Source organism: Phaseolus vulgaris, chromosome 7, assembly GCF_051622355.1.
Source record: "Phaseolus vulgaris cultivar YP4 chromosome 7, ASM5162235v1, whole genome shotgun sequence".
Lineage (NCBI taxonomy): Eukaryota > Viridiplantae > Streptophyta > Magnoliopsida > Fabales > Fabaceae > Phaseolus > Phaseolus vulgaris.
Window position 1 is genome coordinate 2,990,038 of NC_143504.1, and position 71,305 is coordinate 3,061,342.

The 71,305-nt window shown below is 31.0% G+C and overlaps 7 protein-coding genes and 1 long non-coding RNA gene across 16 annotated transcripts; 6 read left to right on the forward strand and 2 right to left on the reverse strand.

Annotated features, from left to right (window-relative positions):
- The first annotated feature begins 2,479 nt into the window (after positions 1-2,479).
- LOC137828323 (amino-acid permease BAT1 homolog) lies at positions 2,480-7,508 on the forward strand. Of its 3 annotated transcripts, none has more exons than XM_068634846.2 (8): positions 2,480-2,790; positions 2,878-3,138; positions 5,547-5,565; positions 5,696-5,915; positions 6,011-6,192; positions 6,364-6,653; positions 6,759-6,888; positions 6,983-7,508. In XM_068634846.2, exons 1-8 carry the CDS (start codon positions 2,672-2,674, stop codon positions 7,322-7,324), a joined length of 1,563 nt encoding a protein of 520 aa, XP_068490947.1. In that variant the 5' UTR covers positions 2,480-2,671; the 3' UTR covers positions 7,325-7,508. The 3 variants fall into 3 exon arrangements, with proteins under 3 accessions (XP_068490947.1, XP_090161089.1, XP_090161088.1); XM_090304963.1 differs by having other exon boundaries at positions 2,553-2,790; positions 5,547-5,620; XM_090304962.1 differs by lacking the exon at positions 5,547-5,565 and having other exon boundaries at positions 2,556-2,790.
- Positions 7,509-9,124: 1,616 nt separating this feature from the next.
- On the forward strand, positions 9,125-14,537 carry LOC137828778 (amino-acid permease BAT1 homolog). The gene is made up of 8 exons (XM_068635461.2): positions 9,125-9,327; positions 9,405-9,665; positions 12,333-12,351; positions 12,471-12,690; positions 12,780-12,961; positions 13,466-13,755; positions 13,824-13,953; positions 14,070-14,537. Exons 1-8 carry the CDS (start codon positions 9,200-9,202, stop codon positions 14,409-14,411), a joined length of 1,572 nt encoding a protein of 523 aa, XP_068491562.1. The 5' UTR covers positions 9,125-9,199; the 3' UTR covers positions 14,412-14,537.
- Positions 14,538-16,101: 1,564 nt separating this feature from the next.
- LOC137827963 (putative two-component response regulator-like APRR6) lies at positions 16,102-18,408 on the reverse strand. The gene is made up of 6 exons (XM_090304305.1): positions 18,265-18,408; positions 17,949-18,163; positions 17,429-17,687; positions 17,201-17,283; positions 16,624-16,753; positions 16,102-16,322 (listed from the first exon to the last, which is right to left on the reverse strand). Exons 1-6 carry the CDS (start codon positions 18,377-18,379, stop codon positions 16,102-16,104), a joined length of 1,023 nt encoding a protein of 340 aa, XP_090160431.1. The 5' UTR covers positions 18,380-18,408.
- Positions 18,409-23,773: 5,365 nt separating this feature from the next.
- LOC137828585 (Ubiquitin-like superfamily protein) lies at positions 23,774-26,427 on the forward strand. The gene is made up of 7 exons (XM_068635223.2): positions 23,774-23,897; positions 23,979-24,045; positions 24,171-24,232; positions 24,322-24,467; positions 24,955-25,162; positions 25,660-25,832; positions 26,000-26,427. The coding sequence occupies exons 1-6, from the start codon at positions 23,895-23,897 to the stop codon at positions 25,819-25,821; spliced, it is 648 nt and encodes a 215-aa protein (XP_068491324.1). The 5' UTR covers positions 23,774-23,894; the 3' UTR covers positions 25,822-25,832; positions 26,000-26,427.
- Positions 26,428-33,541: 7,114 nt separating this feature from the next.
- On the forward strand, positions 33,542-39,577 carry BBX27 (B-box zinc finger family protein). 6 transcript variants are annotated; one of them, XR_016523297.1, is made up of 5 exons: positions 33,542-33,787; positions 34,627-35,301; positions 36,086-36,448; positions 37,153-38,113; positions 38,896-39,577. XR_016523297.1 is itself a non-coding variant. In XM_068634275.2 (5 exons), the coding sequence occupies exons 2-5, from the start codon at positions 34,813-34,815 to the stop codon at positions 39,127-39,129; spliced, it is 1,314 nt and encodes a 437-aa protein (XP_068490376.1). In that variant the 5' UTR covers positions 33,542-33,787; positions 34,627-34,812; the 3' UTR covers positions 39,130-39,577. The 6 variants fall into 6 exon arrangements, 5 of the variants coding, with proteins under 5 accessions (XP_068490376.1, XP_090161162.1, XP_090161161.1 ...); XM_068634275.2 differs by having other exon boundaries at positions 37,886-38,113; XM_090305036.1 differs by having other exon boundaries at positions 34,627-35,296; positions 37,886-38,113.
- Positions 39,578-42,088: 2,511 nt separating this feature from the next.
- Positions 42,089-45,212, forward strand: LOC137829525 (Zinc finger C-x8-C-x5-C-x3-H type family protein). 2 transcript variants are annotated; one of them, XM_068636343.2, is made up of 3 exons: positions 42,089-42,182; positions 42,493-43,271; positions 44,501-45,212. In XM_068636343.2, the coding sequence occupies exons 2-3, from the start codon at positions 42,504-42,506 to the stop codon at positions 44,828-44,830; spliced, it is 1,098 nt and encodes a 365-aa protein (XP_068492444.1). In that variant the 5' UTR covers positions 42,089-42,182; positions 42,493-42,503; the 3' UTR covers positions 44,831-45,212. The 2 variants fall into 2 exon arrangements, with proteins under 2 accessions (XP_068492444.1, XP_068492445.1); XM_068636344.2 differs by having other exon boundaries at positions 44,504-44,851.
- A 5,581-nt stretch (positions 45,213-50,793) lies between these two features.
- Positions 50,794-52,812, reverse strand: LOC137828822 (H/ACA ribonucleoprotein complex subunit 3-like protein). Its single transcript, XM_068635544.2, has 4 exons — positions 52,680-52,812; positions 52,507-52,578; positions 52,175-52,217; positions 50,794-51,092 (listed from the first exon to the last, which is right to left on the reverse strand). The coding sequence occupies exons 2-4, from the start codon at positions 52,558-52,560 to the stop codon at positions 50,995-50,997; spliced, it is 195 nt and encodes a 64-aa protein (XP_068491645.1). The 5' UTR covers positions 52,561-52,578; positions 52,680-52,812; the 3' UTR covers positions 50,794-50,994.
- A 4,911-nt stretch (positions 52,813-57,723) lies between these two features.
- Positions 57,724-58,362, forward strand: LOC137828564 (uncharacterized). The gene is made up of 2 exons (XR_011083910.2): positions 57,724-58,024; positions 58,119-58,362. It is a non-coding gene; the product is annotated as an uncharacterized LOC137828564 (long non-coding RNA).
- The last annotated feature ends 12,943 nt before the right edge of the window (positions 58,363-71,305 follow it).

Below are 71,305 nucleotides of genomic sequence, written 5' to 3' on the forward strand. Positions count from 1 at the left end.
AATAAATTTAATAAAAAAATATCATTATTGAATTCATAAAAATTAATATGTAATAGTAAAATTTGAACTTATCGTTTTGTATTTATATAAAGCAATAGATTTGAAGCGCGAATATTATAGTCAACATAATAACTTTAATGGAACAATGATATCTTTTAAGAAATAATATACAAAATAGATAAACGTGAATAATATTTAAGTAAGTGACATTTTTTTGCAAAACTTTTCGTGCATTTTAAATATTTTTACTGAATAATTTTTATCAAATATATTTCTGAGCTAAAAGAGTGTCTTAGACTATATATATAAAACCTTAATATAAAAATATTCAATATATGTTTTCGAAAAATTACATCAGGGTAATGCTTACTCTCAGTATTCTTATTTTATTATTTTTAAAATTTAAATGTCATTTTTTTTTAATTTTATTGTTTGGTTGTGGTTACTGTTGTTTTTCTTTTCTATCCATGTATATGTTGCTTAAAAGTAATTGTATAAAACTTCATTAGCACCGTATATATATCCTAAAAATACACTAAGTATGATTTTCACTACTAAAATTTTATTAAATAAAAATTAATTATTAATATCTAAATTAGTATCTAATTAATTATTAAAATATTAATAATTTAACTTTTGAGTGTTAATCGGTAATTAGATATTAATTTGAAAATTATTTAATAATAAAAATTAATATAGATATTAATAATTTTTATAATATTTAATTTATTTAATATAATAATTAATTATTTTTTAAAATGAATTTTATTTAATATTTTTTCAATGTTTTGTGATATATAATTCGTATTTGATTTAAATTATATACGTAATTTTTCAGCTATATAAAAGATTATTAATAATTTTGTGTGTCATAAAAAAAATGATAGGTATTAACTATTTATTCTAAACACATATCTTTGACTTCTTAGTTTTTTTATTCACATTTGACAATTATATTATTTGGGCACGTGTTTAAACAAAGTGTTGAATTGAAGTTAAGTCATCTTTATTTTAAAATAATATATATTTTTATTCTTTGTAATGCGATATTTCTTAGTCCTTACATCTATATACGTCATGAACATAAAAAAATATATTACAATTTGACCATTGCATTTAATAACTGAAACCATATATTTTTTACTTTAATGATTATTATATAGCTAAAACTAGAAAGAAATCAGATAGAAACAACATATGATATTTAAGTAGACTTTTATTTTTTTCATAAAGTTATTTCTCTTTACATATTTAAGTAGTTTTTTAATTTTTCATGACATTATTTAGTTATTTTATCGTTACTGTAACAAATTTTCATTATGAGTGGTTTTCATTGTGTTTACTTTTATAATATTATGTCTATCCTCATATTTATTTGTAATTTTAAAAACACAACTTTCATTAGTATTGTTTCTTTAAAAACAAAAAAGTATATTTTAAAACACAAAAAATCATGAAATAAACCATTTTTTTTTTAAAAATAATTAATTACTATAATGAATAAATTATAGACTATTTTAGAGATTAAAAAGTTTTAGTTTATAAATTATTTTATATTATTATTAAATGATTTCTATATTAATATCTAATTAACAATAAGATTTTTCTACCAAATTTAGAATCTAAATAATTGATAATAAAAATTTTGTTGACTAATTAGATATCAATTTAAAAATCATTTAACAATAATAAAAATTAATTTTAAAATTAAAATTTATTAATCTTTAAAATATATCTAATTTAGTCACTATATTAATTAATTATTTTTTAATTTTAAAAATTTTTATTTTATGATTTTTGATTTTGTAGCAGTGATATTTTGATATTTTTTAAAATTATTCCTAACAGACAAAGAAACGTGTAAATAGAGAAAATAGTGGTTTCTGGCTAATCTTTTTGGAAAGCAAAAGACAAAAAGAAAAATAGAATCTTGAGTTGAGTGTCCCAAAACAAAAGTTTTTCAAACTCATCACGAATCTAGAGTCGGTGAATATATATTTTTAATCATGATTAGTAAATTAATCATCAAATTAAAAACAAGACATCGACATCGAGTTATTGGTTCAGGGTTAGTTAGATTAAGAGTTTACTATTGTTTATTCTCTAAACCTTTTTATATAACTTTTAGTATCTTGTAAAAAATGCTAAGTTTTCTTGTGAATCACACCAGATTACTTGTTATATTTATTTTAATAAATTATATTTTGAATCACTTATTAACTATTCCCTTTCAGTCTTTCTACTTCAGGTTGTTTTTGAAGAAACCAAGAAATACAATCAATTTCATTTATTTTAATAAAATCGTTGAACATGTTTCTATTTTATTATATTCTTTCTTTATCTAAAAAAATTGGAATAGTAAATTATTCATGTCATTTTATTATTAAGAGAAAAGAAAATAATAGGAGATGAGATGTAATATAGGCGAACACTTATAATCTCTAGAATGTAATATAGAAACATGCAAATAAGTTTTAATATTTTTGAAAATTAATAAATTTAATATTTAAAATTATACATTTTTATATTAAATGGAAAGAAAAATAAAAGACGAAGAAGAAGTTGCGGAGAGAAGTGGAAGAGAAAGAGAAACACATTCTTCCATCTTCTTCTCTCTGGAGCAGCTTCCATTGACCACGGAGAGTCTCTGTGATTGCTTCACCAAATCATAATGGTTTCTGAAAATACACTCGCTTCTCATGTGGTCGCAAGTGGACACGCCCCACTTGATTCTGGCCATGCCCGTCTCAAAGAACTCGGTTACAAACAAGAACTCAAGCGTGACCTTTCGTATGTCTCTCTTCTCTGTTCTCTCTTCTTTCCATTTCTTCACTGCATTTTTTTTTTTTTGTGAAATATTTGTTTGAACTGTGACAGGGTGATTTCGAATTTTGCGTTTTCGTTTTCTATTATTTCGGTGCTCACCGGAGTCACTACTCTTTACAACACTGGGTTGAACTACGGTGGCCCTGTTTCCTTCGTGTATGGCTGGTTCGTTGCCTCTGCTTTCACCATGATTGTTGCGCTTTCAATGGCTGAGATTTGCTCCTCCTTTCCCACTTCCGGTGGGCTTTACTATTGGAGCGCCAAGCTTGCTGGGCCCAGATGGGCTCCCTTTGCTTCATGGATCACTGGCTGGTACCATACCCAAATCCTTAACTTGTTTTTCAATTCCATAGTCCCAATTTAGTTTAGTTTTTAATTCTCAATGCAAAATAAATAGTTTCTCTCTGAACACAGGATATGATTATGCTAACATGAATGAATGAATCAATAATGAATGAATGATGCACCAGTATTATTAGTATCATTCATGTAGTACACACATCATTCTCTTTTGTTTTTTTAAATCTGCAATTTCTTCTCAAAATCACCCACACACGCACCTACCCTCAGACTTTTTTTTTTGGGTTGAATTTGTTCTTGTTATTGATATGAATGCTTCTGGATTGGCTTATGGTTGGTGTTCCGTGTTTGGCAGTATTCTCCCAGTCTTCAATATCCTATTAACTACGAGTTAATTTTAAGAGATATGGTTGCTGCATATCGAGGAGATTAATTTTTGAAGAAGTGAGGTGTTACATAAGTGAAAAATTCAAAACATAATTATTTATTATTTTCATGAATTATTTTAAAAATCTTTTCATTTAAAAAATATACTTATTTGACATACCCTCTTAATTATATTTTAAAATAGGAGTGAATACATATTTGATGCTCCAAATATAAAGTTTTTTATTACTAATTGGAGTCAAGTTGTTTGTTTAAAATTTTTGTTCCCCGACTAAGTTAATATGCCAAAAATTTCCTTTTCAGCCAAATTTGTACAGCCTGAACTTTTTGGGTCTAAAACTAGTCACTTTTTTAAGATGAAATTATATAGTTGTAAAAAAATAGATAAAATAAAGTTATAAAGCTGCAGAAAAAAAGATAAAATTTTATATTTATTTTGATTTAATATTTGAAAAGGTATTGGTTGATAAAATAGTATGACTTTTTGTTTCAGGGTAATTTTTTAACACTTATTTCCTTTTTTTTTTCTAACTTGTGAGGCTGTGGTTCTTTGTTGATATTATATTTATATTTAAAAGTTTGTTGCATGTGTTATGCATGATTGTTTGATGGTGTGAAAGTATCTTTTGTTGTAATTTATAAATGCCTGACTCTGAATTTGCACACAGAGAAGGTACCATCAGACATTTTATTTTTATGAGCAGTTTTTATTGACGCGTTGACTGTGTCAATATTGGTGGGACCGATTGAATTTCAATTTTCCCCTTTGGGATCTGAGAGATGAGCCTGTGTGCAATCTGATAAATCTTAGATCCCAAATTTTAACTTTTCTTTAATCATTTTTTTTCATATTTAGTTCTATGATAGATAATACCAAAGTGTTTGTGAAAGAAGTTGAACATCTTCCACAGTGAAGACCCAAAGATGAAGAAGATAACACCTGCACAAGATAAGAAACCCAGAAAATCCTAAACCTTAGATGAATTAAAAAGAATGAGAAAAAAAGAGAATAAAAAAGAGAGACAACAAAAAAAGCAAAATATCATCTAGAAATTTCATTCATCAGAAAAGTGAAAGTACAGCAGTAAAAGAACCCGTTAGATAAAGGAATAAGACCCAAAAACTAAGCAAAAGGAAGTAAATGGGCCAAAAAATTTATTCCAAACAGAAAAAAACAGGCAAGAATAGAGCCCAAACATAAAGTTTATCAATAGATGTGAACAAATTAAATTAATATTTCATAAATTAAATTTAACTTTGCACATTTTTTTAAAAATTATACAAATTAATTTGTTTGTGTGTGTATATATATACATATATATTAATTTTAACTTTTAGAAAAACTTTTTTTTTTTAGAATTCAGAACTTTTGTTAGCTTTCAGTATATTAATATTTTGTAATTTAACATTAAGAGAGACAGAAGAAGAATTGTCATTTGATCTTTCAGACCACTGAAGAGACTTTTGAGGTTTGTAACAGTAGCATTTTTGTATACATAGGAAATTAATTGTAATAGTATTCACCAGTGCTAGGTGGACAGAATACATGCCATTCTACTTACTAGAATTTGGTATTATATATAGTAAATCTATCATTAAAGCTAGTAACAAATTCTTTATCCATTCCAATCTCTGATTGTAGTAATATTTCTTTTTCCAATAGAGATTTTAGAGTTGTATTTGTATTTCAGTTTACCAGATGCATGCTCCGAAAATTTACTATATTTCAGGTTTAATCATAATGAACAAGAAGATGTAGCTTCTGTTAAATTCACTCCTAAAACAGACAGTTATTAATTAATGATAATGGCGCATAAATTTTCATTTACTTCTCAATTTTATGATGTAAAATGTTCAACCAGGTTTTCGATAATTTAAGACATAATTCACTACAGATGCCTAATTTTGTGCCTTAATATGCCTTATAGCTTGAAACTAAAGTGTATTGCTTAATCAACCTGTAAGGTCTTATTGCAAGATACTCTGCAATATGTTTCTCTGATGGTTGTTGGATGGTTTATCTGTTTTTACAGGTTCAATATTGTGGGCCAGGTATTCTTAAGAAGACACATTCTATAATTTAAACATCCTTCAATTTCACTGCAAGGTCTAAACTTGTCTGGGATGTAGATTTCTGTTAACTCATTTCAAGCTTCAACTTTTGGTTTCTTTTCGTTTTCAGTGGGCAGTGACAACAAGTGTAGATTTTTCACTTGCACAGCTGATTCAGGTTATTATTCTGCTTAGTACTGGTGGGAAAAATGGCGGTGGATATCAGGCATCTAAATATGTAGTTATTGCTATCCATGGGGGAATCTTGTTCCTACACGGTATAATAAACAGCCTTCCTATCTCATTGTTGTCATTCTTAGGACAACTGGCAGCTATTTGGAATGTGCTAGGTATGAAGAAAATTCCTGTTTGATTTTTTATTTTCTGCATTCCGTTCTCACTGGCAACCCTTTCTGAATCTGCAATTGGAATTGCAAACTTTTAGGTGTTTTTGTACTTATGATTGTGATTCCATCCGTTGCAACGGAAAGAGCAAGTGCCAAGTTTGTTTTCACTCATTTCAATACTGAAAATGGGGAGGGAATCAGCAGCAAACCTTACATATTTCTTTTGGGACTTCTAATGAGTCAGTATACGTTGACTGGGTTTGATGCATCAGCTCATATGGTGAATTTTTTCTACTCATTTTCTTCCTTTTGGTAAAAACCATGCTGAGCTGCATTAACTAAAGACAGTGCTTGACAACTTATGTTATAGAACTTATGTACTCTCACTTTATAATATGGTTTTTAAAGGATGAGTTGGGCTGAAAACATGCACTCTCACTTGTATTTGCAGACAGAGGAAACCAAGGATGCTGATAGAAATGGACCGAAAGGAATTATCAGTGCTGTTGGGATTTCCATTGTTGTTGGATGGTTTTACATACTAGGCATTACCTTTGCAGTCACCGACATCCTTAGCCTTTTGAGTGAAGATAATGATGCTGGTGGGTATGCCATTGCTGAAGTATTTTATCAAGCATTCAAGAAAAGATATGGCAATGGAAGTGGGGGTATTATCTGCTTAGTAATTGTTGGTGTTGCCATATTTTTCTGTGGTATGAGTTCAGTTACCAGCAATTCAAGGTAAATGTGCAAAAACCTTAGTTTGCTTTCAGTGATAGGGATTGAATATCTCTAGTTACAACACTTACATGTGAATATAATATGATATGCTTAAACATTTTCCAGAATGGCTTATGCTTTCTCTAGAGATGGGGCCATGCCATTGTCATCGTTGTGGCACCAGGTTAACAAGCAGGAGGTCCCCATCTATGCAGTTTGGCTTTCTGTTTCAATATCATTTTGCATGGCATTAACGGTATGATAAGCTTTCATTTGTAATAATAAGGTGCAAATTTTGGTTTCTCTGATTTGTTGAAAGTGGAATAATATGAAATGTAAATTTATTGCAGTCTCTTGGAAGCTTAGTGGCTTTTCAGGCCATGGTGTCCATAGCAACCATAGGTCTGTATATTGCCTATGCCTTTCCCATATTCTTTAGGGTGACTTTGGCACAAAAGCATTTCGTTCCTGGGCCTTTCAACTTGGGCCGTTACGGAGTCATCGTGGGCTGGGTCTCTGTTCTTTGGGTGCTCACCATTTCCATACTCTTCTCATTGCCTGTTTCCTACCCAATAACAGTAGAGACGCTTAACTACACCCCTGTTGCTGTTGGATGTTTGCTTATTCTTATAGTTTCTTACTGGTTTATCAGTGGTCGTCGTTGGTTTAAAGGCCCAATTACTAACATATAAAATTTGAAGTTGTGTACATATTTTTGTGTATCAAACTCATTTCCAATATGATTCTTTTTAGAATCCTTGTTTCATATTTATTTTTCTTTATGTTTTAGTCTCTATAATATTATTATCGGTTCATGTAAATTGAAGATTTTAAACAACATCTCCAAAAATGGGTTGGTTTATTGAACTGAGTCAATCCATTGGAAATTAATTTCTAATTTTATTTTATTGTATTTTGTCCTATGACTGTGTCCGTTCTTTATTGTATTTATATCGGAAGAGAATTTTAAATGTTTAGTAACCCAAATTTAGATAAGTTTGTTGATAAACATTTTAGGAAGAAAAAAGAAACTTCTGTAAATTCAACTTATCTTATGCACTAATTAATAAATGTTTTATATATGTATTAAATAAGAATAACACAGACCTGCAAGAAAACTCTAAATCACAAATTAACATATTTAATATAAAACTCATAAAAATATAAAAAGTAGATAAATAATATCATATTTTATTTATCTATTTTATTGTAATATCATATTTTTTTTCAGAAATAATTGTTGAATGATTTTTTTCTAACGTTAGAGTGTTAAAAGAAATTTATTTTTTTATTTCATTCCATCCATAAATCTCTATTGGTTGAGACTAAAAACCTCAGAGTGATATAAATATACATAAATTTTGTCTTTTATACCGTTTTAATATATTTTTTTTCATGCATTTTTGTCTCTTTGTCATATTAATTTTTTTTCTTATTTAATATTGAAAGAATGGTAGTTCACACTAGAATACTCCTGCGAGGGAATGGGTAGATTGATTCGTTATATATATAGATTAAAAACATAAATGTTTTTAATGTATTTCTTGAGTTGAAACTAAATCTCAAATAAATTTGTTTTTAACAGTCTTTTTTTCATGCATAAATTTTTCATTATAAAATCACCAAATTATGAAGTAGAATTAAACACAAGTTTAAATAAAATATATTTGAAATATAATTAAGTGATAACAATATGTGACAGTGATTTATAATTAAGTGATTACGACAGTGATTTATAAACCTCTTGTATAAAGTAAGTCAACTGCATTTTGAAAGCGGAATATACAGTTGAACAGCAGCTTCCAATTAAATTCATTCAACAACTATTCTTCTCAATCTACCATTCATTCACAAAATAATCAAAATATAAAATCCACACTAATTAATCTTCCTTAACATTTATATATCATGCATAAAACTTACTTCTGACTTCCTACAATTATAATATTTTCTTGTATTAAAATATTACGTAACATCCTTCACTTTTTCATATTAATAATACATCTAATAAATAACGGTTGTTGGCCATCCTGCTAAAGTTAAAGTTACGTCTTCTTTAATTGCACTTTCCTTCGTCTCTGTAATTTTCATCGTTCTTTTCTGATTCGATACTTATACGTGATTTTAAATTTCATATTAAATATTAAATAAATTTAGTTAACACGATATAGTTTTAAAAGAAATAAATATATTAACAAATAGACTACTTTCTAGTTGATGTGGTCCACTTCCCTCACGTCGAATTTAACATGTTTGTGAGACTATATATTATAAACAATGTCTAATAATAGATAACAGATAGACTGATTAATTCAATAAACGCTTAACTTTAATATTATATTAAAAATTAAACTTTAAATTAAACTTAAATTCGTATAAAATTTTTTTACATCTATTTATATCTTATAAAATCTCATTGTGATTTCCAATAATAATTTGTAGTGATAACAAAAATATTGTTGTGAATAAGAAGAGAAATACAAAATTAAACGTGGGCATATTTAAAGAAAGGAAGTTATATATATAGCAGTACTCTTCTGCATTGTTGTGGTTGGTGATTCGTCATAATGGGCAGAGGCAACAGAACAGTCCCATCTCACTCCGATGCGGTTGCCGAAGGATACGTTCCGCTTGATTCTGGCCATGCTCGTCTTCAAGAACTCGGTTACAAGCAAGAACTCAAGCGTGATCTATCGTATATTTCTCTTCTCTACTCTCTCTTCTTTCCATTTTTTCACTGCATTTCTTTTTAATTTCTTTGAACTATGACAGGGTGATTTCGAATTTCGCGTTTTCGTTTTCTATTATTTCGGTGCTCGCCGGAGTGACCACTCTTTACAACACTGGGTTGAACTATGGCGGCCCTGTTTCCTTCGTGTATGGTTGGTTGGTTGCCTCTGCTTTCACGATGACTGTGGCGCTTTCTATGGCTGAGATTTGCTCATCCTTTCCCACTTCCGGTGGGCTTTACTATTGGAGCGCCAAGCTTTCTGGGCCCACCTGGGCTCCCTTTGCTTCTTGGATTACTGGCTGGTACCTACCCAACTACTCCTTTTAACTTCATTTTCCCAATTACTTGCTGGTCAATTCGTTAATAGCGAGTTGAACGTGTCTTGCGTGACAAGTTTTTTTTTTTTTTTTTATGTAGAGCGTGAGAGTGCAATTTTGGGAAAATTTAACAAAGTGGTGTATTTTTTATCCTATATTAATCAAATAGGTGTATATTTAAAAAAATATTATATAAACATAACTAACACATCTTTTTAACATTTTTTTTACTATATAAGTTAAAATTATGGTATTTATTTATTTATTTTAATATAAAAATTCATTCCCTATTCATTCTTATCATTAAATATACACATTTTTTCTTTCACCTCACTTCTATATCACTTTTCTCTCTTCCTTTAACTTTTACATCATATCACTAAATATACACATTTTTTCTTTCACCTCACTTTTACACCATTTTTCTCCCTTTCTTTCAATGGTACATCCTAAAAATAATGTCCAACATTCATTCAAATACTCAATTTAGATGACATAATCAATACTAAAGTCGTGAATCTCCTACACGACTTCAGTTTCAATCTCGTACGTTGAAGTCATGTTTTTTGCAAAATTTCACCTTTAAACAACAAAAATTAACAAAATCATTAACTTCAATTATATTAAACAAAATCGTGTTTATGCCACAAGACTTTGCAATCAACATATAAGTCGTTGTGGCCAAACACAACTTTACTTGGGGGAGGGTGATGTTGTGTTTATATAACATAATTTCTTTACAAGGAAGTCATATCATGCAGACAAAACTTGTGCATGGGCATAATTTTTTAAAAGTATGTCCATTTCAGAAATGGATAAAAAAATGCACAATTTTTTTGTAAATTTTCTACAAATTTGTAGTTTGAATGGGGATATTGTGTTGGACTAAATTGGATTTAAGGTTTTTGAGTCGAGTTAGGTCCGCCTTATGTCAGGTTGAGTTGGATCCACCTCAAGTCGAGTTTACTTTTGTCCACCTTAGGTTAAGTCGATTCGGCCTACATTGGATTGAGTCAATTTAGGTCAATGTCAAACCAAGTCGAGTCAAACACACTTCGAATCGAGTCAAGTAAGACCTACAACGAGCTAACTAATGTCGAACCCACATCAAGTCAAGTATAGTCGAACCCACGCTAGGTTGAATCAAGTTAAACTTGTGTTAGACCATGTTAATTTAAGCTGATATAAGGTTGACCAAGGTCAAACCCACATCAAACAATGTTGGATCGATCTAGTTTGACAAGTTTAATTGATTCTTGAATTTTAAATTAAGTTACAAATAATAATAAAATTAGTGAATAAACAATAGATTCATATAACAAGTATTAGTGTATTTTGTTTTTAGTATAATAAGAAAAAAATTACAATCTTAATAAAAAGCTTTAATTTTGTTAATTTTATTTGAATTCCGTTATATTAGTATAATCGAAAACATATTTTGTTTTTAATAATTATTATGCGTGTTTATTAAAGGAATAACGTTAATATAAAAAAAACTTTAAAAGAATGATAATGCAATTTAAAATATTGTAAGCACTCATGTCAATTCTAAAAAATATTTTAAAATCAATTTAATATTTATAATGGGTGAAATCAACTTTAACCATAAACCTAACTTATATTTTATGTGGAGATTTTAGAAATTGAGTTCTTCTCAACTTACTTATTTTATAGATTAATAAAAAGAAACTTATTTTCTGGCCTCACTCTCTCTCCAAAACCACATATAAAGCTAAGCTATGGACTAATCAAAATCGTCGAGCAATCGGTTGATTATTTTGAATCGTGTGCTTTTCCTTACACACCCACCCGGATCATTTGGATCACGTGTGACGTGTCTCTCGTGAATTTCCGCACCCTCTGTATTTGTGTCTTCTGCCACTATTCTTGTTACACATAAAGACTAAATTTTTTTAACTTTGAGCAAATTAATGTTTTGTAATTTAATGGTGAGGTTTCTGAGGTTTGTAGCAGGGAAATAGGTCGATAGAAGTTATATTTATAGCATAAGAAGCACAAGAAGAAGAAGAATTTGATCTTTCAGAACAGAGAAGATACTTTTGAAGTTTGTAGGATACTAATATTCACCAATATATCAGTGCAACAAACATGTCATTCCACCAAATACTGCTATTATTGATAGTTAAGTCTATCATAAAAAGTTAGTCAAAAAGTTCTTAATTTGTCTCAATCTCTTTGTTTCTCAGGATTTTCCACTAGTGATTTTCCTGTTACATTTATATTTTAGTATGATTGGTCAATCAAAAACCACAGCAATAAGGAACATGCACTGAACTTTTGAATAGAAATTTAGACTATATTTCATAGATAAACCATAATCAACAAAAAAATGGAAATTATTTTAAATCCAGTCCCAAAATTGGCGGTTATAACTTATAATTAATGATACAATGCATACTTTGTTCGTTTTTTTATTTACTTCTCTAACTTACGATGTAAAATTTAGTGCTCTTAATCTGATAAAATTGACCACAATTGCCTAATTTGTTAGCTCTCCTTAACGCCATATAGCTTGAAATTAAAGTTTATTGCTTAATCAGTTTATGAAGTATAATAATAGGAGACTCTGCCATATTTGCTTTACCACAGTGTTTCTCTGATGCGTGTTGGATGGTTTATCTGTTTTTGCAGGTTCAATATTGTTGGCCAGGTATTCTTAAGAAGACACAAATTTCACATCCTTCACTTTTCACTACAAGGACTTGTGTGGGATGTAGATTTCCATTAATCCATTTGAAGCTCCAACTTTGGTTTCTTTTTCATTTGCAGTGGGCAGTGACAACAAGTGTAGATTTTTCACTTGCACAACTGATTAAAGTTATTATTCTCCTTAGTACTGGTGGGAAAAATGGTGGTGGATATGAGGCTTCTAAATACGTAGTTATTGCTTTGCATGGGCTGATTTTGCTCCTACACGGTATCATAAACAACCTTCCTATCTCATTGTTATCATTCTTGGGACGGCTGGCAGCTATTTGGAATGTTCTAGGTATGAAGAAATTTCCTGTATGATTGCTTTCTGCATTCAGTTCTCCATGGCAACCTTTTTGAATTTTTAATTGAAATTGAAAATTTTAGGTGTTTTTGTGCTTATGATTGGTATTCCATCTGTTGCAACGGAAAGGGCTAGTGCCAACTTTGTTTTTACTCATTTCAATACTGAAAATGAGGATGGAATCAGCAGCAAGCCCTACATATTTCTCTTGGGACTTCTAATGAGTCAGTATACCCTAACTGGATATGATGCATCAGCTTATATGGTACATCTTTTCCACTCTTTATAAAGTTCCTTGTCTGGTAAATCATATTTTTAATGAGACAAAATTGCTTAAAAAAGATATGATATATTATCAGAAGATAATGTTTCACATGTATGCATCCTGCTCACATCTACTCAACAAGTACTAAACTAAACTATAGTTATCAACTTATCAGAAACAATTCCTTCCCATGATCATATATTTGCAGATGAATTAAGACTCTTAAGGTTTTAGCATATTATCAGACAAGTAATTGATCTGCATTGTAAGATATAAGTACAAGGAAAATGAAACCGCAGTTACTGCACAGTGTGTTGGGGTTACATTTTTTGCAAATAACTGCTGTAAGAAAAAATTATACTGGGATTTCCGCTAACTTAATTTCATAATTAAAGCTAAAAAATTCTACCACAAATCACTTCTTCAAAATCGATTTTAATAAAAAATAATTTTGTAAACACCATCTCACCAAGACTCATTGATTACTGTAACTTCTGTATGCAGACAGAGGAAACCAGGGATGCTGACTTAAATGGACCAAAAGGAATTGTGAGTGCTGTTGGGATATCCATTATAGTTGGGTGGTGTTACATACTAGGCATTACCTTTGCAGTCACCGACATTCATTACCTTCTGAGTGAAGATAATGACGCTGGTGGGTATGCTATTGCTGAAGTGTTTTATCTAGCATTCAAGAGAAGATATGGCCATGGAACTGGGGGCATTGTTTGCTTAGTAATTGTGGCTGTTGCCATATTTTTCTGTGGTATGAGTTCCGTTACAAGCAATTCAAGGTAAGACGTGCGAGACTTAATTTCTCTTCTTAGTGATGAATATAACATGATGCTTAAAACTTGTTCAGGATGGTTTATGCTTTCTCTAGAGATGGGGCTCTGCCATTGTCATCATTGTGGCACAAAGTTAACGAGCAGGAGGTTCCCATCTATGCAGTTTGGCTTTCCGTTTCAATATCATTTTGCATGGCCTTAACGGTATGTGATATATTATAAGCTTTCATTTATAATAAGCTGAAAGTTTAGGTTTTTCTGATTTGTTGAAAAGTGGAATAATATGTTTGACCATATGAGTGAAATGTAAATGTTTGCAGTCTCTTGGAAGCATAGTGGCATTTGAGGCCATGGTATCCATTGCAACGATTGGCCTCTATATTGCTTATGCCCTACCTATATTCTTTAGGGTGACCTTGGCACGGAAGGATTTTGTCCCTGGCCCTTTTAACTTAGGCCGTTACGGAGTCATTGTTGGCTGGGTGGCTGTTCTTTGGGTGCTGACCATTTCCATACTCTTCTCATTACCTGTTTCTTACCCAATAACCATGGAGACACTTAACTACACCCCTGTGGCTGTTGGATGTTTGCTTATTCTTGTTGTTTCTTTCTGGTTAATCAGTGGTCACCGTTGGTTTAAAGGCCCTGTAACCAATATATAAAAACTGAACTTAGTTATATATATTGAACTCGTTTGGATTATGATTATTATTTTAATCCTGGTTTGGAATTCATCTAAACTTTACTATTGTGGGAATTCAGTTGGGGATAATTGTTCTTGCAATTTATCCAAGAGCTTCTATCAAGTCAGTATTTTCTTCAAATCTAGCTGTCTCCGTTGTAAGTCCGAGAGATGAGTCAATACAAATATATTCCGACGTTCAAGTTAAAAAATATATATCTAATTTATTAAGTTTAAAGATTAAACAACTATTACCTTTTAACATGATAGTTTTTTTTTTATTTATATTTTTCTATCAGGCCTTACATAATTAAAAGGGTTAATATAGATCTAATGACATTTTAATCATATTTTGTATCTCTTAAAAAAAATTTATGTTGAGAGATCGTAGGAATTCGACCACTCGATCTTTGGTATAATCTCACCTCCTAGTCTCTGGTATAGTGAAGTGAGTCCATCATACTAAACCAATTAACCAGTGTGATTTTGAGAGGTAGAGTCGGAAGTCGAATTAATTTAAATTTTCAATAAGTAATTATCTTCCCTTACTTCGTGTTCTTTTCATTTTTCTTCACCCTTACTCAGACATAGTCTATTTGGAAGAAAGATTAAAATGTTGAGTAACTCAATTTTCAAATCCGTATTTCCATGGATTATAAAGTAAGTTTAATAAAATAATGTTTTCATTTTAATTTTTAAAACATAAACATCGATCGTATTTGTGAGTTTTATGATTTGTAACAATTAAAATTAACTTTTACATCTTTATATATATCTATATATATATATATATATATGAGAAATTTTATATATTTTTTAAATACTGACGTATCATTAAGTTTTTTTAAGAGTTAAATATACAAATCATATGTATGCTTTAAGAGAAAATTTTTTGTTCAAGTGAAATTGTCCTAGTGCATAGATCATATTATTTCAATATTTAATATAATTATACACTTATGATTATGATTTGAGTTTAAAACTAACTTTTGATTTGGAATAATCTCACTAGATAACAAACACACTAAAAAAAAAAAATAGATTGACTGATGAATTTTTATCCACATATCTAAATTGAAAGATAAATTTAATATTATTTACGGATATTATCTATAAATATGAGTATGTTGATAAATTCAGTATTATTCATGAATGTGAATCTGTAGGTAAATTCAATTTTATCTACAAATTATTACTCATAAATATCTATCCGTATATAAATTTTACATTATCCAAATATTTTACCCACAAATTTATATATATAAAAAATTAATATTACTATCAATTATTAATATAAATATTTTTATTAATATAAAAAAAACAAAAATTTAATTAGATCACAAGAAGATTTAGCTGAAACTATAAGATTTAGCTCAAATAAGAGGAAAAACGAATGTTTAGTGACATTCTTTCTATACCATTCGCGTATAATCTAGTGAGAAGGCCATTAAGTGTTGCATCGCAATTTAAAATTCTTCTTTGACTCTGTTAATTGCACCACTCATAAGAGTTCCCTTCTAACATAAAATTTCACTTCACAATCACATAAATTTTGTCTGTCAAAGAGAAATATATATAATATTTTTAATAATTATATAGCCTATGTCTGCATATGTATACATATTGAAAGCAAATGGAATAATGTTGGTGTTGTTCATACCAAATTACCATTAAGAGGAACCCCTTCCTTCTAGAACTTTTCTTAGCATCTCAGTGCATTGATCAACAGCAGCAGGATCGGTTTCATATTTATACAAATTAAAACAGTCAGAGTCTTCCAGAAACGTTTTTACGAAATCCCAAGAAGCTGTGAATTCCATTCCCACGCTGTTCACTCGAATCTCATCTTCATTATGCTTCACATTCAACAAAACCTTTGGTGCTGGGGGACCTGGTTCAAATGATCTTTTCATGTTCTAAAGTAACGAATTAATTACAAACCAAACGTTGGTATGCTATCTACACCGCAAAACAATCATTCAATAATTATCTAAAATCTTGATATTTAATTAGATACCTTTAAAAATTATCTATCAATAATAAAAATTAATTTAAATATTAATAATTTTTTAATTTTTATAAAAATATTTAATTTTGTTAATATAGTAACTAATTATTTTATTATCTAAAATTGATATTTATTTAATAATTTTTTTGATAAAAAAAAAGAGAGAAATTATAATAATTATTACCTTTTGTTTCAAAGGTGGATCCTTCGGACGAGGAAGAGTTGGCTTTGTGGCCTGAGGATAATGATGTTCTTACTTTAGGCAAATTAGAATTGCGAGAGTTCTCTTCACATTTCAACCGCAATCTGTATTTCTGTTTAAGAAGAATGTTTGTGAAGAAACAAGCTAAAACAATGAAGAATACGAGAAACACATGCATGGTGACTATCGCCAATAAATGCAGCTATCTACAGTTATGGAAAAAGAGATGAAAGTTATGAGACATCATGATAGCTTGCATTGATATTCCCTTTAAACTATTAATACTAATGGTAAGTGTCATTTACTAAACAAAACATACATAAAACTTACATAGTATAGATTCTCATAGGAAAGCAGAAAATTGCAATTCTATTTATAGCAGGTTAAGTAAATTCCAAATAACTCAACAGTAACTTAAAGCAAACCCTAATAACTTTAAAGCATATATATATTGATGCGTATTTGGAATAACTTGCTATGAAGAATTTTAAACGTTAATCTGTGCAACATAAATGATGAGAAACTATTGCATGTCTAAGTTGAAGTGGCAGAAAATAACCTGCAGATGACTTGCAACCTGGCGAACAGTGAGGTAAGTCTCACCAACATTCATCCGAAGTAATATCTGTTTTGGACGAGCAACTGAACACAAAAAAGGAAGTGAAACACATGCATTGAAATTAATAATCACTCATAATCTTATCATGAATGAAGCTTGAATCCATTACTGATAGAGAATCAAGAAAAGAAAAGAAAAGGAATGAATTAAACAGAAAAGAAACAGTACTGTTCTCTCCTAATTCCTGCACTGCTTCAGTAAACTTCTGATGCAACTCAGGAGTCCAAACACTGAAACGGTTTTTGGACTGAAACATTCTGAAATATTGATTGGGGTTGTTAAAGTTCATCTTGGTTGATCCCAATGAATCTGGCTTTTCGTGCACAACATATCTCTTTTCTTTTCGCTTGCCCACATAGTCATCATGGGTTGGCATTGTGTAGTCACAAAGGGTTCTCTTTCCTTTTTGCTGCCTCCATATTTGGTACTATGAAAAAAGTGTGAAATAATGCTAATTACACACATGGAAATAAAGTGACAATAAGTAGGGATTTTTAACATTTTTTTATTATATCTTTCACTAACTCTCTTTATTTTTCTATAACAAAAGTTCTTCAATTTTCCCTTTTATTTTTTTATTTATTTCCATTTATCTTGTCTGTTTCTATCCACTTAATTTCTTTTCTCTTTATCCCAAGGAATTTAGGATGCATATATGACATGCAGTGCTATTGAGATCTCCCTGTACCTGTTTCATCTGGGTATTCTGTAATCCCTTTGCATGGAGCACCATGCTCTGAGAGCCTGCATTTTGAGTGTTTTTGGCTGAATATGCTCTTGAGTGATACACATGTTGCCATAGATATTTAAGATCATTGGGACTGATAGGCTCCTGAAGGAAATAACACAATCCTGTAGCTAAAGCTTTCCTATTTACTTCATCAAATACTCCAGAGTTGATGACTGTACATGATACAAAACCATGCATTGGTACATTAATCACATGAGATCAGCAAAATCTTGGAGAAAATTAAGTGAACTGCAAGATCTGAACTGGAACTTACAGATCACAGGAATGTCCTTTTCAAGTATTGCATCGAGAAAAGAAAGGATGTCCATGTCAGGCATATCAGCTTTAGCCATTATCAGTTTGAACATGCCTTCTTGACGGCAAATCATGGATGCAGCAGCGGATGCATTATTTGTAGCAGTAACTGAAAAACCAAACATTTATGAGAGCTATTTGTTCTGCAGATCAAGCAAAATAAATAACATCTTATAAACTCTTGTACACTTGAAGAGTCACAGTATATCAAGATAAAATTATGAAGTCATGCAGAAGAACCAGTTGGAGAATGAATGCATGTTGTTTAGCATTAAAATGGATAAATAGATATAGAAAGTGAAAATATCTTGAAGCTATGAGCAAAAAAAAAACCATTCTCAGAATTCAAGCAAAGATTGCATATCAGATCTAGTAAGAACTGGTAAATCGTGAAGGGTTTTGACGAATTTCACAGGGGAGGGCACAGATGAAAGTCTGCATTTTTTTTATCCAGTGACAATTGGCATACACACACATTAATGAGTCCAAACACGAGATTTCGTGCAGGACAAAAACACAAAAAGGGTATATAGCAAAGAATTTGGAGCACAGAAACAGGGAAATGAAAGTCGCAAAGAGAATTGAGAGAAAATTCAAAGTATACCTTTGAAAGAATATAGCTGAAGAATTGTTGAAAAGTATGAACGCGAAAATTTGTCATCATGTACTAGCAGAATGGTAAAACCTCTTGCAAAGCTAGGAACGTAATTTATCAGTGGAAATGACTCATCTATCATTTTCACAGTGAGTTAGAAGGCAGAAGAACTGAACAACGAATGAAGCAATTGAAGGATTAAAGCAGAGGAAGAACTTTGAAGTGTCTGTGGATTCTACAGAACTTATATAGAATGGGAGGACAAGTGTCAAACAAGGTATAATAAATGTGACCATATATAAAAGGTATTTTTTTTATTACCAACCTTTTGTTCCTTTTGTGGAAGCAATATAATTATTTTAGTTTAATTCAATTTTAAATCTCTTATAAACATGTAAGTATTTTTAATTAAATTTTTATTAAAAAAACAGTTTAATTAAATTTTATTTTTTTCATAAATTTAAATATTTTTAATTGAATTATTGTTAAAAATATTATTTTGTCTAAAAAATTTATATTTTTATTGAGTCATTGGAATAATGTAATTGTTTGAACTGTGGTATCAAACATAACATCATGAATTTAGATAATAAAAAATGAAAATTTAAAATTCTAGTTTATTTTTATAATAAATGACATCATTTTATTTTATAAATTAAATATTAAAATAAATTAAATTAATCATATAAAGATATGAAGTAACGTAATCTATTTCGAATATAATTAGGATTCTTAATTTTTTTATGTGAAATTGCATAATAATATTTAATATGAAAAAAATTATTTTTGTATTGTTTGAGTTTTTGGTGCTTCAATGTTACGTGACTCTACTTGACAGAACTTAATTAATAAATATAAAGATTTTTTACTATCACCTAAACTATAGCAAAATCAAATAACACGTGTTAAGTTGAAAAATATACAAAATTTATATATTTAAATTTTTAGTAAAATTTTAATTAAAAATATCTAAATTTACAATGAATTGAAATTTAATAAAAAAAAATACTGAGTTTAATACTGGTCGAATTAAAGATTCGGCATTAATAATTGTATCACACTGTATGATAATTTTGTAGTTATTTTAAAAGACTAGCAATTTTTTCTGTAACAGAAAATTAACAGCTTTATCATTCATAGTAAATTAGAATTAAAAAATAAAAATATTTATAATATAGATGCATTTTTAGTACAAAGTAAAATTAGAAATAGGTTTGAGAAAGTTCACTCAAAGACGTTAATTACTTGTAAAAGGTAATTATTCATAGACGTTACCTTAAAAAAACGCGTAGTTCAAATTCTACATATAATAGTAAACTTCTATTACAAGTAGTGTGACACTGAATAAATTTAAGAGTGCATTAATTTTAGGAATCATTTTCACATTTCCAAAAACAAATCTGCTTTTTTTTTTCTAGCTGTAGTAGTGAATTAATTAATACTTCTATTTAATAATTCTATTTAATAACAGCTATTTCCCTATTTACGTTGTGGAAAAATTAATGTCTTTGAAAAAGTATTGTTGAATTATTAATAACCCATTTAAACTTTATTAAGAAATTTGGTTTTATGTGAAAAAAAGTCAAGAATTTCAATATCTTTAGAATTCTTTGCGCGGATTTTATGAGATAAAGTGAAACATTCCACTCTGTTTCATTGTTAGAAGATTCTGTAAAAAAAAAGATATGTTTGAAGATAATAAAGGAGATATTAAAAAAAATATATTTTTTGAAAACTAAATAACCATTTCACAGTTTGCTTTTTGAGGATAATATGATAATTAAAAATATTTTTTTTATAATTGTAAAAAAGAAAAAGAAAATGGTAGATATTTGACTAACGTAAACATCTGTTAAAGATATAAAGATATCTAAAAATGCGTACTTCATTGTAGTATTCTTTGGCAGTTTTTTATGTGGACCTGAATTTTAAACATTTAACAATATTAACTATTTTTACAAAATGATAAATTTAAAAAATCTGCATAAAATTTTCACAAGAAAAAAAAACAGTAAACTGAAGTCATATTAATGCCTGAATAATGATTCGTGTAATAGCCATAAAATAATGGTGGGTTTAAAATAACTCTATACTCTGCCACACTGTTTATATGGATGGATTAGAGGTCGGTTTTAAATTTTAAATATTATATAAATTTAAATATTCTAATTTTAATTCTATTAAAATATTTTTTTTATTAAATATTTTAAATACCTCTTTATTTTTAAATAATTATTTTGTGCGATGGGATTGAAGAGAGGAAATAAAAATTAATTACTAAAAAAATGAAAATTAATTGATAAAGTGGGGACGAATAAAATAAAAGAAACTGTTATATTATATTATTTTATTGATAATAAAAATAAAACCTGAAATATTTAAATAAATAAATAAATAAATAAAAATAAAACTTTTTATAAAAATATAATTAAAAATACTCAAATTTATACATAATTTAAAATTCAATCAAATTTTAATTCTCATTAAAAAAAAGATAGATATCTATTTAGTTATCAAAAACATAACCTCCTCTCCTTATTTATTTATTTAATATATATATATAGGTTATTTGACAAGAAACAACAAAAATATAATATCTTGTGAGACATAGTAAGGTTAGGATCAAAATTAACTAATCATATTATTGATTTGAGTTAGTAGTTAATTCAAAATTAAGAATTTTTTTTTTCTCCTCTTCTTTAGAGATTTTTTTATAAAAGGGAGATGATGTTGGTCCATGGTTTAATATTTAGAAATTATTAGTACATGAACAAAATTTCTTCAAAGGAAAAGGAAATAATTATTATTAGAGATTAATTGAGATAAAACAGAGTTAATCTTAATCTCTTTAAATAGATATTGTCTAAATGTGGAATAATGTGTTAAAAGATTTTTTATGTTGGTGTATGAAAAATAAATTACATATTCATATAAATGATTGTTAAAAAATAATATCTTGAATTAAAGTATATCAACAAATTGTTGTTACATTGTTGTTGTTATTGTATTTATAGCAGTATGTTTTAATATTTTATGCACTACAAGAAAAATCATAAAATAGAAACTGATTTTATAAATAAAAAATTATTAGTTGCTATAGTAATAAAATTGGAGATTTATTGGTTTCTAAATTAATTTGTATTATTGTTAAATGGTTTTTAAATTGGTATCTAATTAGCTATCAATGTTTTTTCTACCAATTTTAGAATATAAATAATTGGCAATTAAAACTTTGATAGCTAATTAAATACCAATTTAAAAATTATTTAGAAACTAATTTAAAAATCATTTGTTTTAGTTTTTAAAATTGTCTATAATTTAATCATTATAACAATTAATACTTTGTTATATTTTAAAATTGGTTTCTATTTCATGATTTTCTTGTAGTAGTGTAGTATTAAGTATTGAAAGTAAACATTGCATGGTTTGTTCTTTAAAATATGTTTTTTTAACTATCATCACTCAATCAGTAACTTATTGTCTAAGTGACAAATTGTGATTACATGTCTTATATACTATCATTCAATTAATAACACAAATATATTAAAGTAACAAGGTGTATAACTCAAATGAGTGAAAAATGTTGAAATATTTATCCTTCACTTCACTTGGACTAGACACCAGCAATAATATGAAAGTTAATTTTGGTGTTATGAGTTTTTGAAACATGTTCACGCTCAAATAAATATACGATTGCTCAAGTATTATTTGTAGGTGACACAACAAATACATCGTTTAAGCATTATAAATATAATTAGGTAACAAATGATTAATTGTGGTGTGAATGTTAAAGTAACGGAGATAAAAACACAATTTTGCTCATATTTAATACTTGTTTTTAAAAGTTTGTTTAATGATTTTTTTTGTGCAAAAGAAAAAAATGAACTTTATATTTCTTTTAATTTTAATATCAAATAATTTCATTTAAAGAATATAGTTAAATATTATATATATATTAATTTAGATTTTTTTAAAGTTCCAATAACTTATTTTATATAAATATTAAAAAAGTACAAACATGGCTCAATTCATTATTGTATTTATTTGTGCTTTTTACCATTAACGGTGAAACCAAAAAAAGTTTTTAAAGATAATCAACTTAAAACATAATAATTTTAAAACGATAAATTAAATTGGATTTTCATAATTAACAAACAAATAAAGTAAAACAAAATACAACATCCAATATAATAGCAAGAGTTCTTTCAAAATAAATAACAAAAATAGCATAAACTATCTTATGAAAAACAAAACTTAATAAACATAGTATAACTAATAAAAATAATTTATCTTTGAATGAAGAAAAGAAGGGTCACATAATACCTCTGCGAATATGACAGCGACAACACTTCAAGAGTCAAATTCATTCAATCTTTCTCCTGAAGAGAAAGGTCTTATTAGTTTGATTTACCAAAAACCAATCATCATTAGTCATTCCAAGAGGAAATGATGAAGTCATCGTCCTTTTGTAGGATGAGGAAGGCCAACAACATTCTTTATTAATTGGAAGAATATAATAAACTGATTTTAATTTATATAATCAAATAGCTATATATTTTTTAATCCATTTATACAAGTTTAAATAAGTACCAGTAGTTTTCTCTAGGAAAAAAAAAAACTTTGCTCAGTCATGCAAACTTAAACTTTATTTATTGATAGCCCATGAATAATTTTAATTTGTAAATAAAATAAATAACTAAACACTAATATTTTTAAAAAGTTCACATTTTTCTAAAATCTATTTTCTTATAAACGAAAATTAACATATATACGTTGAAAACCAGATTTTAAAAAATAATTATTTTAAAAAAGTATTTGTTTTTATATTTAAAAAATATTTATTGGAAATATTAAAGTGATAAACGAATTTAAAGTTTGAAGCGGGATAGTGAAACAGGAGACGGGATTGCCTACAGAATCCACAAACACTGCAAAGAATCCCCACCTTTAAAGTGTCAACATCCAGAGACACCGAACGACACAGGTCGACGAAGATGGTGAAACTCTCTATCTCTTACTCTTCTTGTAATTAGGGTTTCTCTCGTAATCGCCATCTCATTTTCCTCATTCTTTTGCAGGATGAAGAATTGGAACCATTGTTTGACTACAGCCGGGTTCAGCCTGTGAACCCCATCGCCATCGATGGTGCGTTTCTTTTTCTTGTCAAAATTTCAAACCCTAAATTTTACAAGATCACTGTTTCCGCTTTTTTACTGGTACTCCACGGGAGTTTGTGTTGGAATTTGAATGTCTGACTGTGATGGTCGCAGATGATTTTGATGACGATGATGTGATTTGCGTTAATACTAGGAAGAGGAAGACTTTCCAGACTGTAAGGCTTTTTTTTTACTCTGATTTTTATGTATTTGTTTCTTGATTATTGGCTTTGCTTTTGTAACTGTTGATAATGTTGGGTTTTAGGTTGAGAATGAGAAGAAGACTAATGAGAAAGAAGTCACAGCGGTGGATATTGAGGATCAAGATGATGATTGGTTACCCCCTCCGCCGGAGAGTGCTGGTAATACGCAGAAGTCGATTGATGAGGATTCAACCTTGAAAAAACTGAGGTTGTGTACATTTCACTCTTAGGATTTTCAAATGCCAAATCTTTGCTGCTTGCTATTGCCTCTTTTTTTACATCCCTTGAAATTATAGTCATTATTCTAAGCTGGAAATGGTTGCTCCAACATTGATTGTAGGATAAGAATAATGCATACATCCCTAGTCTATTGTAGGGTGGGTGCTAGCCTTCTTTATGTTCTTGAAAAAAATAAATAGGTCATTCAACCCTAACCACAAAATGCAATGATAAAATGGAATTGTTGACACAGTTTTTCATTTACTTTCTTTATACCTATCATTTCTGCGTGTTAATCTTCAGTGGTTTTATCTGGATGGAGCTACATTTGCCTTTTGCATTGCTCCACATGTCAACATTACATAGAAAAGATGTGCATTGATGAAGAAAATGGTTTTAATTTCCGATATAATTACTCCTCATTCCCTACCCGCTTTTATCTACAGTTTCTAATAGGGTGTTGTTTATGCGTGTAGATTAAAGAAGCAGGAACTGGCCTCATTTGCCGAATCAGCAAAACAATTGTTAAAAGATGTTGAAGAGTCTTCTAAATTTGAAGTTAATGAGTCATTGCAGTCTTCGGGGGATTGTGTAGATGAGAAAAGTCCAGAGCATTCTGAAAGACCAAAGATTGTCATTTCTGTTCTAGACAAGGATGGAACAAAGCAGATTCGAATGTTTATGGTATATAATTCCTTCAGCAGATATACTTTATGTTGTCAATGCATGATTATCGTTATCTTATAATTCACGTACGATTCTTCAGCTTGGCGATATAATTTTCTAATCATGATATTTCGGAGACTAAAATAAAATTATTTTGAAACTTATATGTAATTTTGTTAGCCATTTAACTTCACCACTATATGTGTTGATTTTTATACGTTTCATTTTGTTAAATTGCTCTTAGAGCTATGTTTTACTATTGATAATGAATAATTCATTAAACGATCTGATTTGATTTATGTTTAAGGGTTTGTATCTGATTCAGCTACACGTGTCAGTGTACTGTTATATTCTGTGATATTGATAATTTTATTTTTCAGGTAGTAATTGTTGGTATACAATAGTTGTGTTTCTGATTTTTTTTTCCAAAGCTGCTTTTCATTTATAGGCCAGTGGACATATTTCATAACAGAGTTTAGCTTCAATCCTTACACTCATCTTTTAATTGTCTCTAGGATGACAAGTTTGAAAGGATTGTCAAAACATATGCAGATAAAAGCAAGTGTGACCAGAAACAGATAGTATTGTCCTTTGATGGTGATAAAATAAGTTCGTCCGAAACCCCTGCTAGCCTTGGAATGGAAGACGATGATATTATTGAAGTTCACGTGAAATGATGTTGATCTGGGTGAGTAATGTTCTATGTTCACGTTTTTAATAAATCTTTGATTTTGTTCATAGCATTATGAATCGATATCTTGTAGTGGTAATGTACTTGTGACTTGAATTACTTTAGGGGTGTCACCTGCTTGCTCACTTTTTGTCATTGATTTGTTTTTATTTTTATTTTTGCAGGGAAGTATCATTGTCTCCTGCTCCAGTAGCCTTTCTATTGATTACTTCATTCAAAAAGTAATTTGCTTTTTTGCTAGAAATAGTATACAATGTCGCCTATACTAATCTGATCCAGGTATTCAATCATGGTGCTCAAACTGACATTTCGGACCATGCTTGCGAGTTGCATTCCCTTGAAGGTTTTTGTGTTTTGAGTATCTTTAGTAAAAGAAGAACAATTCTAGTTCGTATTTGCAATACTTAATTGTACAGCACATGTTTTGACAGAATTGTTTAGGCACTCTTTTCATAGATGTTTCTTTGGTTTGTGATATAGGTCTGTGAAATGCAGAAAACCTCCCGGTATTAGAGGTGCATTGCATTTTGTTTTCTGCTAACTGTGTGGTTGATTGTTCAATAGATGTATGCCAAGAGGTATTTTAACTGTTTGGTTGATTCTTGATAACAGACAAAGTTACTCTCCTAGTCTCTAGATAGCGCAGACATACAGGGATTACTTTTTACAGTACAGTACATAAACAAATGCAAATATCATTTTATGACATTTACGAATTCTCTAATTTGTAGTAGGGGTGGTCATCCAATCCAAATAAATAGATTGATTTAAAATCCATATCCATTTTAACTAGATCAAATTCAAATGGATCTTTTTTAAATCCATTTAAAGTGGATTAAATCTATATTCAATTCATTTTGTTAATTAGATTTAAGGGTGGGAAAAAAATGGATTTAATCCATAATTATACAAATTCATATTAGTTTTGATCCATTTAAATGGATTTATCTCAAATTCAAATCCACATTTTTGGATTTTAAATCCAATCCATTTAAGTCGAGCGGGCCCGGGCTTGAACTGATGTCGAGTTGAGCGGGTCTGAGCTGATGTCGAGTTGTGTTGGCCCGTGTCGATGTTGAGGTGAGCGGGCTCGAGCTGTTCGAGCCCAGGTCGATGTCGAGTCGTTCGGGCCCAAGCCGATGTTGATTTGTTCGGGCATGGACTAATATAGAGTCGTTCGGGCCCGGGATGATGTATAGTCGTTTGGGCTCAGGTTGATGTTGAGTTGTCCGAGCCCAGGTCAATGTCCGGTTGTTCGGGCCCAAGTCAATGTCGAGTCTTTTGGGCCTAGGTCGATGTCGAGTCGTCTGGGCCCAAGTCGATGTCAAATCGTCTGGGTATGGGACGATGTAGAGCCAAGTTTGTCTGCGTCCAGGTTGAATCGGCTTAGGCCCAGTTCGAGCCAAATCAGTCTCTGTCCATATCAAAATGGATTTAATGTAATCGACAAAGTGTATTTAATATAATTAACAATGTGGATTTAATCTAGATTCAATCCACTTTAAATGGATTTTAAAGAAATCCAAATATATTTGATCTAGTTAAAGTGGATATGGATTTTAAATCCATTCCATTTTTTTGGATTTGGATTGGATCTAGATTGGATTTTGAAAAATCCAATCCATGCCCATCCCTAGATAAAATCCACTTTGTCAATTACATTAAATCCATTTTGATATGGACACAAACTAACTTGGCTTGAACCGGACCTAAGCCGACACAACCTGAACGCGGACCAACTAGGTTCGACATCAGCCCGAGCCCAGATGACTTGACATCGTCCCAGGCCCGGATGATTCAATGGCCCGGGCCTGGATGATTCGACATAGGTCTGGGCCCGCTCGGCTTGACATCGACCCGAACTTGAACGACTCGATATCGATCAAGGCCTAGACGACTCGACAATGGCCTGGGCCCGGACGACTCAAAATCGACTCGGGCGCACTCGACTTGACCTCGGCTTGGGCCCGCTTGGCTCGACATTGGCCAAAGCCCAATCGACTCGACATAGACAAGGCTCGCTCCACTCGACATCGGCTCGGGAGACTAGACATTGGATCGGGTCGGCTCAGCTCGATATCGGCCCGGGCCCAAATGATTCAACATGGGCCCAGACGACTCAACAATGGCCCGGGCCTGGATCATTCCACATTGACCTAAGCTTGTTCGACTCGACATTAGCCCGGGCTCGCTTGGCTCGACATTAGCCAGGGCGCAATCGACTCGACATTGACTCTAGCCCGCTCCACTCGACATCGGCTCAAGCCCGGACGACTCGACATTGACCTGAACTCGGACAACTCGACCTCGGTTTGGGCCCGAACAACTCGACATTTGTCCGAGCCTATACGACTTGACATCGACTCGGGCCCGCTCGCCTTGAAATTGGCCAGGGCCCAATCAAATTGACATAGACCCAGGCCCACTCCACTCGACATTGGCTCAGGCCTGGGCGACTCGATATTAGCTTGGGCCCGCTTGGCTCGACATTGGCCAGAGCCCAATCGACTCGACATAGACAAGGCTCGCTCCACTCGACATCGGCTTGGGCCCAGGAGACTCGACATTGGATCGGGTTGGCTCAGCTCGATATCGGCCCGGGCCCAGACGATTCAACATGGGACCAGACGACTCGACAATGGCCCAGGCCTGGATAATTCCACATTGACCCGAGATTGTTTGACTCGACATTGGCCCGGGCTCGCTCGGCTCGACATTAGCCAGGGCGTAATCGACTCGACATTGACTTCGACCCGCTCCACTCGACATCGGCTCAAGCTCGGACGACTCGACATTGACCCGAACTCGAACGACTCGACCTCGGTTTGGGCCCGAACGACTCGACCTCTATTTGGGCCTGAACGACTCAACATTTGTTCGGGCCTAGACGACTCGACATCGACTCGGGCCCGCTCGGCTTGAAATTGGCCAAGGCCCAATCAAATTGACATAGACCCAGGCCCACTCCACTCGACATCGGCTCGGGCCTAGGAGACTCGATATTAGCTCGGCTCGACATTGTCACAACCAAATTGACTCGACATCGGTGCAGGCCCGTTTGGGTCGACATCGACCAGAGCCCAATCGACTTGACATCGACTCGGGCCTGCTCCACTCGACATCGACTCGGGCCTGATCGACTTGACATCGGCCAGAGCCCGGGAGACTCGACTTTGGCCTGGGCTTGCTCAGCTTGACATTGGCCTGAGCCTGTTCGGCTGGACATCGGCTCGGGCCTGGGAGACTCGACATTGGCCCTGGCCCAATCAATTCGACATCAACTTGGGCCCGCTCCACTTGACATTAGCCCGGGCTTGCTCAACTCGACATTGGCCTGGCCCTTTCGGCTCAACATCGACGCGGGCCCAGCGAATTGACATCAGCCCGAGCTTGCTCGGCTCGGGCCAACTCGACTTGACATCAGCTCGGGCCAGCTTGACTCGACATCGACTCGGAATGCTCGGCTCGACAATAGCCCGGGCTCGCTCGGCTCAACATCGATTGGATTGTCTTGGCTTAACTTAGATCGGGTCAAGTCAAAATCCATCTCAAAATGCAATTTGGATAATCCAAAAATATGGATTTAGATTTAAAATAAATCAATTTAAATGGATTTAAACTAATATGGACATGGATAATTATGGATTGAATTTTGTAATGTGGATTTTTTTTCCACCCTAAATTTGTAGTATAGGATATGTATTAATTTTAATTTTTTCAAATTCTCTAATTTTAACACCTCACCTAAGAAATTTTAATTTCCTAATGGTTCCGGTAAGAAATAAGAATTTATAAAAAAATTAACTTATTTAATTACATATATCTTATTTTTGTGGTAGATTCAATAATTATGTGACAATTGGCGATATCTCAGTTATCACGTAATTGACATTGTTTTTCTAGGTTATTTTTCACAAGAAATTTAAAAGACTAAAATGCATTTTAAAGAATTTCATTTTGCAGATTTTGTTTTGAAGAACTAAAAGACAATTATGTAAACTTAAACGACTAAAAAGCATAATTAAGCATGGTATAACACATTTATATATAAAAGTGCGTCATAAAAAATCATAAATAAACATCAAGTTGATAAGTTTCATTTTTATCAACTTTCTAAAGTTGGAGTATTTATCACAGAGAACCTTGGTCGAGATCAAGATAATAAATTGTTTTTCAATTTTATGGAAAAGCTTTTACAACACTCTTTTTCCATTATTTTGTATTATGAAAAAAATATAAAATCATGTTTAAACCTATAATAGTTAAGTTTGTAATAATCATTGTTGTTAACCTATATTTTCTTTTGGTGGTAATGAGAGCAGATAAAAAAAGAAGAGAATTATGATAGAAATATTACATTTACCCATTTTATTTGAGAGGAGAATTAGGAAGGAATAAAATTATTTTATGGTACTTGCCAAAAAACATTTTTCTCTTAAAGTTTTTTTCCCTTTAACTTTTAATAATTACATAAAAATAATAATAAATGACTTCATCTTGATTAAAAGTGTCCTATTAAAAAGTAAATTTTTTCAACTATTATAAAATATTTGTATACAATTCAATTATTTCTTTACTTTTTTTTCTATTCTTCTAAACAAATAAAGAAAAAAGAATTCCTTCTTGTTTTTTTTATCCAAACAATTTATTTTTTCTCTTATTTTTATCCCTCTTCCAAATCAAACAGAGTCTTGTTATTATAATTCTATTACTTCTTTTTATAGGTCCCAAGATAATTTTTAAGTTCATTTCTCCATAATTTCCCATCTCTTGATATCTCTTAACTATCCATTATAATTATCATCTCACTATTTATTTCACTTATGTGGCTCCTTCTAGGCTAAATATTTTAATTATTTAATAATAATAATAATATATTTTCTATTTTATAGAGTATTGGAAGATCTCTTTTATGGTCCATTTGAAATTTGTCATCTGCATAATTTTATTTAGACAACTATTATATTGTACTTGCACTTCCGTAACTATTAAACATATTTCCTTTTTTTTTAATATCTATCACTCTTTTGAAATATCCCTCTGCATTCACTGTTATTAAGTAACCAATCAAATTCATTTCTTTATTGAGTAAATGCTTTGTTTGGATAAAAGATTGAATTTAAGAAAATAAATTTAAAATAATTTGAAGGAAAAATGTGAAGATTGGACTGCAGGAATGAAACAAACAGAGGCTTAATGTTTTTATCTATGAGCAAAAACATTTGTTTGGGAGACATTGATTGATGGGTTTTGTGATGTGGAAACGATGATAATAGTATCTGTTTAGGGTCATAAATTTATGATTTGAGTACTGAGGTATAACGATAATTTTATTTTTTTTACATGGAAGAAATTTGTTTGAAAGAAATATGTTAAAATATTTATGAAAGAAACGTTTTAAATCAATAAGTAGAAAACAAAACCATTCATAATAATAAATAATTAAAACAAAATTAAAATTAAATACTTTTAAGTTAAAATGTAAATAATATATAATCAATTTTTTTATGAGACCTTGGAGAAAAAATAGACATGACTCTTAATAATTAAATGACACAGTGAAACCGACAAAAAGTAAATTAAAAATACATGTTACAATCTTTTATTAAAGATGTCTAAGTGAAACCGTAAAATGTAAATTAAGAGTGCATATTATAACATTTTATCAAAAAGATGTCTAATGTCAAAATTTCAAAGAGTATTTTGGATAATAAAAGGAAAAGTAACTATATATTTTAAAAAGATATGAAAAAAATGTAGAAACTTACTCTATTTTTTTAAAAAAGAGAGAAAAATAGAAAATCATTTTTTTTAAATTAAAATTAATTTATATTAAATTTAGATAAATTATATAATTTTTTTAGAAAATTGACTAATATATAATCTAATTTAGATTTTATTTAATTTAATTTTCCTTAAAAATATTCAAACGTAAATAAATTGGGTAGGAAAGCCTAAATTTGTAGGCCCAATCATAGCAACAGTTGCAATCCCTTTCCCAAAATCCAATTTGGGTCCAGATTCCACTTTTGTCAGCCACGCACATGTAAAATGTTGTCTTCCTCAACCAACTTGCATTTCCCTTCACCCTTTTCTTTATTTTTGGTCCCACACACCTTATTCCTTCTCTAGATTATACTAATTCATCTTAAATAAATCAATTTAATATCTTAATAATACTCAAACAAAATAAATTATGGAAAGGTTTGTATTTATTCATATAGTAATTAATTTTAAAAATATAAAAATTCACTATTTTTTAATTCTTGTTATTTAGGGTTATTTTTGTTTTTTCTTTTGTTGTTTGATCCTGCTAGATTTTTTTTTTTCATTCCATTCTAAGGAAGTAACTAATGCTATTTGTTAGAGACGATAAAACGAAAAAAAAATATGGAAGAGAAGATGAGTAGATAAGAAATAAATGGAGAAAACCCGGTTTAATTGGAAAATAAATTAAATAAAAACAATTTTACGTGTTCTTAATAATTATTTTTCTTTTAATAATATTTTTTTGAATTGTTTACTATTATTATAATAATAATAATAAACCATTTTTTATGTCCACCTTTATAGAAGACATTTATTATTTTAACAACACAAGCTATCGTGATTTTTTTTTCTCTTATCAACAATCACTCATCTACCTTTTTCCTTTTCATGCCCACTACCTTCACATTCAAACCAACCAAGTAAAGTTTTAAATAATATATATATATATATATATATATATATATATATATATATATAAACTAAAAAAGCAAGAAAACTAGATTGAAAAAACCTTATCTTATATTAAGAAATAAAAAATAAAAATATAGAAATTAAGGCTCCTTTGTTTTTATTTTCATTAATTTTGTTTTAATTGTAAAACTATCATTTTCTTTTTATATTTTCTGTTGATGTTATTTTCAATTTGTTTTCACATGGAAGTTTTTTTTTTTTTACTTTTACACAAATATTTAAAATAAGAAAAGGTGACTACTTTTTATAATGAAAAATAAAAATATAAAAGTAACTTTAATTTAAGTTTTGTAATTTTTTTCCTTAGAATTAAAAAAAAAAACTCTAACAAAGAAGCCAAGATCAAACAATATGTTTTACCAAAACCTAAAGAAAAAGAAGACAAAAGCTAAAGGATTATTTAAAGCATAGCATTTGTTTATTAGTAATATAAAATTCACATGAATAAATTTTTTTTTTCAAGAGATATTGTCATTGAATTTAATGTTGTAGTAGTAAGTGAGTATATGACAGGCTTTATCTCAAATCATAATGACGCCAATTCAAACAACATTTATTGTAGGCACTGTCAATCTCACCACAACGCAACACAATGCTATTTTTATTTTATTTTTCTCCATTTGTGTCTAATAAATATTGTAATAATCACTATACTATACGGAATAATAGAATTTTACTTTAAACAAAAATAAATACATTAAAAAAAATGATGTAACAGAACAAAAAAGTTTGATTAAAAAGATTTATATAGTACAGTACTTTTGTTTGTTTGTTTGTTGTGGATGTAAATGGAGTGAAAAGTTACGTGACTGGTGAGACACGAGGGCGTGGGCCCGGAGTGGCTGGTCCGGGCCGGCCCATCCCGTTATGCGAGTTTCGATTGGCCCAACGCGGCTAACCTTTGGGATTACGTAACCACCACATTCACATGCACTATATATTGGATAACGTCCTCCATGGACCCCACTTCACCACATCGCCTCTTCCATGCTGGAAAGTTCCATCTTCCACTGCACACGTCACTTCCCCCAATTGGGTAAAACCTGCAACAACGCATGACTCATGCTTACTTCCCTTTCTTCTTCTTCTTCACATTCAACTGCACAACAACAATCCACACCACAACCCACACTTTCCAACCCATAAACAAACACTTTTCGCTGCTTTCTCTCTGCTCTCTTCCTCTTTATTTTATTGGGAAACCGTCCTAGGTAAAAATCTCTCACTTCCTTTTCACTTTTCCAAGTCCTTCTCAAAAGTCAACCCTCCTTGCTTCTCTCGGATATCTTGTTCATTCTTGCATCCACTCACTGGTTTCTAATCACTCTTCTGCATGCTTTTTACTTTCTTTACTTTTTGCTGTTTTTTTTCATCAAAAAAATTAAATTAAGTTATCTTTTTTGTTTGTTTGTTTGTTTGTGGTGGTTTTCTTATCTTCATTCATTTCTGTTATGGTTTTTGCTACTGTTTTGGGAGGACAGAGTGGTGAGCTATGATTATTTATTTCCCTCTGATTTGGGTTTTCCAATCAGGGTGTTTTTATGATGACTGATTTCAACTACCATATTATTACAAGTTCTGGAGTTATTAGTCGTGTGGGGAAATTATGGAGTTTTGAAATAATTCTTTTGGATTTCTAATCAATTCGGACCAACAGGTGAGACATGGACGTTTGAATCGCTTTTTTCTATCTAGAATAGTATATTGAGTGAATAGTATATCCACTTCAATTACGAATTGTTATATGCAGTGAATTTGTTATTTTTTGTAACAATAGTCACTTTAAATGTTATATCTATTTTGATTTCTGATTATTTCTATCCGTCATGATTATGAATAGTTGACATAATCTTTTTATATTTTCTGGTGCAGAGAAAATAAACTATTTTCCTTTTTTTTTTTTTTTTCAAAGGACTGTTTTATCATTCCTAATAGTGTTCTTATGGTTTCAGAGGTGTAATGTAACTGCATTTGATGTGAAGCGATTCTGCAATTGCCTTTTTTTTTTCTTCAGCTTTAAATTCTATTGACACTCTGATTTTCTTTACAGCTTGTAAACCTACACAGGGCTACAACTGATGTAAGACGAGTTGCCTTTTGCAGAAAAGGACCCTGCAACCTTGTATGGACCAGCTGAGCTGATATATTGATCTTCTTTAGTCAAATTGCTGTCTATACAGTATGAGGTTTTATAAATTCAGAGCCTTTTTCATGCTTGGAATTGAAGATTAAGGAAATGGAGAAGGTTTGTGAGTTCTGCACGGCCCTGAGGCCACTCGTTTACTGTAAGGCTGATTCAGCATATCTTTGTCTGTCCTGTGATGCGAAGGTGCATTTGGCAAATGCTTTGTCCGGCCGGCACCTTCGGAACCTCGTGTGTAACTCATGTGGACACCATGTTGCTTATGTTCTATGTTTGGATCACAAAATGTTAATCTGTCGAGACTGTGATCAAAAGTTGCACGATGTTTCTTTATCACATCAGAAACGAGCTATCAGAAGTTTCATGGGTTGCCCTTCTGCTAAAGAATTTGCAGCACTCTGGGGGTTTGAATTGAATGAGATTGAAAACAGTGCCATTCAGGAACAGTTTGATTCAGTTTCTTGTGTTTCTGCGGAATTGAATGTTGCACAAGTCTCAGGAAGGCCTTACATTCAAACTGGGGTCCCTTCCCTGCTAGCTGGGGTCAAACTTGATGAGGGATCGACCAGTCAACAAGGTCAGGTATGCAAGATAGAAGTTTTAATATCTCATTTATTGTAGTGATGAAATATATTATATATAGTTTTAGATTTCAGTCATTTGAAAATTACGTTAATAGTAAATGCTCTAATGATATAAAATTTAGTTGTATGTCACCGAACTTTTCCATTTTAATAACAATAAAGTGAGAGACTAAATTGACTGATACACACTTACAACCAGAAACCAAAAGGACTTACACTGAAAAGGACTTACATTGAAACTAAAATAAGTCGAGGGATTAAATTTTCTTTTAGCAATTCCTAGGAGTAAAATAATTAATAATTTTTATTTTTGGAAATTGATTTGATGATTACTCTTGTATTGGATAAATGAGAGAAAGTACTGGTTTATTAAATCTTGAGCAAATCTTAGGAACTGTTAGTGCATTCTCAAATTTAGGAATTTGCAACATGTTTTGACTAGATTGGTGTGCCACACCTTGTATCATCTCTTGTAGTTGCTAATCTTCCTTCCTTTCTCATTGTATGACAACCCTTTTGTCAGAACACCACAATTATAGGAAGGTGTAATTTAAAATCTACCCCTCAAAGTATTTAGTTAAATTGTGATTTTTTTTTCTAGCCCCAAATCAATAAATCAAGACAACAAATAATATAATTTGAATGTAAACGTCTAATTAATTAGCAAAAGAAACAGCTTCTATCAAATGCATAAATGCAACAACCCATATGGTTTACTCTTTTCTCTTTTGATACTAGTTAAAATGTGATGCATCTGCTCAATATTTAATATCGTCTTGCAGATATTGTTCAATCATCAAGAGCGTCAAACTATTGTGCAGCAGATTATTGATCTAAAATGGCTTCAACAAAATGAGGAGATTGATTATTCTGCGAAGATCAGTAGGCTAAAAGAAAAAAAATTATCTCCATCAGTATATCACACTCTTAAGAAATTGGACCAAAAATTCAATGGTCAAGCACATAATTTCCAGGATTTTGCTACTAATGTTCTGGAAAAAGACTGTCCTATTGTGCAGCTGAGTACCGAAACTTTGCCTTCTACTTTTTCTCAACTTGATAATTTATCTTCGTCTTCAAGTATCGATCTTCCCTTGCACGGAGAATTGTTCTGGACATGCAAAAGTCCACTTCGAAGTAATCAGGTCAGAGAATTATCTGTCCACTTCGAAGACCACTGGTTTTAACCTCTGTTCTTCTAGATATGAAAATATGAACTGCTAACTTCTTCTCCTAATTTGCACCTTGCTTTGGTGGGATGCATGCCTTTGGTTACATGAAAATAGGAAGATGTACACACAAATATGCAAAACATGTTTCAGACGAATCACAACTTTTCTCGATTGCAGTTTGAAAGAAAACACTAGGTTGTATACATCATTCGATAATATATTTAGAATATGATGAAGAATGGGAACATAAAACCAAGGGATAAACTTAAAAACAATTGAAATTTTCTATATTTGATATTAAATTATTAGGTCAAGAAGGCAGATATATGCCTTGTATAGCTAACTTAAAGGGCACTCAATCTGACCAGACAAGCAACACGAGCTTAAAACTCAAGCATACCTTGTCTACACGGAGAAAGAAAACCACAATCTAGCTAGGGATAAGATTTCCCAATTCTCATTCAATTTTATCCTAACTTCTGAAATTATGGATGATTAATCCCTCAATCCTGATTATAAACCGCAACTCGTATTTTCTGTTACATTACAAATCATAATTTAATCTAATTTGAAATACAAATTCCCCACACTGCAATAAGCTTCCAACAGTCATAATTGTTATACGTGTCTCCTATTCCTTTATTACATATTAATAAAAAACTTTATGCTGATGTCAGTGTAGCCAGCAAGGACAAACAGGATTACATATTGATGAAGAGCTGAAAGGGACAAACTGGACCAACAAAAACAGTACTTGTTTACTGTGTTATCTTAAGTGTTTAGAAAAACCAGACATAAAGAAAGACATATTATGCTAGAAACAAAACAGGAGTATATATATTATGCTAAGAAAAGCATGGTGATTTTTATTTATAATTACTAAAACGATTCTAGGTTTTGTAATATAAGATTAATATCATTACAAGACTTTTCCGACAATGAAGGTCCTCCAATGCAAAAGCTTCAACTTGTTTCTTCCAGGCTTATCCTAGTTGAGAGAAAAATTGGGTTCAAACTGAAAAAATGGAAAATCATACAAACAAATTTCAGCCAGCTATTGAATGTCTTGAACAGGAGTATGGTTGGAAAAATGACAAATCCAATATGCTCTAGAAAGGGTTTCTAAACTTAAATTCGGTATCATAGAAAGTTTGGGAATTTTGTTTCAAACTTTGCATGTTGGCTTATTAATCATAGACATCTCTCCCAACCTGTCAGTGACAAGAAAAGAGGAATTGAATGTCAGACATCTAGTAGTGTAGGCAGACACTTGTTTTGCTGTGTTTGTGACCAAACTTGTGGTTGATTCATATAAATTTGGTTGACATTATATTGATTGTTCAGTACCAAACATCTGGTTAACTTTATACTTGTTGTCAAAATGGAAATTTCTTTTTGTCAATGTTGCAGCTGTGGTCCCAAAATATTCAAGACCTTGGGATATGTGAAGAACTTGTTCGTCTAGATGATTTTAACATTCCTGATGTTGACTCAACTTTCCAAAACTTTGATGAATTATTTGGAGGAGATCAGGATCCAATTAGAATACTGTTTGATGATCAAGATGTCTCCTGCTCTTCTTTAGAGAAGGATAAGTCAGTCGACAAGTCAGATATTTACAATCCCAGTGCAATGGAGGTCTGATTTTCTTCCTTTATAAGTCAACACGTTTTCACTTCATCTTAGTGTGTTGATAGTTGTAGGGCTACACAGATTACTAAGATTAGAGAAGAGCATCATAATATTTATATCAACTCGAGCAGAATATGAATAGAAATTTATTTTTGTAAGCTAATTTTAAATGACTAAGGGCAATGTTGATGCAGAATAAAATTTTTGTGCAGAACAATGCACTTCAGCAGTTTCCTTTCAGTGGCTAACGAATTCTTCCATAAAAAGTGAAAAATGTTAAACTTTCAAATTTTGTCATGAATAATATTGGCTTAAATGCCTTCTTGTGATTCATTGTTTTGGGTGTACCACACATTTCTTTGGAAAACATTCAAACTCGAATACAGTTGCAATGGTACAGTAGATAGGTTAAAATTGTTAATATAAGTTTCAGCAACCGTTGTATGGCAAATATTACTTTATGTCTTGATTTCTGAAGCTACCTACAACCATAACAGAAGAATTAGGGACTACTGTATCCTTCCATGTGATGCAATGATTTAGTTCCATAATTGTGTAATATATGGTGCACATGTTTTGAAGCCTCCCGTATTTGTTTTTATAGTAAGCTTTATAATAAAAATGTCATTTTCCAGTTGATCTTCATCAAAATCATCTAATTATGTATTTATGGATAGTTGACTGAGCTAAGGTGTAAGAAGTAAGGTAACATCAATGAGATACTTGGTCTTCAAAATAAAATACCTTCTAATGGTACTCTTTTTCTTTTTTTTTTTCTGTCATGAAAGGATTCTTTGGGTGCTGCATCCATTACTCTCTCCCAATCTGATCATGGGAACAAGGATATGAACCCTCTCAGCCAGTACTGTCCAAAAACCATGGATCCTACGCATGCAATTCAACCATTTGATTCAACTATACCATTATCTGTTTTGAGATTCAGTCTGGAAAGTAGTTTCACTGACCATGAGGACAGTATCCTTTCTCCCTACAGTGACAGGAAGGCTTATTCAGGTAGTTAAATTGAATTGAAGATTGCACATGTGGAGCCAAAAGGAAATATCATCTGAAGTATAAAGAGAAAAGGTCTCAATTGTGAGTTCTGAGTGCTAAGTGTCTCACTTTAGCCTGTGTTTAGTTGAGTAATTTTAGCATGCCGTCCAGTTATCACATACCTGTTAGTTCATCTCAGAATTGTCAATTTTGACATTTGAGTTTGTTTTTGGTACCACATTGATCTATTACCAGCAATAATGCATTTTGTCCCTGGAAATATTATTAAGTTTATATATGTATTTTACCAAATTTGATCATATTTATATTCTTTCTGCTTCCAGCATGAGGAAGCAATTTCGACTTCTATCCAGGAAACCTGTAACTAATGTAAGAAAGAGAGTGAAAGGCATTGCTAAGACAGAAAGCAATTGACTTTTCCATATTCATGCTGTAGATATATCTCTCTATTCTACACTCCAGACTGTTCCTGATCATGAAGCATTTGTTCACTTGATCAACTGATTCACTCACATTTTGTCTGTTCATAATATATTGTAGAAGTATAGTGTCATAATATATACTGCTTATTCAGAATAATAGTTAATCTATAAGTACGTAAACATGAACAAATTCTTCCTAAACTTGAGTTTTCTTCCTGTTAAAAGTCTAATAATCTTGATAAATCAATTCCTATATGGTGTTGCATAACATCCATTCAATGCCATGAACATTATGTACAGCGGAAAAACCCTTACAGGCAAGTGTTGCAAGTCTCCAGTAATACAAGGAAGAGCTAAGAATACATTTTTTGTAATATACCCTTTTATTGGTTAAAATTTATCGAAAAAATATATAAACTAAGAGAGATTTACTAAATTTTGTGTTAGACTCGTCAAAATTTGTGATTTTTAAAAATTTCATATAATGAAAAAAAACTGTATAAAAGAGTGTCTGACCAAGTTTATTGTTAAAGAAAAAGAGTCCAGGGACTTGTTTGGAGAATGTGTAATCTACATGCATAAATAGAGGCGGTTTGCCATGTTTTTATGGTTCTTGATAAATCATATGTTTGTTGCTATACCTACAGATCTAGGAACTTGTTTTGTTTTCTCTTGATAGTTTAGTTGAGTCAACTCTACATTTTTTCCTGACATTTGAAATGTTACCCATCTTAAGCCCTACTATAGAATATTCTACCTATACTCAACAGTTATGTTTCAATTCAATCAAAGTTAAGGATTATGCTGTACAACTACAAGCAGCCATTTTCAGTGGCAGCTCTGTGCATTGAGAGTAGTAGAGAAAGGGACATTTGTGATTTGGTGTTTGGACCTTGATAAAACTTAAGAACAACTAATTCAGCTTTTAGCAGTGTGACCAAAGCTGTAATGAAAGGGAAAGATAATCTGAACATTGTTTGTTTTATGAAAAGATAATATCTGAGAAGAATTGTTTGGCTAACTTAACAACCATGACACGTGGGAAGGAGTTTGTCTATTGCCCATTGAGAAAGAAATTAACATGAGGATTTTAAATGAGTGTTATTTTATTCAACAAACATTTTGATACCAGATTTTGATGGAGTAGCGATTAGAGGAAGAGGTTGTTGTAAATGTGATAAAGAAGCAATCCCTCTACCCTCTCCCTCCAATTCCAAATAGAAATGACCATCATGGGCTCCTATTTTTCTTTTCTAAATCAATCTCAAACTGTCTTAATCCACTTCATGACTTGAAAGTAGGAAACCAAGCCTACACCACCACCCACTACCCTCCTTCAAACTAACTTCAAATTCAAGCATTATATAATCAAATGCTGCCCTAACCGCAACTGCACCTTGAATACGCCCTCTAAACTATCTTCGCCTCTTATTATCTTTCTGTTAGAACCAAACAAATATTATTTCTATTTATGTCTATGTTCATAAGGAAGAATAAATCATACTACATGGACCCCCCATGTACCAATTTTATGTCATTCACTTTTTACTACAAATTAAACCTAAAACGTTTTATCCTTCTTTAAATTCTTCCAACACTAGGGATTTCTGATAATGAAGTTTGAGTGCTTTGTTAGGGTCTTTCCGTATATTTTCTATATGTGTTTCCGATATTTGATTTGGTGATTATAGAGTCTGACAAACTCTTTATCGGTTAAGTGTTGAACAGTTTGACTTTTATCACACACTCTTAAAATATTTTTATTTTATTTTATTTATTTATTGTTGATAAAAAAAATTGTCTATTATTGTCACCAATTTTATATTAGTAATATATTTATATTAAAATATAACATTTAGTAAAAATGTTTATTACGCTATTTGACATATACAATTGTTAACAAACACCCTCACAATAGTTTCTGCATTAAGTAATAATTATTGATGTGAGTGCATATGGATTTTCACATTAAACACGGATATTATTTAAGTACAAATGAATGGACAACAATGCATATAACAGTAATTGATAACAAAATTGCAGTTTATAAAATATTGCTGAATTGAGTTTAGATGAAATTAAGAACGTTGCAAAATCAATTTCTACAGTAAGATAAAAACTGCGTTTCTCCATAACCATTTTGTATGAGAAAAAAATTAAAATTAAAATGAGCCTTTTTTAGATTTTTTTTATATAATTTCTCTGAATTTTCATTTTTTAATTGCACTTAATTTAATTTTTAACTTATTAATAAGACTAAAAAGTCACTCCGTTAATATTACTTAGGACTAAAAAAGAAAGTATATGAATGGCCAATGGCCCAATGCTTAAGCATGAAATTTAGTTTTAAGAAACACACCAATTTAAAATACCAAAAAAATCCTCAAAAGGTTTAGCATATCTTTTGAAATGAGTAGGGGTAATTAGGGAATGGCATAAAAGTTGAATAAGCTCCGAAAGAGCGTTCTGTTAGGAAGTGTGTCAGAGACGGTTTCTTTCTTTCTTTCCCTGGCACCAAACACACTCGCCTCAACCATTACCACTATAAAATCTCTTCTTCCACCACTCTCTCTCTCTCAAATCGCTTTCTCTTTCTAAAATCATCTCACTCTAGAGAGAAGCTCAGAGCCAGCAGCGAGGTCAGTGATTTTCAAGAAATTCTCTGTTTATTCATTGAACAGTAGCTTCTTTAATTCAATTCTAATTTCTCTCTGCATTACATTAAGTAATTTTCATGTTCGACTTATCTTTTCAAACACATTTCTTGAATAATCCTTAGTTCGACGTTTTCTTCGATCGCGCACTGTGATTCTTTAATGAACCGGTTATCAAATTAATATAAATATGAATTAAGTAATGCTCGATCAAAGGATTCGGTTAATGATGGATCATCACGTTTGCGATTCCGAAATTTCTTTTAGCTATAACTATCTTTGTCTGATTTTGCAGAATCGAGAAAAATGCTTAATAAGGACGCTTGCTCTCCCTCCTCCAACGGCGGATTCGGCCCCGTTGCTGCCTCTGGTCAAATGCCGTCAAACGGAGGCTACAGTTCGCTGTACTCAGCTCTGTCGAACGATAACCTTCCTTCGCTCTCCGCGAATTGCAGCAATGGCGGCGGCGTTTCGCTGTATCCTTACTCCGAGTCAACACCTCAGTATGACTCGTGCGTGATTCAGAAGCACCAGGACATGGTGAACCGTCAAAGCATGTGCCTGAATCGCCTGGTGGAGACTTCCAAAGAGGTGGATGCTCTGAGGCAGGAGAACGGCCAGCTCCGCACCGCAAACAAGGAGCTGCAGAAGCAGCTGCACCTCGTCATTCAGGCTTCGCTGGAGAGTCAGTTCGCCGCCGCCGGCAGTGGCTCCTCCGGCCAGACTCAACCGACGCTGTTCGATGTCTTGCATGGCTTCCGCAGCCTCCACATTGGGGAAGGGAAAGAGAATTATGCCGATTGGAATAACAACAATAATCATAATCACAACAATATTATGAATAATAATAATAATAACAAGGACCTGCAGGAAGTTTCGGACGAGAGTCCAACGAGCGTGATGGAAAATAACGTGGTGGAAGTTGAGAGGTTCTCGCTCCCTAAGAGCATATCTGTGAGGTCCAATGGCTACTTGAAGATGGCTCAGTCTGCTGCTCTTGCCACCAATAATAATGCAACTCGCAATAAAGGCGCCACTCGCCCACGCGCCACCGCAACTCCACCTGAAGCCGTTGTAAGGACACACGTTCTTAACTAGCTATATATGCTTGGGCCTTTTAAAATTATTATTATTATTGTTTGTTTTGAGGTGTGATTATTGCGTTTATCGTTAGTTACCGTACTTTGACGTGCTTGTTAGTTGCTAATTATTTTCCTTTGAAAAGAAGTAAAACCTTGCTTGTCTATGTCATTACCTGGTGGTAGCTGCAAAGAATGGAGTAGTTTCTGGTTGTTGTTTTCATTTGCGTGTGCTTTTTTTGGAAGTGTGCAACTCTAGTTAGCAATCGGGTTCACAGGACCCATCAGCTCAAGTTGCTCTTATGGTATAAAAGAAGTAGCCCAAGCCTTGCTGTGACAGTTGTAACCTGTTTGGTGGATGGTGGCTAGCATAAGCTGGGCTTTAGGGTCGTTAGGTGGGGTTCTAGCTTTTCCCGTTGTTTCCTTTTCTTGCTTGGGTATCATGTCCTAGTTAAGTAAGATTACTTTTGATAAGGAGCCATATAGAAATTAGCAAGACTGTTAGCATACCATGCAAGTCCACTAAATATTTTTCATTCATGTCTAGATTTCAAAATATTTATGGTCATGTTAGATCTGTCATTCTGCTGCTAGCTGCTAATGGTTGGGTATGTTCAGCGTTTTAATATCTACAAACAACAATTTCGAAATAGTGTTACATGACATTATCATTTTTAATTGTAGAGTAAAGCTGATGCAAATATATTTTATTTATTATATGATGGAAATTTTTATCGTCAGCAAAAAAGATAAATAAGTCATTTTAGTAATTGAGGTAATTAGAGTGTGTGGAAAGTATAAACTAGCTTGTGCACTTTGCACATAAGTGCATAATTGGACATATAATCTAGATTACCATATTTGACAAACTTTAATTAATTTTTGTCTGAATTCACATTATATCTTTTCCTCTCTTACACTTATGCTCGTCGTTTAAAGGATGACATCTAAATTAAGAGAGCCTAGTTCACCCTTATTTAGAGGGTGATACCTAAGTTAAAAAAAAGTCAGTTTAATTGGTTGAGCATAGTATGTATGAATTGTTATAAAATCTTAAATATATTCCATGTTTATTGACAAAAAAATTACGAATCTAACTTATCTAGAGTAGATTGTTGGCAACCTAAAAAAGAGGAAGGAGGTTATTTTTTATTACTACTGTTGTTATTTATGATATTTGATTGTTGTTGAAATTTTTGCATATGTTGTCATGGTATAATACAGCAGAAGGTATATGTGCGTGGAGGGCAGAAAGAGGAAGAGCCTATGGAAATGGTAGTGTATAACCAAGGGATGTTCAAAACTGAGCTATGTAACAAGTGGCAGGAAACTGGTACATGCCCATACGGAGACCACTGCCAATTTGCTCACGGTATTGGGGAGCTTCGCCCAGTCATCCGCCACCCACGCTACAAAACTGAGGTCTGCAGGATGGTCCTTGCTGGTGTTGTGTGCCCATATGGCCATAGATGCCATTTCCGCCATGCACTCACTGAACAAGAGAAAGCTGTCGTATCACAGCCTAAGCCCAGAACAATGAAGCTGGAAAGATAAGAGTCGGTCTGCTGGAGTAAACGTAAATGGTACATAATATTCTTCATTGTGTAATTACAAACATGGAACCACCACCTAAAAAATAATATTACTTTTCTAATGAATTGGAAAAGTAAGGGTAAAATACAAATACAAAATAGGAGGTTTGGCGCAATATGAGATCTGGAGCAGGATTGTTGGGGAGAATGTGGTCAGTAGTCGTCGTGTCTTTCTTTTTTTCTTCCCGTCACATTTTGATTTTTGGAAGTTACATTCCGATCCAACCAACCAATAGAAAGTATTCTTTGTAACGATACTACTTTTTCTTTTTGTTTTTTTAGTGCTTTTGCAATGATACCATTTGATACTTTGCAAAGAAAGCAATTTCTCGTCGCGGCTGTAATATATTTCTAGTGTAGTCTATTTCTTTTAATACCAGTATATATTTCACTTCCGTTTGCTTATCAAGTAAATCCCTCTCTCCTTAGGTTACCAAATCAGCCCTTAAAACAAAACAAAATAAAACAAATTTGGTAGTAATATCTGTGTCTCTCGCCAATATTTTCCTTTAATTGATTTAGCCCAAGATTCCTTAGGCCTTGGCTCAAGTATAGTAATATGCTCTCAGTCACTCCACCCTTCTCCCGCCAAACAAATGTGTCTAATTAAGTTATTAGGACATCTCACGTTTATTCGGCCTCCCAATTATCTCACACCGCTCAATCCTTCAAAAATTCACACCATAAACTATTCAATGAAATTGATGTGATTCACTTTTTACTGTAGATAAAACTTAAAACATTTTATTTTGCCAACCTAAATCATTTTATACGTATGTATTTATGTGTCTGTAATTTTAAGTATTTCTTAATTTTATTATTTAAAGACATTTTAAAATAGTGATTTGGCCCTTGTAAGATAAATTCGTTCAAGAGCGATCTAACTTTGTCCAGAATTTCTTATTTATTATGCCTAATTTGATGTCCTTCATAAAATAAATTAAGGATCACTTTGATATCACTAGTTTTTTAAAAGAACAAATAAGCGTTATAAGTGTTTTATATTTGATTCTTGTATATGTAACATCAAACTAACTTTTACCATATTTCCTATATGGATTTGAATTCTTAAAAGTGTATAATGCACTTAAAGAAATTAATAATCAGTGTGAAAAAAAATAATTCACTGAGCCAGTTCAACTATTTGCCATTTCAACAATTTTGAGCGCTACATTTATGCATGATGTAGAATATAACTGGTGGGTGACCATTTTAGACAAATAATATTTTGATTTTGTTAACCATTATTGTTAAGATAATATAATAAATTAAAACATTTTTTATTAAAATATAGCATTTAATACTAATAATATATTTATATTATATCTTTTAATAAAAATGTTTATTACTCTGTTTAGCATATGCGATAATTAACTAACCCCCTTTACAATAGTTTCTGCATTAAGTAATAGTCATTCATGTGAGTGCACATTAAACACATATTATTTAAGTACAACTTAATAGACAACAATGCATATAACAATAACTGATAACAAGATTGTAGTTTATAATTATTGCTGAATGGAGTTCATATGAAATTAGAAAGGTTACACAATCAATTTCTACAACAGGATAAAAATTGTCCAGAAACATATCCTCAACTACTACATTTCTAGGGCCTATATAAAACTCTTTAATCAAGAAAGTAGAGGTTCCATTGTGTAAAAACGTTATTAAGATGTTTTGAGTCTTTGTTTTATCAACAAAGATCTTCTTAGCCTTACAAAGTTTTATGAAGAGCATTGTAAGTCTTTATCCATCTATATATATATATATATATATATTGATATGCAATATTTCTCTAAAAACTTATTCAATTATCTAAACTATGAATTTTTTTTAGTAAAAAGTTAATAAATTAAAAGAAACATTTCAGCAGGATGTTAATTCTTATACAAGAATCATTAGGATAACCTATACACCTCGCCTACTAACTAACAAATATTCTATAAAATCATTACAACATCAATATAGTTAGCAGACCCAAACAAAACAAGAAGCAAAAAAACCTATCACATAATGATTATTCTACACAAAACCTTCATCCCAGGAGCTACTGCTACTGCACTCCTTCACTTTAGCAAATCTGCATCTTCATTCCTTCCTTTGCTTCAATTCCTTAATATAATTCTGAAACTGCTGCATAATGTAGCTTCCATTCTATTGATAGCAAATCACACATCCACCATAGATATCTCCTTGCTGCTACTGCTTGAGCATGTGCATTCACCAAACTAACAATGCAACATATCAATTCCAGAGTCAATCCAGCCTTCCATTTTCCTTGTTAGCCTATACCAAAAACACCATACCTCCCACACCTCACAGCCATCTTAAAAAAAAAAAAAAATAACAACACCTTTATGCTATAAGGAATCCAACAAATTTTAAAACTCAAGACCAACAATACCAAACAAAAAAGCAGAACAAAGAAAAAGCAAGTCAAGCTTTTAGACCGAAAAAATTCTTTAGTTGCTATAATAATGCAAATTAAAAGGCATAAAATCTAATTAGAGAAAGAAAAGTTGATTTTCTTTACTTTATGTAAAATCCAGATTGTACTTGTGTCAAGGTAAGAATTTTCTCAACATCAATCTTTGCTTGATTAATAGTCTTATTCTTATGCTTCCAGATGCACCAAATTACATAAATCCACAAACTTTTCTACAACTTGTTATACTCTTTGTTAAAGCAAAGATAGTAAAATTGATCAAAATGATTAACTAATACATTGTGGTTCACCATACTAACTCCAAGCCAACTATTACACATATTCTATACTGCATTTAAACATTACATGCAATGAGGATGTGTGAAGTTGACTCTTTCTCCCTCCCACATAGAGGACATAATATATCTCTCGATATAACTTCCTTTTTGTTCAGTTCTACTTGGTTGTTATCTTATTAAACAAGGTCCTCCACAGATAAAATTGAGTCGAGGGCATTGTCTTTACATTTTAGAGATAGGCAAATGAACTAGATATACACTACAAGAAAATCATGAAATAAAAACTAATTTTAGAAACAAAAAATAATTAGTTACTATAGTGACTAAATTAGAGACTATTTTAGAGACTAAATTTTTTTTAGTTTCTAAATTAGTTTATATTATTGTTAAATAATTTCTAAATTGTTATCTAAATAGCTACCAAGATTTTAACTACCAATTATTTAGATTATAAATTTGGTAGCAATACCAATTAAATTTATAAAATTGTTGAAAGTGAAAATTTGGGTGTCATGCTGCAACTTTGGAACACTCTCTGGTATTATTAAAGCATATATACCTCTCACGTTTACATGCTCCATAGAGAGTCCTCATATGGGTATATCAACTGTATATCATTTGTCAAGTTTAGTTATGAATACAGTTGCAGTCACTGATAATTTTTCTGAAAACAAGTTTGTGTTTAGTTGTTTTTATGGGGTGCAAAAGGAAGCTTTTTGGTTGAAATTACCCACTGTTGCAGAAGACGGTAGAGGGTTTATAACACCTTGCTGAATTTGGAGGCCTTTTATACAGTTTCTGCACAAATATGTAATATTGTTACATCTCCAAATGAAAAAGTAAATGTATACTAATATATGAACCAAAGCTATATTTGTTTGGCTTGTCTCTATGTTTCAAGAACAATGATATGAACCAAAGCTATTCTTGTTGTGTTGCCAAGTGTTTTTTATCTTCTTACTTTTTGGATTAGTTATTTACTTAAGGGTGATATATATATAGATGGTTATTTAAATACATGTGCTCTAATAATTACTTTTTAATAAAAAAATTAAAGTATCTCTTAAATATTTTTATTAATTTGTTTTTATTTTCGATAAAAAAATGCTAAATTTAGTGCCTGTTTGGATCAAGGGGTGGCACTGTAGCGCAGACGGATTTAAGAGTGCCACCCCCGTTTGGTTCCGTGAGAGAGTGAAGGTGAGGGTGAGATTGAGTGGAAACATGGGTGATTTTCGGATCCTCCCAAATATGAAGAGAAAGTAGAGTGGTTAGAGAGGAAAGCCACGTCAGATTAGTGAAATACTATTGTGCCCTTATTTTTTTCATCTTCCACAGTGTAAACTGCCATTACCATCGCGCCCCATGCTTCTTCTTCTTCCTCTTCCTCTGCGGCTTCTCTTCTCAGTGTCTCTTCTCTTGCATTGTGCTTCAGATTTAGGTTTTCATATTAACTTGGGCTTCATTTTTTTCCACTATGGGTTTCAACTTTTAAAAAAACATTACTTTGTTTCTTCCTGCACCCCTTTATATTCTTATATCATCCTTATAATTTAAAAATTAATTTTATATTATATATTTTGACAACTATTTTTTAAAATATATTAATTTTGTTAATAATAATAATGAAAATTATTATTAATAATAATTTTGTATATATATATATATAACATAATTTAAAGAATTATAAATAATATTAAAACTATCTAAATAAATTAACTTAAATAACAAAATTAATTTAAATTAATAAAATAGAAAATGATAAAATTATACTTATATTTAAAATTATATTTAATTATTTCTTTAAATTTTACATTTATTTTATTTTATTTATAAATAAAACTTTAAATTATTTTAATTAACTAAAATATGCACAAAATTAATAATTATTTATTCTTATTTTATATACAAGAAACATAAATAATATTAAAATTATCTAAATAAATTAACTTAATTAAAAAAATTAATTTAAATTAATAAAATGGAAAATAATAAAAATATATTTAAATATAAAAAATTATTAATTAATTTCTTTGAATTTTAAATTATTTATTTATTTATTTATAATTAAAACTTGAATTTCTTTTAATTAAATATAATGTGTAAAAAATTAATTATCATTTATTTCTTCTTCTTTTTATATAGAAGGGTAAATTTGTAATCTTACAATTTACATAATTAAAAATAATTCAAAATATCCTTACAACCATCACATCACTCACATATTTCAATAAACTTTCCTTACACATCCACTCTAACATACCTCAATCCAAACATCCTCAACTTTCTTCACAAATCTTCACACTTCCACTCCCCTACACCCTCAACTTTCCACTCTCTCACACTCTCTAATCCAAACAAAGCCTTATTGTTATCTGATTCGGTTTTTGCAGGTTAAGTTATCAGTGACAGTGTATCTCTGAACGCCCGCTTGCTCGATTAAACATCGCAAGTGTCGGCCAACCACCCACCAAACTTGCTCGATTACATTGCAAGTATTGCCCGACGCCCGGCCGGCACTTGCGATGTTAATCGAGCAAGCGGGCGTTCGGCAAATACGATTACATTGCAAGTATTGCCCGACGCCCGGCCGGCACTTGCGATGTTAATCGAGCAAGCGGGCGTTCGGCAAATACTTGCAATGAATTTGTATTTATATTTATAACTATTATGACCCATGAATTTAAATTATATTATTTATTAAAACTAAATAACTACCACTTAAATATTTTTAAATATTAATTATAATTTAAGTCTTACATAAATAAAAATAATAATTGCATAAATAAAACATAATTAAAATTATATTTTCTTATTTCCTCATAATTGGTTAAGAAAATATAAATTAAACTTAAAATATAACTTATCACGTTCTCATTGTATCATCAACGTATAGATTAATTTTTTTAAAAGTATTATAGTCCCTTGACATACATTAATATCTGTTTTTATAATTCATTTATCTCCATCAAATTACCTGTGTTAATGATAACTAAGTTCTTTCTCTTACGTTTCTTAATTGGGAAAAGGAAAATACGTGTAAACATATTTGCACAGATAAAAATTTCATTCATTCTTTGTTGATTCATGTAGCTGGTTTCATCTAGCTGCACTTTTATCTCGTTTTGAAAGCTGGCAACCACCCCATGCGTTGAGACAAATTATTTGTTTCACAATATTAAATTGACTGCAACCGAACTCAAAATCCTTTAGTGCATTTCAACATTGGAAACTTCATTCTAATACAGTAAGTAATAAGTGAGCCATATTTGACGTAATTGGTTCAAAACAATATAAATGGCTCAATCACTAGGCACCAGGTATCGGCACTACACTAGTTCACAAAACACAGCCAAGCACAGAAAAGACACTTAAAAATTGGAGCTTCAAAATCAGTCAGTACTTTAGAGGTGCCTGCTGGGTTGGTAACAATCCAAAACGCTTCTTCAGAAGAACTCTCTGCCTCGAATATTTATCATCGGGTGAAAACCGAGCTGCATTTTGGGAAAACCACAAAAATCATAAACAGGTACAGAAAATGGAGAGAATTATAATTTATAAATAACATTTCACATGTATTTGAGAGTGACTAGTATGCCTTATGCCAATGACAAAATCCAAACTGTGCAAAAAGCAGATCTTTAAAATATTATACAGTGAGCAATGAAAATAATAAGTTGTTACTGCTGAAAATAGGAAAGAAAGTAGTAGGTGGCTTTTTTAAATAAAATTAACAAACATAAATCAAAATAGAAAACAATTTTTTGTAGTAAATTAGCCCTATGCTACCAAGTTCCACACTACAGAAGTTCTTAATCAAACAGCCACAATGATATGTTTCTCAGTCAATGACTTTCATCCAATGTTACATCCAACATGCATATCAAGATGATGACTCGGCACTTTCGGAAAAACGACGAGGCTGATGGTGTTACTTTTTTTCCACCTTTAACTTTTTTCCCTTATAAAGACCAAAAATCCTTCAGGGAAAAAAGACCAAAAGGGGACAAAAGAAAACCAGGATCAAAATCAAGCAGCAAAGAATGCCAATCTCGCTAAGAATTTGACAAAGACGGCCTCTAAAAAGGCAATTACCAAACAACCAAGAAAAGTCTTGATCCCAATTTCACAACTAAACTCTAGAAGACGGGCTGCCAGAGAAAACTCTAGCATTTCTTTAATAAACACAAAGAAACACAGATTGAATGCAATGCCAAAAACCCTTTTTCTGTCGTTGTTGACAGAGCAGATCCTCTAAAATTAAAACACAAACTGTCAAATGCCCTAGGTACAACCCCAATTTTCAATGAGAATAATAAACCCATTAATCCATACAATCCAAGCCAACCCGTTTCAGAAAATTATCTACGCAAATAGAAGAGAAGTGAAAAAAAAGCCCCCAAATAAAAAAATACAAACTATAACAATGTTACGGTCCACAGTGCATTTTAGTATCAACACAGAAATTGCACAGAGAAGGACAAAAGGTTTTCTTTTGAATTCACAAGCAATTATTATAGCATAATTTGAAAAAACTCATATATGTCAAGAAACTGCAGTAAGCAGAGCAAAATACCTGGATGGGCAGATTGTGTAGCTAGCCCTACCGGCGACTCTTTCTGCAAAGAAGAAAAACAACACACTTCAAAGCAGTGATAACCACCAAGATTTTGGCTTGTTGCCAATAACCCGTGAGGATGCAATTTTATTACAGGAAATCATAACACGAAGAAATTAAAACGTAGGAAAAGAACCAGTGCGTTAAACTGAGCTAGGGCTGAAACAGCCTTTCAATGATTCATTTCAGATTGAGTCAAGAGGGTTAAAGAAACACGAGAGAATAAATAATGTCGCTCCATTATTGAATGTTTGATAAATACAAACTTCAGAACCAAATACAAAACTTACCTTAGTGGTGTAGACTTTGTCACCATTGTCGTTTATGTAAAACTGAAGATACATTGTCACTGATAACTTAACCTGCAAAAACCGAATCAGATAACAATAAAGCTAGAAACCATAGCACGTGTTGATAACAGAAATTGGAAACAACAATCAGTCTAGGGTTATCAGAAACATACCTGATCGAGAATGAACAGCAACAAAAATAAACTCAGCCGAACGTAAAGAAATAAACCTGCGGTGGAGGCGAGGAAAGGGTTTTAAGGTTTTCTGGTCTACAGAAGTTGCTTTGGTTCAACGAGAATGGGCCTTTCATTTAGGTTAAGGCCCTTTTTATTGGTTATGGGCCATTTTGCTAATATGGAAGGTAGTTTCTTCCTGCACCCCCATAATTTTGTAAATTCCGAAACTGACCTTCACCTGTTATTTGAATTCGAGATCTGGGAGTGTGTTATGGATTCATCAATCCGGAAGTGAATCATGTTGCTTTCTGGGAGATGTTAATCGAGCAAGCGGGAGTAGGGCGGCCGGCACTTGCAATGTTAATCGAGCAAGCGGGCATGAGCGGCCGGCACTTGCGATGTTACTCGAGCAAGCGGGAAAGGGCGGCCGGCACTTGCGATGTTAATCGAGCAAGCCGGCGTTCGGCAAGTACTTGCAATGTCATCGAGCAAGTTTGGTGGGTGGTTGGCCGGCACTTGCGATGTTTAATCGAGCAAGCGGGCGTTGGGCAATACTTGCAATGTCATCGAGCAAGTTTGGTTGGCTATCGGCCGGCACTTGCGATGTTAATCGAGCAAGCGGGCGTCGGGCAATACTTGCACGTGACCGAATGCACCTCCGAAGAATAAGGAATATGCGTTTAAAGAAGATATGTTCCCCGGGGAACGACCAACTGAAGGAGACACCAAAAAGGAACAACCAACTGAGGGAACGACCGACCGAAGGAAAAGAAGATCGACACGTCAACAATCTCATTACGTCAACCGACCGTGCCTGGGCCCCATTTCTCCAAACAGGTACAATTGGCGCCCACCGTGGGGCCGAGGCAAGATTTCAATTTTTAAAGCTATAATGGTTGCAACAAGGGACAACAACGACGCTATGGCAGAACAGATGACTATGATTCAAACCCTCCAAACTCAGATGGAGGAACTGCGGCAAAAGGGGATGGAAGACCGTCGTCAACACGAAGAGGATAGACACCGCCAAGAGGAAGAAATCGCCTTATTGAGAGAGCAGAATGCGCGACTCCAGCGACAGGTCGATAATCCCGAACGAGAATGCCAATCCCATACCAATCCTGCTTCCAGAGCTGGAACAGTCGAAAGAAAGTCAAGTAAAAGGGGTCATCCTTTTACAGACGAAATCATCACCACACCACTTCCTGACAAATGGAGAGGCCTCGCCATTAAACTCTATGACGGCTCGACCGACCCGGACGAGCATTTAAATGTTTACAAGACGCAAATGACTTTGTATACCACAGATAACAATGTGTGGTGTAAAGTATTCCCCACGTCGCTCCAGGGAGAACCTCTTACTTGGTTTACAGAGCTGTCTCCGAATTCCATTGACGACTTCGACGTCTTAGCCGTAAAATTCTCTACTCAGTATGCCACCAGCCGACCGCATCACATGTCCTCCATGTCTCTCCTCACTCAGTCGGTTTTTCCCTAAGGAGGGTTTACGACCGAGAAGGTTTTAACGAGGCACTATAAATCAAAATCCAAGTCCTCTATTCCTTTTATTACTCTCAATTTATGCCTCGTTCGGCATTCGCATTATTACTATCGTAATCAGAATTATTTATGCCTCGTTCGGCATTAGAATTATCTTATTACTTTAATGTAATCAGAATTATTTATGCCTCGTTCCGCATCAGAATTATCTTATTACTTTAATGTAATGTAATCAGAATTATTTATGACTCGTTCGGCATCAGAATTATCTTATTACTTTAATGTAATCAGAATTATCTATGCCTCGTTCGGCATCAGAATTATCTTATTACTTTAATGTAATGTAATCAGAATTATTTATGCCTCGTTCGGCATCAGGATTATCTTATTACTTTAATGTAATCAGAATTATTTATGCCTCGTTCGTCATCAGAATTATCTTATTACTTTAACGTAATCGAAATTATTTATGCCTTGTTCGGCATCAGAATTATCTTATTACTCTAATGTAATCAGAATTATCTATGCCTCGTTCGGCACCCGAATTATCTTATTACATTAATGTAATCAGAATTATTTATGTCTCGTTCGGCATCATAATTATCTTATTACTTTAATGTAATCAGAATTATTTATGCCTCATTGGGCGTCAGAATTATCTTATTACTTTAATGTAATCAGAATTATTTATGTCTCGTTCGGCATCAGAATTATCTTATTACTTTAATGTAATCAGAATTATTTATGCCTCGTTCGACATCAGAATTCGGCATCAGAATTATCTTATTACTTTAATGTAATCAGAATTATTTATGCCTCGTTCGGCATCAGAATTATCTTATTACTTTAATGTAAACAGAATTATTTATGCCTCGTTCGGCATTAGAATTATCTTACTTTAATGTAATGTAATCAGAATTATTTATGTCACATTCGACATCAGAATTATCTTATTACTTTAATGTAATCAGAATTATTTATGCCTCGTTCGGCATCAGAATTATCTTATTACTTTAATGTAATCAGAATTATTTATGTCTCGTTCGGCATGATAATTATCTTATTACTTTAATGTAATCAGAATTATTTATGCCTCGTTCGACATCAGAATTCGGCATCAGAATTATCTTATTACTTTAATGTAATCAGAATTATTTATGCCTCGTTCGGCATCAGAATTATCTAATTACTTTAATGTAATCAGAATTATTTATGCCTCGTTCGGCATCAGAATTATCTTATTACTTTAATGTAATCGAAATTATTTATGCCTCGTTCGGCGTCAAAATTATCTTATTACTTTAATGTAATCAGAATTATTTATGCCTCGTTCGGCATCAGAATTATTTTATTACTTTAATGTAATGTAATCAGAATTATTTATGCCTCGTTCGGCATCGGAATTATCTTATTACTTAATGTAGTCAGAATTATCTATGCCTCGTTCGGCATCAGAATTATCTTATTACTTTAATGTAATGTAATCAGAATTATTTATGCCTCGTTCGGCATAAGAATTATCTTATTACTTTAATGTAATCAGAATTATTTATGCCTCGTTCGTCATCAGAATTATCTTATTACTTTAACGTATTCGGAATTATTTAAGCCTTGTTCGGCATCAGAATTATCTTATTACTTTAATGTAGTCAGAATTATCTATGCCTCGTTCGGCACCCGAATTATCTTATTACTTCAACGTAATCATAATTATTTATGCCTCGTCCGGCATCAGAATTATCTTATTACTTTAACGTAATCGGAATTATCTATGCCTCGTTCGGCATCAAAATTATCTTATTACTCTAATGTAATCAGAATTATCTATGCCTCGTTCGGCACCCGAATTATCTTATTACTTTAACGTAATCAGAATTATTTATGCCTCGTCCGGCATCAGAATTATCTTATTACTTTAACGTAATCAGAATTATCTATGCCTCGTTCGGCATCAAAATTATCTTATTACTTTAATGTAAGCAGAATTATCTATTCCTCGTTCGACACCCGAATTATCTTATTATACCATAATTGGAATTATTTGTGCCTCGTTCGACATCCGCATTACCTTATTCTTTCCAAAATCGAAATTACCTATGCCTCGTTCGGCACCCGAATTCGTAAATCATTACTTATATAAATCAAACCACGTTTAGAAATTATCGTTCGGCCTACGCACTACAAATATTAGCTGAAATTATAAAATTCAAAATGCAAGTGTGTATTGCCCACATGTCGGGTCCAGCAATTTTCTATGCCACATTGTTCATTAACTTTTCAAAAGAGGCGTCCGGCTGTGGGCCAGGGGTCTCCGCCTCGGCCTCCTCATCTAAATTATCATCGGGGTTGGCCGGCACCAGCTTTCCATCAACTACCTATTTTTTCTATGTCGTACCGGACGTCCTCCAGGGGTGCTCCACGCAGGCAGATCGCTTGTCCGATGCCTAACCGAAAATATTCTTCGCTAATGCGAACGTCCCGTCATTCCATTAAATTTAATGTCTGACACCTCGAAAGGCACAACAATCATTACGACTCTTCGGCTTTTATTCACCTCGAGCCTGGGGGGCAAGTGTACCGGTAGGCACCGACCGACCGTGTGCACAGTAAATGTAAGGGCATTTATGTGACAAGCTAAGGTGGTTAAGATACACCTCCGAAGAATAAGGAATATGCGGTTAAAGAAGATATGTTCCCCGGGTATTCCGGAGCACGACTGGCAAGACATATCCATAATCACCCTGAGCCCAAGGGATAGAAAGCCCATTAGGCAATCCTATAAATACTGTGCTCAAGTCAGAGAAAGGTACGTTTCATTCACTTACGAAACCGCGCTTAGAATCTCATACTTGAGCGTCGGAGTGCCTTCACAGGTACCCTCCGCCGCCCGACCGAAGGAGACACCAAGAAGGAACGACCAACTGAAGGAGACACCAAAAAGGAACGACCGACCGAAGTAGAAGAAGATCGACACGTCAGCAATCTCATTACGTCAACCGAGCGTGCCTGGCCCCATTTCTCCAAACAGTTACAAGAACCAAATACAAAACTGACCTTAGTGGTGTAAACTTTGTCACCATTGTCGTTTATGTAAAACTGAAGATACATTGTCACTGATAACTTAACCTGCAAAAACCGAATCAGATATCAATATATCTGTTTATTTTATTTGACTTGGTGGTGTGGTGGAGTACATGATATCTGGCCATGCATTCATGATCTAATGGTTGAAATTGAGTTTTGACATGTAAAAAGTTGAAGGTTTGGTGCAGTTGCGTAGAGAAAATCCAAAGTTGATAAGATTCTTCTAGTTGATAAGATAAAGACATAAAGACATAGTCGTGTGTCAGGGTTGGTGTGAGTAATAATAATAAGGGTAATAATATATAGTGAACCAATATTATTATTTTTAATATTTATTTTATAGTCTTCATATTATTTAATTTTAAATTTATTTTTATATATATATTTATTTTAAAATCTATTATATCAAAAGTTATATACAGTGTTGAAAGTATCATTTTCTTAATATTTATAAAAGAATAGTGTAGGGTAAGGTCCATCACAAGTCCTATTCCTATGATCTTCTTTCTCTACACATCAATATATATTTAGATGTGGTTAACCTAACCTAACAACTTGGTGATTCATTTCACACAGAGAGAAAGGGAAAGGGAGAAGAGCTTAAGGAAGTGATGGGAGATGGGTGGGTTGGTAAAACATAAGAGAATGAATATTTCTCACTCTGTTTTGCCGATTCCACCCATTCCTATGATTTCCTTTGCTTCCTCTCTTTCCACTCTCCTCTCACCTTCTCTTCCTTCTTTCTCCCTCTCTCCCTGGTAAGCTCTGTTTTCTTCAGATCTCTGCTTTTACCAACCTTAATCTCTCTATCATCTCACTGTTTCTTCTTTTTTGTTCTTCTACATCTTCAAGGTTTAACAGATTATATGAACTATTTCTAGCAGATGCATGTGTTCTTTCTGATGCATGAACAGGTTTAAAGAGAGAAGCTAATTAACTGGATCCAGTTGAATCTTGGATTCATTTGTAGATCCATGAGCACATATGAACATGGACCAATTCAAACTAATTTTACTGTGCATTTTCAACGGATTACCAAGTTATAAGCTTGTTTCAGAATATGAACACTGATTTATGCCATAACTGTTTTCTGTTTGGAACTTCAAAATTATGAGTACACTGTAAAATATTGAAGATAGGTTTTATCTGAATTATATTAAAACGAAATGAATAAATAAATAAATATTAACACATTATGTGGAATTATAAATCAAGCTAAGCAGAAAACGCATAAGAATTGAAGAAGTAATAACTGTCTACTACAGAAATCACTAATACTATTTTTTTTTAAATTATTTTGAAAATTGTTAAGCGATTACTTTTCAAAATAATAAGATTAATTATACATTAAATGATATCTTTTGTTCAATCGATTCCGATATTAGAAAATATAAAAACAAGTTTATAATTGATGGAGGGCTAAACTTTTGGATTGTTGGATAGAAATGATAAATTGATATCTTGTTAATTAATATTTAAATCATAAATGAGGTGTGAAGATGCTTATTCCAAGAGGCCAAATAAAACAGTCTTTTAATCCATTTCTTAATTTTTAAATTTATGTATACCTTTTTAATATAGGATTGAAGTTTATATAATTGAAGACAAAGTTTTGAAGCTGACAAAGGAGATTAATAAGAAAAAATGGAAGATTTAATAAAATAAGAGGCAAATTGAATGAAAAAAAAATATGTTCAGAAGATTGACTTGTAAACGCGAAGAATGTAAATATGAGCAAAAATAAAAGTATACATTTTAATTTTCAAAAGTATGAGTATGGATTGAAGATTAAAAGTTAAGACAATTAAAAAATTTAAAATTAAGTGAAAAATGGAAAAACTTCATTTTATTTTATGACTATAAATTAAAAATAAATCCAGAAAATATTTTTATTATTCATATTAACTTTTCCAAATATGTTTATTTTTTAAAATTGACACTTTAAAATTGTTTAGTTGGAGTGTGCGTAATTAAATATAAAACAAAATTTATAGAAAAATATGAATGAATATCTTGAGAAGGTTAGATTATTGACCCTAATACCATAATGAGAAAGATATAGTTATGAGAATTATGATAAAAAAATGTATGAATTAAGAATAATAAAGTGAAGGTGGGTCCTAAAACCTAATTGAAGGCATCATAATTGAGACAATTAAAACCTAATTTAGTGAGGTTTTATATAAAAGAAAGAAAAGAAAGAAAAAGTTGCATTGAAGAAGATGGTATCAGAGAGGGAAGAACGGCATCGAGATTGATGCGTCTTCTGTCTTATTACCGCAAATTCAGTAAAGTGTCATTCACTCAGTCACGTGACATTCACGCGTTTTCGACACTCTCTTTCTCTCTCTTACTTTCTCACTGTCTTTATTTAATAATTTTTTTAGTATTATATATTATTAATTAAATAATTTTCACGATATCTTACGTGAACGTGTCAGACTAAAATTTAATTGCATCAAAACAAAAAATAAGTAAATTGAAAACTGAGTTGAAATTATAGATCTTCTAGATATAAAATTTTAATTTAAAAATAAAATATTAAAATTGTATAATGAAAAGGAGCAAAAATATTTAAAATATTATATGATAAAAAAAAGCAGTTATAAATTTAGTAGTGGCGACGTTAAAAGAAATAAAAATGATAAAGAGACTATATCCTCTGCCGACAACTTTTGTCCTTATCCTGTGTCACGAGTTCCATCATGCTCACAATTTTTTATTCCTCTTTTCTTCTCGCATCATCATCATCATTATTAAAAAACTGTTTCTGTATCAGAATTATTATTGAGAGGCTCTTTTAATTTCATTTGATAGAAGCCATTGAAACGGAAAAAGAGAAAGAAAGATTGAAGAATCGTTGAGAGAGATAGAGAAAGAGAGGAATAGGGAGAGAGAATTGGGGAAGATATGGGTGTGGGGGGATTGGGAAGTAAACCTTATCTTATGGTGTTTCTTCCCTACACCTCCCATACCACTCTTTTCCTCTTTTTCTTCCCCTTCCTTTTCTTTCTGCTGCTTCTTCTTCTCATCTCATCTCATCTGGTAATCTTTTCTCTCCTCTTTCATCTCATCATTTTCATCTAACTTCCAATTTTAAATCATTTATTATTGCTGTTTGCTCAGAACTCTGTAACAAACTATCTACCAGTTTTCAATTTCTTAGATCTAGACAATTTTGGTTCAAGATCTTGGAAAACAAATTATACTAACCTTGTGTAGATCTCGCTAGGCCAAGAAATCCTGTAACTAAAATGGTTGACAGTAACTTGTTAGAAAAGTGTTTGGTAATTGCTCTGAAACTCTTAAATCTCTGATCTCTCTTCAATCAACAAGTCTGGTATTGTCACTTTCTCATAATAAAGGTTTGTTGAAATTTTCTAATCTGAAGTCTGGAATAATTTTCACCATAAAATAAATTTTTGATTCTTTTTTCTAAGCATATATATGTTGAAAGCTACCACTGTTCCCCTCTTCCTTCAATCCTCATCCTTCACCATAAACAATCTCTTGTGGTAACAGATCATTGATTATATTACAGCAGTTGTACCCAAGAAGACCAAAATCAAGAACTCTCAAACCCTTTATCCCTAACCCACCTTTCTCCTTTTCTAAACAAACCTTATCCCTACTATCCCCACCACCCCCAAACAAAAATTCAATTCCCATTTACCTAACATTAAACTTTTCATTCAACTTAGAGTAGCATGAACCTCCTCGATGAAGGATTGTTTTATACTCCTTTGGTACAAAACCAACTCTATTACCACACCCTTTAATATTAAACTTTTCATTCAACTTAGAGAGCATGAACCTCCTAAAAAGAAAGAGTTTTCTTTTCAAATAGTAATGTTTTTTTAAATGATCATACATCTTAGGTAATGAATCTCATAACACTAGTGTTTGATGTTCATTATCAATCTGCACATCAATATTTTTCTCATAACACTAGTGTTTGATGTTCATTATCAATCTGCACATCAATATTTTTCATATTAAGGATCAACTTGTTGAATTCATTCACTATTTGCCTTTTTAGTACTCATCTTATATGCATATAATGTTTACTTAAAATTTGGTTCACTGAGGATTCGCCGTGTATTGTAATTTTTTCTTTCGAAACTTGTCCCAACACCTTATCATTGAGGCAAAGAACAATCACTTTGTGAGTATGCTTTTACAATGTTTTCTTATCCTTCTCTACTATGGATACGTCAAGCTTAGATTCATCTTCTAAAGTTTCAAAGATACCTTATGAACTAGAAGAGCACACAACTTCAATCAAAATCATTAAAACCAGGGAATTTCTCAACTTTATACTTTACGAAAGAACAAGAAAAAATCACATACATAAATTAAAATTAACGTAGTTCAATTGAAATATGTTAACAAACCCTAATCTATATTCATATGAGAATTCACTAATATCGAATATTACAACTTCAGAAACATTAATTTATAGTGATAAAAATTTCATATATCTTTATAATTGATTCACGTTAAGCATCCTTAACACTGCTTATAACTTAACTTAACTGAAAAATTACTTAGACAGTTTTACTACCCAATTCAAATTTCAATAAGAAATAGAACGGTATGTTAAAAACATTTACTAAATATATGATAAAAATTACATATCAAACATTAAACGATATAATACAAATTAACTTCTACAAATTTTTAGATAATATTTTAATGAATTAATTCTCATAATTATTGACGTAATGTTATTATTTATCAATAGTTCATTTCGACTTTTTTAGATATTTATTAGGAAAAAATTCAAGCAACATTAATTAAAATTGTTTAAGAATTAAAAAAAAATCTTAATTTGATAGTAATCGAAATGCTCTTTTCAAATTGAGAAAATTAAAATGAATAACTTGATGGAAAGATGTTTAAGGGTTGGTATTGATAGTGAGAGGAAGAATAAAATAACAACTATTTGATCCTTAAAGGATGATTGGTGCACATGTAAGCTTAAGGAGAAAGTTAAGAATGATATACTTACGCTTTTCAATGCCACAAAATTTGTGACAATATTCATATTTCAGTTTTTACTAGAAAAATATTGATGAGGTGACTGTAATAAATAGATTTGATAGTTTCACATGTTTATCTATTTAAATTTATATTTTCATACAAAATATACAAAAATTAAAAAGTGAACAATATCACGTGAATAAATTAGTTATTTAAAATAAGTTAATAGTTAGAAAGAAAATATCACGTGAATTAAATTATTTTTATATATCTTGTCAGAAAAAATGTTTTAGTTAAAAAATATACAAAATTATTTTTTCTTATTCAATATGTATTGATTAAATCTCCAATCAAATCCCAACAACAAATTACTTCAATTTTTTTATTATATTTTTATTATTTTTTATAAAGATATTTTATTATTATTATCACTTTTTTTAGTATATTAACAATCACTATCATAATAAATTATGATTATAGTAAAATTTAAAATTAATACTTATTATCATTAAAAAAATTATGAAATATAAATTAATTTTAAAAACAAAAAATAATTATTTATTATAGTGACTAAATTAGAGATATTTTAAAAATTAAAAAATAATTTTTAAATTAGTTTTTAAAAATTATAAAATGAAATAATATGAAATAATTAAATAATATAAGATTGGAGACATTCTGTCAATGATAATTATAATTATCATTGGCTATTCTCACATAACATTTTTTGTTTTTCTTCCAAATTCTCTGTTGCGTTTTTTTTTCTCAATTAAAGGGAGTGGCCAAATCCTTTTATAGGTCAATTGCTCATGATTAAATTGATTTGTTAACTTATACATCTTTCACTTCGAATTCCTCATTTGAAATTGATAAGTTTTGGAATGATAATGTTGCAGGCTTATCTCTTTTTTTCTTACTTTTTTTATTTCTATTTAATAATTATTTAATGTTCTTTCATGTATGTAATATATTAAAAAATAAAATATTTATATTATTTAATAATAATAATATGAGTAAAATATTGTCTAGAAAAATATCATACTATAAATTTAGAATGATATATACTTAAAAATCATTCAAGACTAGATGCATGATCAAAATTTATGGAATATAGCATTGAACTAGCAAGCTCACCAATTTGAACTTGCCAAGTTAATTTATGTAGTAAAGGTGGAATTTTCCTTTCCATTGACTCAAATATAAGCAGTTATTTATTTATTCATTTCATATTATCCTAATTTTTTATCATCAAATAAGCAACAGTCAAAATTCCTCAATTACAAAGTTTAACCTTAATTCATAGTCTTAAAATAAAATTTTATCAAAATTCACATCTTACAAAAATCTCAAATGAACCCGTTCAATAATTTACTGCTAAACTTTCACCAAAATCACTAAACTCAATTAACTCAATGCAAAGTCTCCACCTAAAGCCAAATCAAAATTCAATTTAGAACTTCAGATTTGAATTTCAATCAAAGTTAACTTTCTTGAACATAATTTCATCTACTTCTTAGAAAAAATTGGAGTGGGTGAGAATGATAAATTACAACACTTCAAGAGCTCATTGATCCCCTGAATATTTCATTCTTAGCCATTAACAGCCTAAAACTTCAAATCAAAACTACAACATTCTCTATAACACAAATCACTTTCATTTTTGGCATGTATGAGATCTATGAGATCGATTAAAAATAAAATTACATACAAACATTATTACAAATCAATTTTATAAGGTTGAATTAAACTTAAAGTTCATTTTATAATAATACACCGAAAATAAATCGGAAAAGCTTATCTAATCACAACTTGAAAATATAAGATTACTACCTTCTAATCTCAACAAACACACATGGTGGAGAGAATATTAGTGCGACTTTGTTTTAGATTTGTTTTAGAAAGAAAAGAAGATAACACAAAGGTGAAGAGAACAAAGAGAAGAATGAAAAGATAGTTCCAGTAGTTTAATATTTTGGAGGCAGAAGAATTTTTTTTCATTGATATTAGCACCTCTATGGCTTAATAAACCCACCCCCTTCATCTTGTATTTGTTTTTAAAACTGACAAGGTTTAGTTAAACCCAACTTCCATCCTAACACATAAAAGCCCAAATATTTATTATTTACACCAAACACATGCATTAAATATATAATTAACTAAATTAAAAATTAAGTATAACTTAAATTTGATTATAACTTTTAAACTAATCTACACTTATTTATCACATAAAACATAAGTCCTTAGGATCATTATAGACTTTCTTTAATAGATTATCACTTTTAAAAATTATATTACCATATCTTAATTCTTTAAAAATAAATCCTAAAAATCAATCTTTTAATGTGTCAATTTTTGTAAGGCACTTGTAACACGAAGATAAATAAAAATTATTAAAATACTAAGATATTATCTCTCAAAAAAAAATTAAGATATTAAAACAATAATCTTGAATATATATGTACTATGTATATATATACTTAATACATTACAATGAGAAGGTAAATTATGAAATATTTACTTGTAATAACCTTTATAATATAAAATATTTACTTTTTATATAATAAAACTGTTAAACAAATAATATATAATTAAGTTTAGTTGAGTTTATTTTATTAAAAATTCATAAATTCATTATTCAATCTAGTTTTAATCAGGCATACTAAATAAAACTCGTACAGATATAATTGCAGTAGTTTGAACATATTCACAATATAAGTGTAAACTACTTGCACCCTTATTAATTAGTTACCATAAAAAATGTTCGTATTTGAGAAGAGAAATGGCAATTTTTAACGTGTGTAATGTCCCAACAATAAATAATTAATATTTTTCAAAATAAATTTTTTATTTTTTATCACACAAAAGAAATAATCACTAACATGATAATCCCTTTACTAGTCTAACATAAATATTTCTAACTTTCCTAAAATTTCTCAAATAAGAATTTATGGATAAGTATGACGAAAAATTAAAAGAAAAATTATTATTTTAAAACTTTTTGACTGCAATAAAATCGAATTAAGATTATATGGTTTATGATATATGAAGATGAAGTCGTACTAAAATTATATAATTTTAATATTTTTTTACTGAAATCATGTCAAAGTAATATTCATATTTATTTTATAATATGTGAAAAATAGTGTCACTTAAACGCGATTTTAAAAGTGGTCTAATATTAACATGACACAAATGAAAATCTAGACACAAAAATTATGGAGTATGTCATATGGATTTGATTATTGGTGAAAATTATATCTAAAGTTTTAAAATGTGTATTTCAATACTCAATTAATTCTGAACATGAAATACTACTGTCATTGATTCAGTACCCTTATTTTATAACTAATTTAACTAACATGTGATTGATTTGAATAAAACTAAATTTGAATTTAAAAAACTAAATCCAAACTTAGAAAATAATATTTTCATCATTTTAATTTTTTTTATCGACTATAAACAATGAATAAATATGAACCACTTGAAGGGTGGTCTAACCTTTATACATAATGTATAAGCACAATCTTTAACCTTCCTTACTAGACAGATTCCTAAATAAGCCTAACATTAAAACACCTAGCTGAACCCAGAGAAAAACACATAAGGTGCTTAAGCCTACATCTTAAAAGAGAACATCATGAAACCATCCTCATATAAACCAAATGGTCAAGACACCAATCAGAAAAGGAAAAAAACACAGAATGCGACTTAGATGTGACTCACGTCCAAGCCTTTAATTGAACCAAAGCAAAAACTTTCACTGCATCCACTACACCTCCTTTAAATATTACACTGTTTCTATGCTTCCAGATTTCGTTGACTACTGCGATCCAAATCACTTCCCAAACCTTATTTATCGAAGCAGACACATTACACATCCTAAACCGAGAGAAATGTAGCATTAAGACGTCGTGAAACGCACACTAAACCCTAAAGTTCATCATTAAATTCAAAGTAACCTGTTACATGGATTAATTTGCGTACATAAATTCATTTTTTTCTATGATATTATCCCTTAAAATAAGTGTTTCTAGAATAATTATTCATTTAAAAAGTAAATAAGATTCATTTAAGTTAAAATAACACGAAATAAGGTTTGCTTGGGATTGTGTTTAGAAACAGCAAGTGGTTAAAGTAAGAAAAGAAGAGCTTTGAGTTATGGATGAACGTGAATGCATATGCATGGTCACATGTTAATTGATTACTAATAGTAGTAGTTGAATGCAGCAGAAAAGGTAGATAAAAACGAAGAGAAAGCACAGTGAAAAAGCATAATAAACGAGCATTAATTAGAAAAGGTAAAAAAAAGAAAAGAAAGAGAGTGGTGTGGTTTTGCACATGCGGGATCCAATGCGTGAAAAACATTGAAAGCAATGAAAAGGACCCACCAGTGTCGGGTGAGATACACTCTCGAGGCCTCACGCGCCGCTCTTTGTTCACACTTCTTCGGACACACCACAAACACGCATCTCTTACTATCTTTCTGCAACCATTTTCACTTTTTTTCTTTTTTCTTACCCTGCCCAATCATTGAATTCACATACTATTTTTTTTTAAATTCTAAGTAAAATTTCAACATAATAATTATACTTTTATTTCAATGTTATTCTAAATAAACATTTCAATAAATATACTTTATTGATTTTGAAGTGAAACCACTTCGTCGTAATTTTATTTTAAACAAGTTTTTTTCCTTTACTAAGATGTTTTTTAACCAAAAAAAGTTTTAAACTATACTTTAAAAGAAATAATAACTCGGATATAATTATTGAATTTAAAATTATTAATATTAGAATAATTATAAATCAAACAACTATAAAAAATATTAATAATTGGTGAATTAGAAACTGTAAACCCTAAAGCTCTAAAGCTCTAGTATCTTATATAATCTTTCCTTTATTTACTTGGTCAGTACTTTAGTAATATGTATTGTAAATTCAGTTTTTTTAATTATATATTAAAATACTATTAGAAGGTGAGATACAACCTTACATAAACAAATATGCAAAATAAGTGTTGGAGATCCCACATCGACTAGAGATTAGAGCCTTTCATTGTATATATGTGGATGCAATCCTCATCCTTATGAGCCGGTTTTATGGGGTTGAGTTAGGCTTAAAGTCCACTTCGTAATATGGTATCAGAACCATTTTGAGCCTATCATAGCGAGTGTTTGTGTTGGGCCTATCGGGCCGCTATCGGACCATCCAAAATATATAGTCCTACGCACAAGTTGGCAGTCTCGGCGTGAGGGGGTGTGTTGGAGATCCCACATCGTAACAATAAGATTTATATATTTTTTGCATGTAGAGAACTTAACTTAGGAAAGAGACTACATTATTTAAAAAACATAAATATATCATAACATTAATTAAATTTTAAGTCTATTAAAAATTTGTATGTTTTTAATTAGTTTTTATTACAAAAATATTATTATTAAGTATCAAAAGTTTTACATATTTTAACAAACACACTAACCGGACATAGACTTAAACTACATCAAACAACTATTCTTATACACTCTAAAGGTACCATACACCAATTAAAAAAAAAAAACAAAGCAGATCGAGATCTAACATTAATCTAAGACCAAACATTTGTTTGCTTACATATTTTAATTAATTCTTCACCGTTTAATTAATCATCAACTGAAGCGACCGAAATATTATTATGTATCGGTATCCTTATATGAAAAAGTAATTGTAGGATTAAGTTTATTTTTTTTTTATAAATTTAAATAATTTTAACTGAGTTTGTTTTTAAAAAATATTCTATCAAATATTCAAAATCTTTATACTGAATCAGTTGAGTTCTCGTTGTTTCTCTAGTTAAGTGAAGTGATATAAATATTTGATTTTGCATTCACAAGTACTACATTTTAGACAACAATAAAAATGATTTTTTAAATAATAATTATCTTTATAAAAAGATATTTTTAAAAAAATATTAAAATAAAAATCTAATCAATTATGCAGAAACACAAAACATTATTGTTTGGTAAAAGATAATTAAAGTTATATAACTTATTTTTTATATTGCTTAAGTCTTAGATGTTGCGCTTGAAACTGTAAATTTAAATTAGATCACTCTAATTAAATTGATGATGTAAACCCAATTGAAAAATAAATTAGAAATTAAATAATTATTATTTTTATATAAAAATATGTAAGAAGTAACATGTAAAATAATGGTCACATAATTTCAGTTGATGGTAAAATCAAAGACAAACTTAATTAAAAAAAATATAAAAAATAATAGTTAGATGAGTTTTGTAAAATCAAAGACAATAGTTAGACTAAGTTTCTGTGTCTTTTGGTGTTTTGAGTCATGAAATTTTAAAGTCATTATTTTTTTAGAAGTTTTGTGAACGAAATCTCATAAATGCATCTAAAATAAAGTGGGAAAAATTTAAAAACAAGATAAATTAATCTTGATTGAGTTTAAATTTAGCAAAGTTTGATGATTTTTTTTTATGATTTTGATAATTTTAATAAATTTGTGTGTCTTAGATGTGATAAGTCATGAAATTTCTGTTAAGATGTGAACTTTAAGTCTAAGTTCAACCCCATAAAACCGCTTTAATCTCTAGTCAATGTGGGATCTCCAACACATTTCGCATGGAAATATATGTGAAATGGCTCTGATACCATATTAAGAAGTAGACTTTAAGCCTAACTCAACTCTATAAAACTGACTCAATAAAGTGAGATTTGTACTTACTTATATACTATGAAAGACTTTAATCTTTAGTCCATCCGTAAGGGCAGATCTGGTAGCAAGAGATCAATTATCAGATTAAGTCAAGGGATTGCCTAGCTAGCGCATATCGAAGAGTTTGAGCAGTGGCCTTTGTTCACATCCTGATTGGGTTTCATCGAGGTATCTTCTTCTCCTCTTGTTGCGACAAATCGAGTTGATAAGTGCTGCAAGGAAAATCTCACAAATGTCAACCATTTAAAGTTGATTTGGATTAATTGACAGGGGTGATTAAAAGTAAAGGGCAGGCATAGGAATTGGAAGATAAAAGTGAGACATAAAATATAGGGAGTGTTGTTGTGTATAAGGTGGTCTGGTTTCAAATCCTTTGCTGCACTGCACTACCTCGTTAAGAGGATCTTAAAGCAAACTCAATTTCTCCAAAATCAAATCTTCACCCCACCCAATTTCCATTTATCACAATGGAGACTTAGTAAATAATTATTACAATAATTTTACTTAAAATCACTTGTTTTTATTTTGTATCAGTTTAAAAATGATTATTCTCATGGTAAGAACCAGAGAAAGTAAACTGAATGCTGAAATTGAATCACATAATTTTGTTCCAATTAATAACTATTATATGTTTCTCTTCTTTTTTTATTTTTACTTCACAAAAATTAAGTATTGAACACACAGTTAGAGCCTAAAAAATTATAAATTAAGTTCTAACTGATTTAACGATTTTTTCTATCAAAACATGTTATTTGATCTTTACTTTTTTTTTTTTACTTTTTAGAATTCATTCTTTAATTGTTTTTTATTTTAAATTTACTATTTAATATACTTTTTTATATGTATCAACAATTTTTTTAACGCTAAATTTTGGTGATATCATTCTCTTATGTGGCAAAACATTATAGGTATAAGTTACGACTCAGGTATATAATTAATCGACTAAAAGCTTATATGCGTACGAACAGCGCAAATGCAGAATATTAGATATTTGATTATAAGCTTGATATATTAATTTTTTTCATGAATATTTTCCAAATAATTTAATTATTTCAAGTCATGACCTGAATTATATATACATATCTTTTTAGCAAATGAAAAGTGGAATTAACTATGGAATAAAAGTATAAAAAACATTGAATGAATTAAGTAGGTTTATGGTGGATATTAATTATCCTCTAATGACATATTAATGACGTAAGGCTGAAGTAAAAATATGACAAAAATGGCCCTCTCACAGGGAGACTATTAGGTGGGACGAAACCCATGTGCCTGGTGGGTCCCATTCTATTAATTGAGTCAACTATGTAGCCATTTGATTGAAGAAACGACTATCTTATCCTAATCAAAGACAGATCCACGTGTAACATCCGTCGGATCAAGATCCAAAGGCGGTGGTGCGTGCGTGTATTTCTCACCCTAATGCACCGGACCACCTTTTGCTTTGGACGGGATTGGCTTGTTTGAACAATACAATTAAAATCAATTTTTTTATATATAATTACAATATAACTTTTAATATTATTATTTTAATAATTTTTTATATTATTTAACTTTAAATTTATCTTTTATTATATATATTTATTTTTAAACTCATCGTATAAAAACTTGTATACAATTTTAATAGTTGTTAAAGAATGAACCTTTCTATAGTAAACCAAATCAATTAATTTGAATAACGTAGACAGAATTATCGGTAGAAAAAAAGTAAATTTTAATTATAAAATGTCATTATAAAATCGACTTATAAAATAAGGTTTGAAATTATTTATATATATTCTTATATTTAACTAATATAATTTTTTTTTTATATTGAAACTTTACAATAAATATATATATCAGGTGATGTGATACTATTTTAATAATGAGTGATCTAATAAATTTAATATTTTTTTAAAAATAAATTTTAAATAATTATGATACTTATGAAATATTTTTATGTGATATATGGAGTTTTAAGAAAAAAAACTAAGGATTGAGAGGAGAAAATAAAAGAAAAATGGGAAGAAATAGGAAAAAAGAAGAAGGAATCTATACCGCTGACTTGTTATTGTGCTTTTGTAAGGTGTTGCTTTTTTGTATTCTGATGGCCAAATCTATAGTAAAGTGATTGAGCTGCACATTTTGTTAGTACAGGTGCGTTCTTTCTCTATCATCTTCAAAAGTATGTTTCTTGCTGTCTCACATTTAGTCTTTATCATACCAGCAATATGGTAGACAACGACTTTCGTGCCCATTTTTATTTCTTCTTACCCTTTTCTTCCCAGCTACATGACAAACATCATTCAACCTTTTTCAATCTCACCATCGATCATTACACAATAATTGCAAAAATATGTTTATAC

Bases quoted from the DNA above. Each gene is read 5' to 3' on its own strand.
- BBX27 (XM_068634275.2), top strand. From the start codon at position 34,813: ATGGAGAAGGTTTGTGAGTTCTGCACGGCCCTGAGGCCACTCGTTTAC. The intron at 35,302-36,085 runs GTATGCAAGATA...ATCGTCTTGCAG, and splicing joins CGACCAGTCAACAAGGTCAG to ATATTGTTCAATCATCAAGA. The intron at 38,114-38,895 runs GTCTGATTTTCT...CTGTCATGAAAG, and splicing joins ACAATCCCAGTGCAATGGAG to GATTCTTTGGGTGCTGCATC.
- LOC137829525 (XM_068636343.2), top strand. From the start codon at position 42,504: ATGCTTAATAAGGACGCTTGCTCTCCCTCCTCCAACGGCGGATTCGGC. The intron at 43,272-44,500 runs GTAAGGACACAC...GGTATAATACAG, and splicing joins CAACTCCACCTGAAGCCGTT to CAGAAGGTATATGTGCGTGG.
- LOC137827963 (XM_090304305.1), bottom strand. From the start codon at position 18,379: ATGATTTGCCGTCAAGAAGGCATGTTCAAACTGATAATGGCTAAAGCT. The intron at 18,164-18,264 runs GTAAGTTCCAGT...TATCATGTACAG, and splicing joins AAAGGACATTCCTGTGATCT to TCATCAACTCTGGAGTATTT. The intron at 17,284-17,428 runs GTACTGTTTCTT...TTTTGTGTTCAG, and splicing joins GCAGGAATTAGGAGAGAACA to TTGCTCGTCCAAAACAGATA.
- LOC137828778 (XM_068635461.2), top strand. From the start codon at position 9,200: ATGGGCAGAGGCAACAGAACAGTCCCATCTCACTCCGATGCGGTTGCC. The intron at 13,756-13,823 runs GTAAGACGTGCG...AAACTTGTTCAG, and splicing joins TCCGTTACAAGCAATTCAAG to GATGGTTTATGCTTTCTCTA. The intron at 13,954-14,069 runs GTATGTGATATA...AAATGTTTGCAG, and splicing joins CATTTTGCATGGCCTTAACG to TCTCTTGGAAGCATAGTGGC.
- LOC137828822 (XM_068635544.2), bottom strand. From the start codon at position 52,560: ATGTATCTTCAGTTTTACATAAACGACAATGGTGACAAAGTCTACACC. The intron at 52,218-52,506 runs GTAAGTTTTGTA...TCTTCTTTGCAG, and splicing joins ACAAAGTCTACACCACTAAG to AAAGAGTCGCCGGTAGGGCT. The intron at 51,093-52,174 runs GTATTTTGCTCT...CCCAAAATGCAG, and splicing joins TACACAATCTGCCCATCCAG to CTCGGTTTTCACCCGATGAT.
- LOC137828323 (XM_068634846.2), top strand. From the start codon at position 2,672: ATGGTTTCTGAAAATACACTCGCTTCTCATGTGGTCGCAAGTGGACAC. The intron at 6,193-6,363 runs GTGAATTTTTTC...TTGTATTTGCAG, and splicing joins TTGATGCATCAGCTCATATG to ACAGAGGAAACCAAGGATGC. The intron at 6,889-6,982 runs GTATGATAAGCT...AATTTATTGCAG, and splicing joins CATTTTGCATGGCATTAACG to TCTCTTGGAAGCTTAGTGGC.
- LOC137828585 (XM_068635223.2), top strand. The intron at 24,046-24,170 runs GTGCGTTTCTTT...TGATGGTCGCAG, and splicing joins GAACCCCATCGCCATCGATG to ATGATTTTGATGACGATGAT. The intron at 24,468-24,954 runs GTTGTGTACATT...TTATGCGTGTAG, and splicing joins TCAACCTTGAAAAAACTGAG to ATTAAAGAAGCAGGAACTGG.